The sequence below is a fragment of the Mya arenaria genome, chromosome 5 (genome assembly GCF_026914265.1).
Source record: "Mya arenaria isolate MELC-2E11 chromosome 5, ASM2691426v1".
NCBI classification, from domain to species: domain Eukaryota; kingdom Metazoa; phylum Mollusca; class Bivalvia; order Myida; family Myidae; genus Mya; species Mya arenaria.
In genome coordinates, this window is record NC_069126.1 from 32,765,284 (window position 1) to 32,837,372 (window position 72,089).

General features: G+C 34.8%; 5 protein-coding genes across 9 annotated transcripts; 3 read left to right on the top strand and 2 right to left on the bottom strand.

The window, feature by feature from the left end:
• The first annotated feature begins 12,592 nt into the window (after positions 1-12,592).
• LOC128234810 (zinc finger C2HC domain-containing protein T03G11.3-like) lies at positions 12,593-28,507 on the top strand. Of its 2 annotated transcripts, none has more exons than XM_052949336.1 (11): positions 12,593-12,637; positions 13,978-14,775; positions 14,944-14,970; positions 18,474-18,535; positions 19,347-19,468; positions 20,547-20,698; positions 21,240-21,403; positions 21,854-21,971; positions 24,517-24,570; positions 24,880-25,012; positions 26,306-28,507. In XM_052949336.1, exons 2-11 carry the CDS (start codon positions 14,085-14,087, stop codon positions 26,499-26,501), a joined length of 1,719 nt encoding a protein of 572 aa, XP_052805296.1. In that variant the 5' UTR covers positions 12,593-12,637; positions 13,978-14,084; the 3' UTR covers positions 26,502-28,507. The 2 variants fall into 2 exon arrangements, with proteins under 2 accessions (XP_052805296.1, XP_052805295.1); XM_052949335.1 differs by lacking the exon at positions 14,944-14,970 and adding an exon at positions 15,348-15,587.
• Positions 28,508-34,354: 5,847 nt separating this feature from the next.
• Positions 34,355-36,980, bottom strand: LOC128234887 (40S ribosomal protein S25-like). The gene is made up of 4 exons (XM_052949495.1): positions 36,883-36,980; positions 35,817-35,909; positions 35,036-35,219; positions 34,355-34,467 (listed from the first exon to the last, which is right to left on the bottom strand). Exons 1-4 carry the CDS (start codon positions 36,883-36,885, stop codon positions 34,394-34,396), a joined length of 354 nt encoding a protein of 117 aa, XP_052805455.1. The 5' UTR covers positions 36,886-36,980; the 3' UTR covers positions 34,355-34,393.
• A 2,339-nt stretch (positions 36,981-39,319) lies between these two features.
• On the top strand, positions 39,320-51,247 carry LOC128234606 (retinoic acid receptor RXR-alpha-B-like). 2 transcript variants are annotated; one of them, XM_052948934.1, is made up of 9 exons: positions 39,320-39,470; positions 39,661-39,821; positions 40,376-40,549; positions 41,204-41,414; positions 42,495-42,671; positions 45,750-45,845; positions 46,319-46,403; positions 48,477-48,664; positions 49,128-51,247. In XM_052948934.1, the coding sequence occupies exons 2-9, from the start codon at positions 39,738-39,740 to the stop codon at positions 49,361-49,363; spliced, it is 1,251 nt and encodes a 416-aa protein (XP_052804894.1). In that variant the 5' UTR covers positions 39,320-39,470; positions 39,661-39,737; the 3' UTR covers positions 49,364-51,247. The 2 variants fall into 2 exon arrangements, with proteins under 2 accessions (XP_052804894.1, XP_052804895.1); XM_052948935.1 differs by having other exon boundaries at positions 39,328-39,470; positions 39,738-39,821.
• A 6,978-nt stretch (positions 51,248-58,225) lies between these two features.
• On the top strand, positions 58,226-63,870 carry LOC128234826 (ubiquitin-fold modifier-conjugating enzyme 1). The gene is made up of 5 exons (XM_052949357.1): positions 58,226-58,377; positions 61,183-61,314; positions 61,700-61,776; positions 62,541-62,631; positions 63,010-63,870. Exons 1-5 carry the CDS (start codon positions 58,255-58,257, stop codon positions 63,094-63,096), a joined length of 510 nt encoding a protein of 169 aa, XP_052805317.1. The 5' UTR covers positions 58,226-58,254; the 3' UTR covers positions 63,097-63,870.
• A 916-nt stretch (positions 63,871-64,786) lies between these two features.
• LOC128234964 (uncharacterized) lies at positions 64,787-68,883 on the bottom strand. 3 transcript variants are annotated; one of them, XM_052949613.1, is made up of 4 exons: positions 68,457-68,766; positions 68,125-68,171; positions 67,790-67,960; positions 64,787-65,870 (listed from the first exon to the last, which is right to left on the bottom strand). In XM_052949613.1, the coding sequence occupies exons 3-4, from the start codon at positions 67,932-67,934 to the stop codon at positions 65,110-65,112; spliced, it is 906 nt and encodes a 301-aa protein (XP_052805573.1). In that variant the 5' UTR covers positions 67,935-67,960; positions 68,125-68,171; positions 68,457-68,766; the 3' UTR covers positions 64,787-65,109. The 3 variants fall into 3 exon arrangements, with proteins under 3 accessions (XP_052805573.1, XP_052805571.1, XP_052805570.1); XM_052949611.1 differs by lacking the exons at positions 64,787-65,870; positions 68,457-68,766 and adding exons at positions 65,875-66,975; positions 68,792-68,883; XM_052949610.1 differs by lacking the exon at positions 64,787-65,870 and adding an exon at positions 65,875-66,975 and having other exon boundaries at positions 68,457-68,778.
• Positions 68,884-72,089: the final 3,206 nt, after the last annotated feature.

Genomic DNA, 72,089 nt, shown 5'->3' on the forward strand with positions numbered 1-72,089 from the left:
TGCGCCAATTAGGGATTTGCGTTTAACACATTGCTTACCTTCACAAAGAAGAGCACTTTTTTTCTTTCGATCTTTATTACTTGTAAGTGAAACTCCGCAATGTGAGCCATGTTTGTTTATTTACAAATGACTCACAATAAAGGGAAAATTACTTCTGTCTTCCCTAGTCATTTTGTACCTGCCAGTTTTCGATCACTTCCTAGAAGTGTGTTTCGAGACAGATTGAAATTGGATCAGGTCTAAAAAGGTGAGTCTCAAGAAAAAAAATGAGTTTCGAGGAAGACAAAGGAAGTTTCTACTTAAAAAGATAAACTTTGATTTGAAAATACACGTTTCGGGTTAAAAAAAGAAGTGAATTTCTTGTTACAAAAGTGAGTATCAATTAAGAACAAGTTAGTTTAAAGTTACAACAAGTTAGTTTCGTATGAGAAAAGTTAAAAAGCAAATGACATTTGTTATATAAATTATTAGGTCGAGAGTACACATATGAAAAGTTGTTTTAATAAAAATAGTCATTTAGACAATATAGTCCATGTTTATTTAAGTTTAACTTTTTGCTGTTCTATTGTCGCGTAAAATGCCAAAGGAACTTCCACAGTGCAAACGTGGGTTTGAAGGACCAAAGCAATAAGTATTTAAAAGTATTTTATGGAAAAGCTTATGTGTAGGTGTTTTGCGAGCTAAGCAAATTTTACTAAATACGTTTTTATTAGATTTTGTATCAAAAAGCATCTAAATCTCTAACCGTATCCAATCATAAATGACTTGTGTTGCCTTGTTGTGAATGTATCAATTTTAAAGGGGCTTGACACCATGGTCATCTAGACACCAGATGATGCAACTGCAAGAAAAAGAAAATTGTCAAAAACTTTGATAATTTTGATATTGTTGTGTACAACTTACTTATGTATCACATCTCTAAAAAAATGCATCTTTCGCAGTAATTGCGCATTTTTCCAATCCGAAATTTGCTGGAGTTGTCTACCATGCATAATCCAGTAAGTTAAAAAAAACAGCGTCGGTATATTTATCTGTACTCATCACATGATTTTCACATACTTAATATACACACTTAATGGCTTCCCGGATGAACGACGGACATTGCAAGGAAGCGGACAACTGCTGCGAAACAACGTAGATACAGATTTACATCGGTGGTAAAATTGATTTAATAATGTAATCTTTTGCAAGAGGTTAACTCTGTTGAAAAAGACAGCGAGTTGCTAAAACGAGTATTGGCAGTTTAGTGTGTGAAACGATCACATGACTTGCAAGTTGTTCGGAATACCCTTCTGTGCTTGTTTAAACTGGGTAAAACAATTATGTACTACTTTTAAACGTGGTAAGTAAGCTGAGACAGCGACCGGTTTATTGCTTTATTTTTTAATAATGTAAAATGATGTTGTATTATCGGCATCATACTAGCTCGCGTTGACAATTCTAAGCTTGTTTTGAGGAAATATTGTATTTGCCGATTGTAGGACCTGTTACATTATGTCCTAACACTCATTACAAAATGTGAAGTGTGACCAGATAGAAACGACCGAACACTACTTCTTCCACTGTCACCTATATCGCAACCAGAGACAGATTCTGTTTCAAAATTACCAATCACCTCAACCTGTAAATTTACAATCACTCTTATTCGGTAGTCCTCATTCTGATGACATAACAAACCGAAACTTATTTCGCCTCTTTCATAAGCTCATCTCAGCCTCTAAAAGGTTTTCGTAATTTATTATAAAGGCCTACTCGGGAGTGTCCCCGAAACACGAACGCAAACCAGTTCACATACCCTACTTCTTATTACCTCAATCTCTCCTGCCATCTCCTTTCTCTGCCACAAACCGGTCAAAACTCCGCATAAAGAATCTTTATACCAACTCTTATTCTCCCTTTTATCCTTTCTACCGTTTCTTTCCTATTCAAGTTAACTTCACTTATGAATAAGAAATATTTTACTGTCAACGCTATTTTTGTACATAACGATACATTTGGGATTTCCGACAACCTTACTACATGTATGTTTCTATATTGTTATAAGTTGTCTATACCATATCGATGTATAAATGATCGACAAAAATAAGGAGAGAAGTCTTAATATTAGCTCTAAGCTATTGTTTCAATCCTTTTCCCTGTATACTTGTAATATGCTGATATATTAGCAACATATGAATAAATACTGTTTGGATAGTCTAAAACATTTTGACAACAAATTAATAATGTCAAAAGACAAAACGCTTGAAAATATATTCCTTCGTAAACTCCTTACTTCACCAAAACATGCTGCAAAGGATGTATTTTTCTCGTGTATAAGATGGTATAACAAAACAAAACAAAATACAATAAACTTAGGCCTCTTTGTATTATAAAAAAAAACCTTAAACCCACAGTTATTAGGCGGTACTATCAATAAACAGCTAGTTACATTAATATCAATATCATTTTTGTGATGTTTCTTTGTCATCTAGGCTGCTGCGTTAATTGTATATAAACACTTTGTTCATAAATGTAGCAACGCGTGTGTGGATGAGTATTTATAAGCTAGTTTAGCAACTACCCTCTCCCTCCCCCAATCCCTTATGAACTCCTGTCTCGGTGATCGTTCTAAGGCGCGACATTTAGTAATAAAGGTATTTTGGATGTATGTATAACCTTAATTTGCTTTTCGTTTCTTGATGCTGTATGTTTTTCGTTAAATGTCTGTTATACCTTAACCATGTGTCTCTAAATAAGATGTTCGATAAATGTATGGCCTATGATGGGCTTATCCCCGTATTATAACCTAAATATGTATTATTAAGGAACACATAATTATGTATCATATATTTAACGAGAAAGCATTCGGAAGCATGCTCGAGTTAGACGTTTGACAGCTATATCAGGTAGATCAAGTACTCATTTAAGATTTTGCTGCGATTATCTGCCCGTACACTTACATACACGTAAATTTGTCACTGGCGTATGTTTAAAAAAATGCTCGTTGTGAAAAAAATACATATATCAAATTGATTAAGCTACTTTAGGAGACATATAGAAAATGAGTGTTTCATGCTTACCAGCTTTTTAGACAAGAAGGCCTCTGTTCCTCTGGACAAAGCGAGTCACATGTTCAAGACTATGTAAAATGAGACTATTTTTCATTGTCTTTCATTTGTTGTTCAAGTTCTGATTCCCAGAAGTCATTGCCCCCTTGGTGGTCACTTTGTCTAATATCTACTTGTAGAATTATTCAAAGGTCAACTAACTGACATGTAGTGTAGAGCTGACATACCTGTGTGGTTCCCGTGCAATTATTTCAAATAATGCTTATGTTATATTTTATGAAAGTTCATCAATATATTAAAAATACTTCACGTTTGCATAATATCATAAGATACTACAAGGTAAGCACCACTACTCCCGCCCGAACTCCCATCAAGAGTCTACCAACCGACCCCCAACCAATTCAGAAAAAGCCAAACGGTTTTGGGAGTTTGGACGAGGCTAATGTCAGAAAAATTAAAGAATCGATCATCTTGACTTTGTTGCTAGGCTCAAACATCGACATAACTTTAGCCCGCATTGGGAGTGACATTGTTACACAAATATCCTAATATAGGGTAGGCATCATAACCCTGAAAACTATGACAAAATGCACTATTCATTCTATCTACACAACTTATATTCACTTTTGTCGATCAACACCGTTTGTTTCTTTTGAATTATTTAATGGATATTTTTCACACCTGTTTAAAAAGAAAGAGCATAAGATTGTTGTCTTGGATCATTTATTGCAATCAAGCCGGTAAGAATTCTGACGATATAGCCAAATTCTTGCAATAATTTGAAGAAAGCAAAAACAATTCCTTCGACTTTCAGCTTGAACTTCAAACACTGTAAGTCAGACCTGGACATATTGAGACGACGATATTAAGAGAGGATTTCATAAACGTGACTGGTTTTGACCACTTTGCATCACTTTTGCCCCAAATTGTCAGCTTGTATTATGTTCTAATGACTGGATTAAGACAGTATGTCCCCTAATGCCCAGCGCATTGTTCTCCATTTTTTCTACTTTGTTCTTTTGTATGTTGGCCAACGGAGAGTGATCTGTCTGAATCATAAACAGCATACCAATCAAGTATTTTGGAAACATTTTTATTCCAAATACTAGTCTAACTAATACTAAGAATCCTTTTTCATTGCGGAATAGTTCCCATGCGAAAAGCTTTTTACAGGCATTTGATAGGGCACCGACAGTATTCATATTGCTGCAGAAAATCGGCCTCAACTCCCCTCGCCGAGGCATCGGTCTGCAACACAAATTCTATATCAAAATCAGGCTAAGCGTTGTGCCTTGATGATCTGGTCCTTCAAATTTCAAAGCTTTCGTATGCTTCTCTTCCCAGACTACTTTGTTTGGACAGCCTTTTTCTGTGAGGTATGTCAAAGGTGAAACAACTTCTTTGAAGGCGGAAATAAACTTGTAGTATCCTAAAAGCCCCAGGAACGACCTTATAAGTTTATTGGTTCCAGGCTGTTGAGCATCACGTATACGGGACAACTAGTCTTGATCTTTACCTACGATGCTGTTTCCATAGTTACCATAGCCAATCAGCCACTTGGTTCGGCCTACTGTGAGATACGCCTGTCGGTTGCGTTCGAACAAGACCATGAACGTAGATATCATGATGCTCTTCTATATCATATACATATTTATCAATGTCATTACGGATCCGAGCGATTTCCGCATTCATCATACTGTTGAATATCCACTGAGATCAATTGCACCTTTTCAGTTTTCACTTTGCTTCAAGCTCCAATCTTCGGTGTTTCTTTCGAAGAGTGACATATTCATAGCCTAAACTTTCTTCACTATAAAAGTATTCTGAGCACCGGCCGCTTTGCCAAACCCTCGTACGTCAGAGTTACCGTGGCTAGCTCTTTCCACAGTTAAGCCTGTGTCAGGCCTGCTATCCCAAAACTTTGACCTGAGGCCGTCTTCGTTAACATGATAGCTGATAGCGCTTGAGCACAGCCTTCTTCAAAACATGTTTATCATCGGCTTGTGACGAGCCCCAAAAGTGTCAAGAGTTTAAGACTGGGTCTGTGTCTTTTATCTACCGAGTTCTATACTCTTGGTGATAAACGGGTCGGCCGTAGGGCATTCGTGACTTTAATTTCAGTAGCCCACACAATTACACACGAACCCAAAACGTCAGGTAGTTTAGGCACTATGAAACTCCCGTGTCAGCAACCCCTGATCGACTGCAACAGGTCTAAAGCCACAGCTACCGTCCTTAGCTTGTGTTCAAACTACAATCCCTTATCGTTCTTTCGATGCCAATACCCGGAGCTACTTGGGGCTTCTATTGATCAGCTTCCAGGAGAGGATTCCTCCCGTCAATGGTCTGTGCGACTAGGAACTTCGAAAACGGGTTCACTTGCTATCTGTACTTCATGCCCGTTCTTGTAGACATGTCACTATGAGCGTATTTCCACGCTAGATCGCTATTTGTGTTAAAACTACCTGTACATGTATCAGACCTAAGCGATATAAACATAAAATGATGTATGTACCTTATCCCACTGTACAAACTGTAGAGCATGCAATAGCAATCTCAAATGTAGTGTTTAAATAGTCAAGCATCCAATATTAACTATATTTAGAACTAGAACATTTCTATTTTAAGATGTATGCAGGCAGTATATTTATACATTGTATGTCAATTATTGATACTGCTAAATGGCTTTGTACATACTAGAGAGTTGCATGATATTTTACGATTCTTTAAAACACAAGCATCACATGATTTTGAAAGAAACGAGTGTTTACTGTTATCGTATCAAGACATTTACAAATATTGTCTACATCGATCATCCACATATATGCTTCATACACAGATGTTTACTGAGAGTGAATTTTAGACTCTTGAGTATTCGTGGATAGTTTTCATGATTCATTCAGATGTTAACCTCGAGTTAAAATAAGACTCTTGTTTATTCATGGATAGTTGTCTCTCTATGTGTCACTTTATTGGTCCGATGGGCTGTTTAATGTTTTAAGTGCAATTCATAAAAGTCAGAGCATTTAAAATATTTTGAGTACAACTGAAGTTGTGATTGATTATTTTAAGTGTTTTTAAACCAATGACAATATTTCAGAAGATAGTCTTGTATGTAAATTGAAAATTCCTCGCGACTTCCATTGTCAACGGATACGTATATATAACGTATGTTGCCTTTTAATATTGTTGTAATGAAAGATGGTGCGTGCAGCACAGTGTGAATGATCTTCCCGAGATTGGTCAATGACCAATCCGAAGGAGGTCAATAGCATGCAACTGCTAACACAAGGGTGGGTGGGAACGTTCGCGAATTACTCTTTTGTCGTGGTGTGTAAGCTTATAATATACTCGCACTCGGGCATTGCCCATTCGGCGAGTGTTCCTTTAAGATTGTTAGTTATTTTAGGTTTTTGGAGCATAGTGCACAGACAGAATGTAACCCTGGACAGAGCTACCCTGATTCTTTAACGTGCACCAGTGTATAGCACTGTCACAAGGGACCTCCATTGAACGTCCCTCCTGATTAGATAACAAGATTGTAACCGTGTATTTAAAAGCAGAATGCGCAAAAAATGTTAAATGATTGGTGAATGCTAAAAGATTCATTGGGTCTACTATAGTCTACTTTAGTCTCATAAGGTATAAATACCATGCTTTAGGCTCATTTCATTCAAATTAAACTCGGTATCCTTCATAAAAAATCATTGTTTTCGCCATAAATTCAACCTTTTTGGAATATCAAAACAATATTTTTAATTGTGGTCAATCTTATTTGGGATTAAGAGAGCATCTTTAAAAATAGTTCACGTTTGCATAACTATCATAAGTTAACACAAGGTACGCACCACTATTCCAGCCTCATCTCCACACAAGTGTCTACCCACCGACCCCCAACTAATTCAGAAAATGACAAACGGTTTTGGGAGTTTGGACGAGGCCAATGTCAGAAAAATTAAAGAATCGACCATCTTGACTATGTTGTTAGGCTCAAACACCGACATAACTTTAGTCCCCATTGGGAGTGACACTGGGCAAAATTCCATTATTATACAATTATCTTATTATAGGATAAGCATCATAACCCTGAAAGTTATGACAAAATGCACTGCCTCATTGTTGTATAAAAAAAAACCAATCAAAAGAAGCATCTACTTTATCAGCTTCATTAACACGAATTCATTCTATCCACACAAGTTATATACACTTTTGTCTCTCAAACTGTTTGTTTCTTCTATATTATTCGAGGGATATTTTCAACGCCTGTTTTTAAATAGAGAAAAAGACCGTTGTCTCGGACCATTTATTACAATCAAGCCGCTAATAATTCTGACGAGATAGCCAAATTCTTACAATAGTTTGACGAAAGCAAAAACATTTCCTTCGACTTTCAGCTGGAGCTTTAAACACTGTCAGACGTGGACATATGAAGACGACGATATTCAGAGAGAATTATATTAATGAACATGACTGGTGTTGACCAATCATTGGATCATACCAAGTGGATGGGTATAATAAAACAAATTGCCAAAAAGTGACAAGCCCCCTGATGTATGCCAGCTCTAAACTACACCCTGTCAGTAAATTGACCACGTGAGAACTCTACCAGAAGATATAAGGTTCGCCAATATTTATAACTAAGAAGGTCTCATAAAATGTAAGGTATTGTAACCAAATAATCTCTTCGTAACTGTATAACCTTGCAAAATAAATGGTTAATTACTGTCGTTTGTTTCATCTAACACCTGTGCAGACACTCATCAACAAGCGTCGTCTACACATACGGATGACAAACGCTGTTTTATTGGTACCTGTGTGTCAACTGACTTTTGAAAAGGGGGTATTGTGTACTCACTGTATACGAAAGTACAGGCCAAATACTCCATATGACACTGGAACAAAACTATGCCCCAATGCCCTATTGACCCATACAAAAAATACAAAATGTCTGTTCAAAGACAGCCAAATGTCTAACCCCTATGGTTATTGAATCGACTTAGCGTTGATGTGCTTTAAAATGTATGATGCTCTCTCTTTACATACCATTTTCCTAATTGTATGCCACCTCTTTCATAAAACGTCTTGTTTGATCATTTTCGGTAAAAATCGTTTTATTGTCTGTTTAAATGGCTTCAATTATTAAGCTGAATTTCTCAAGAAACAACCAGCGCATAGTTCTCCATTTTTTTTCAACTTCACGTTCTTTTGTATGTTGGCCAACGGAACGTGATTTGTTTGAATTATAAACAGCAATCAAATATTTTTGAAACATTTTTTTTATTCCAAATACTATTCCAAAGAATCCTTTATCTATTGCGGAATAGTGCCGTTCGCATACGAAAAGTTTTTTTAAAGGCATTTGATGGGGCACCCACAGTATTCATATTGCTGCAAAAAAGCGGCCTCAACCACACTGTCCGAGGCATCGATCTGCAACTCAAATGTTACATCAAAATCTGGCTAAGATTTGTGCCATGGTGGTCAGGTCATTCAAAGTCCTTAGAGCTTCCGTATGCTTCTCTTTCCAGACTTCTTTGTTTGGCCAGTATTTTTCTGTAGGAATGTCAAAGGTGAAACCGCTTCTTTGAATTCAGAAATATTTTTTTAATATCCTAATAGCCTTAGAAACGATCATACTTGTTTATTGGTTCCAGGATGTGCAGCATCACGTATACGGGACAACTAGTCTTGATCTATTTGCTGTTTTCTATAGTTACCATAGCCAATCAGCCACATGGTTCGGCGCACTTTGAGATGTGCCTCTCGACTGCGTTCAAACAAGACCATGGACGTAGATATAAATATGCGCTTCTCATGTTTGTTTGTGACCTGATTTATCGTATACAAAGTAATACATGTCACTACGGGCCCGAGCAACTTCCGCATTATTCATACTGTTAGATATCCACTGAGATCAATTGCACCTTTTCACCGCTGGCTTCAAGCTCCAATAGTCGATGTTTCTTTCGAAGAGTGACATATTCATAGCAGAAACTTTCTGAACTATTTAAGTATTCTGAGCACCGGCCGCTTTGCCAAACCCTCATACGCCTGAGTTACCTCGACTGGCTCATTTCACAGATTAGCTGTATCAGGCCTACTAACCCTTAACTTTGACCTGAGGCCCTCTTCAGTAACATGATCGCTGAAAGAGCTTGAGCCTTCTTCAAAGTATGGTTATCATCGGCTTGTGACGAGCCCCTACAATTGCCAAAAGTTGAAAACTGGGTCTGTGCCGAGTTCTATGCTCTTGGTGGTAAATGGGTCGGCCGTAGGGTATTCGTGACTATAATTTCAGTACCTCACACCAAAACGTCAGGTAGTTTAGGCACTGTGAAAGTCCCGTGTCAGCAACCCCAGGTCGGCTGCAACAGGTCTAAAGCTATCGTCCTCAGCTTGCGTTCAAACTACAATTGCTGATCGATCTGTTGATGCCAATGCCCGGAGCGACTTGTGGCCTCCATTGCTCCGCTTCCAGTAGAGGATTCCTCCCGTCCCGTTTATAAATAGCTAAAGCATCCAATATTAACTACATTTAGAAGAAGAACATTTATATTCTAAGATATATGTGCAAGCAGTATAAGTATACATTATATGTCAATAACTAATACTGCTAAATTGATTTGTACATACTAGAATATGATATGATTCTTAAAAACACAAACATCACAAGACTTTGGAAGAAACGATTGTTTACTGTTATCGTATCAAGACATTTATATTGTCTACATCGATCATCCTCGTACTTCACTCAGATGTTTACCCACAGTGATTTTAAGACTCTTGTTTATTCATGGGTATGTGTCATGCTTCATTCAGATTTTAACCAAGAGTGAAATTTAGGCTCTTGTTTATTCATGGGTAGTTGTCATGATTCATTCAAATGTTAACATAGAGTTAACTTTAGACTCTTGTTTATTCATATGTAGTTTTCTCTCTATGTGTCACTTCAATTGGTCCGATGGGTTGTTAAATGATTTAAATGTAACTCATAAAATCATATCACAGAATATATTTTGTGTACAATTGAAGTTGTGATTGATTATTTCAAGTGTTGTCTTATTCTTTTTAAATCCAAACCAATGACAATATTTCAGAAGATAATCTTGTATGTAAATTGAAAATTCCACGCGGCTTCCATTGTCAAAAGATAGGTGTATATATATGATAGTGCCCTTCTCAAATACTGTATAAAGATGTTTGATGTTTCGTTGAGGCCGGTCGTATGGCCAGTCCGATGAGGATCACTACGGTGGGTGGGAAAGTTCCCATGACCCTTTTGTCGTGGTGCAGTGTGTAGGCTTATTTACAATCGCTTTCGAGTCATGCCCATTTAGCGAGTGCTCCGTTAAGATTGTTAGTTTTAGTTTTTTGGAGCATAGTGCACATACAGAATGTAACACTGGTTATAGCTACCCTGGTGTATATCACTGTCACACGGGACCCCCATTTAACGTCCCTCCCGTAAGACGATTAGTACTTTTGTAAGTGATGCGACGAACCGAACCTGTGACCCCTGGATTGATAGTCAAGTGTGTTTCCACTAGACCACGGATCCGCCACAACTCTTTTGTCGTTTCGCACACGTCCTTAATTATATTATAGTGTGTGTGCATCACGGGATAAATAACGTCACAAATGCTTCGTCGGAAGGCAAAACTTTGCTCCAAATGATGACCTCAAACAAAGACATTTCTTTTTCTTCACCAATTTAAATAAACAAAGGGCAATCTATGTCGCTTAAAGTGAACCGCATTCGTTGTAAAACCGGAGTTTGATTAGGTGATTAGTTTCCTCAAACACTTCGACAAACTTACATACGGCGGTGGTTTTGAGAAATGGTTTGTCAAAATGTTTTAAGAAACTAAACGCTCAATCAAACTCTTGTAAGACCATTTATGATGTAACTTATCACTATCACTTACTTACACACACTACATTATTGGGTAGTGGTCGCACGGCCAATCCCAAAACCATCTGTGCGTGATCAATTTAAGAGTAAACTGATGTCGAAAGGCTGAAATATAATACGTTTTTTGTACTGCGTTTTGATCCAGGAAGTTGTATTCGACTCGAGTGGAATTTTAAAGAATTGGATTTCACGAGGCGCAACTTCCAAATGAAATTGATTTTTGCAAAAATCCACGAGAGGTGAATACGGCATTCAGGATTAAAAAGAGTCGATGTATAACCCTTTAATTGTGTAAATTACTAGTCAAATCATTCAAAAGACACATGTTTTCATTATAAATGTAATTCTAATGACGCAATATTTTGTTTGATGATTTAGTTTTCACATCGCGGAATGAACGTTTATGATGTGACGTCAAGTAGAGCTACAATCGGAGTACCTCGGCCATTTCCAATCGAAAACAAAATGAATGCCGGTGCATTAGTTCAAGTAGTTCATAAAATGAATAATGATACTATTTATAAATTGTAGTGTTAACGTGTAACTTGTACTAATAAGTTAAAATTGATTCCCAGTAAAATGTATTATTGAATATATAATTAGGATGCCTGCGAGTTAAGTCATTAGGCTTAATTGAGTTATTAAAATTACTACGCGATGTACTTGCAGCTAGCGTAGTTTATTGTAAAGAATTCTAACAGTATAAACCGTTCATATACATCCGAGGTTGCTTTCGATGGAAAAGGGCCGAGGTGTTCCGATTGGTAGAGCAAGTGTCCTACAAATCAGCATTTGACTAGATGATGCCAAAATTCTATATGTCTATTTGACTAAGTTGCCCATTCAATGCAAATCGATGTTCAACTATGCCCTTCTTACGTAAACCATAAGTCAATCACTCACTCAATGAGTCCAAAATATCCAGGTGTGGTTTCAGACAAAAGCACATCAAGCGCCACACATTCATTTTGTGATGCTGATCATGCCTAACAATGACTATACGTTTATACAATTGCAATGCCAAACAAATCAGTACTATGTAATATTTGTAAGATGACATGAAATAAAATATACCTGATTAAGAAAGAGATCTTCTCAATCATGAGGATATTATTTCAGGTCATCTTATTGACTCAGAATACAACCTCATTCATGGACACAATGTCAGCGCAAACTCTGACGCAAGGAGTTTGTATCGGATGAGTGGCGGTTACGGCGCGGCCCTTTAAAAACGAAAACTTGGAAAAATTAAGCCTAGTACTTTATGATCTTTTTCTTTATGCAAATCTGAAATTTCAATGTCTGAAATGAAGTTTGTTTTAATATCACTTAGTTTACCCAATCAAATAATCATCAAACTTAACACAACTAAGCCTGCCCTGCAAAAGAAAGTGGGAAATAAACTAATACATATACTATTCAGTTCTATTTCATTTGTGCTACTTAATTCCATGGATCATCTATCTGGGCAGTCGTAATTTGTGAGGTCTCGTTCAACGGATGAACATAAAGGACGTTGAGTTTGCAGGTAAACGCTGTGCTCGACAGGGGAAACAACTGCGCTGACTTATGCGTAATTTTAGTATAATTTAACCGTTTTCGCATTCGGAGTACTTTCGTTGTTGTTGTTGTAGTGGAAACCAAACAAAATGTCACACTTGCAGGATACCCATAAAAGGTATATAAATTTTACTGAAATATTGACATGGTTGTTTAATCTTAGGTATATCATTTTACATAAGCGTTGTTGTTGTTTTTTGGTGGACAGCAGTCAATCGATTCTCACAATTAATAAGAAAAAGATCTAACACAATTATAAACTTTGAAACAGCAAAAAAATAAACCAAAAAAAAACAGTTATCTAAGCACTTGTCAACACAGGGGTTTTCTCCTCATGTTTTGACCTTTATATCATATATCGATTTATTTTGATGGATAACATAATACTGTATTGATTTGGTTATTCAGAATCATTTTTTTTTGTATTAGTCGTCTTATTATCTTAAAAAAATATTTTAACTGGGGTTTAACTTAGCTACAGTAGGCTTTACCTGAACATTATAAATACATTGTTTATTTCATTTTTTGTTTAGAGAAATGCAAAAGGTGTCTTCAACCCCTTGTCAAAAGATTAAATCTATTGAAGGTTAATAAAAACGAGAGAAAGTCCAGTGCATGTCAACAGTTCATGTTTAAATACATTTCACTATAATTAATTTATAGACAAAAGCTGACTTTCCAATGCATGAATGTACATCATTTTGACGTCTTTCTAAGTTTAATCACACTTCAATCTTTTCATAAATTTCCTGCAATCAAATTTGCTGGCGTCGCATGATTTTTTATCTTTAAAACTGTATATGCTTTCACAAATTATTAACCCTCACCCCGAAATTGACATTTCTTTGTTGTTCTTGTTTAATATCAATTTTAAAGTCTTACCACACTTTTTAAATTCTTGCCTTTGGTAGTAGCCTTTTAGAATGATTCGATTTTTTAATCAAATAAATGGGATTTTTTTTGTATCAAGATGAATGTTCCTTCGAATAAAGAATGTACTGGCAACACCTATGATTGAGACTTGAACTTTATACTGTTACAAAATTCCTTTCCTTTCCTTTTTTCTTTTAAAGACTATAACTTCATACTTCAGGGCAATTTAAAATAACTTGGCACAAATTTTCACCATGAAAATGTATGTGTGTCATCAGTAACACTCATGTCTGTACAATACATTAAAGGTAAAGGTTATGGGAGCTCCTGTTTTAACGTTGGAGAAGCATATTAATATTAAACACCTTTTAGATTTTCCCTTCTTCATCTGTATTCTTATCAATCAATTATTAATTTTGCACAATATCTGTTCTTGCACAAATGTTGAAAACCTGGCTTTTACCGCATTTCTACATTATTAACTGTTTTTTATCATATCTGTTAAGATGTTCTGCAATGTGGTATGTCTGTATAATGTTACATTATTGTTTTCTCTTTAATTGTAACATTGTTTTCTCTTTTCAGATGTGTACACACATCATTGGCTGTAGGCAAATTTATCTCCATGTAAGGGATTAGAAACATTTTGTAAAATGAGGCATTATTAAATTTGACATGATTTTCAATTCACAATGACCAAAAATCATTTTGCCACACTTGGTATAAAAGTCGGAGCAACTGAGGATGAAGTCAAAAAAGCCTACCGAACCCTCGCAAAGAAATTCCATCCTGACAAGAACAAGGACTCTGGTGCAGAGGAGAAGTTTAAAGAAATTGCTGGAGCTTATGAAGTCTTAAAAAATGTTGACCGTCGCGAGATACATGAAAGAGAACTCAATCGACCAAAACACTTTGAAGCAGCTACATCAAGTTATACTAAATCTGAATCGAAAGCAAGCTCGACTGCTGGTCCGTATGAATCATCATGGTCTAAGAAATTTGGACATCAGTCTGAATCAAGGTACAATGGCTCAACATTTGGGAACTTTGCTGATGAAGGCAAGGAGAGTCAATTCTTTACAAAGAAAGAGCCGAAACCTAAAGCAAAGCCCAAACAGAAAAAGAACAACTATGGAAGTAGTAACACTAGACAAAGGCGGCCCTGGTCGCACACGGCAACGCCATCGGATGACAACGATTTCTCATATGAATACTCAAGACCTCAAACACCAAAATCAAACTTTTCCTTTGCCTTCAAGTCTTTTGTGGATGACCTTGGTATGACATTTGAGACTTTTTTTATGGGAAGCCCTATGCACTCAGGATCTTTCGAGTTTTCTGCCTTTTTTGACGAGCCATTCGAGGATTTATTTGGTGGCCAAGGTATGTTCATTATAAATACTATGTTGCATTGTGGTACAAGTGTGAGTTGCTAACATATGTTAAGGAAATGAGAATTCTATAATTCTTTATCTTGTTTCAATTCACTTTTTCATAACATTTTAAACTTACTAGTAATACCTTAGATTCATGTTTAATGTACTTTCACAGAGAGGTTACAAAAATTAAATACTACAAGTAAGTATGAGCTACTTTTTGTGCACTACGTTATCAAGATATGTGAGCATTGGGCAAGTTTAGAATGATATGTACAGCAGCATGAAGAAAGTGATTTATGCGAGTATTTAAAAGTTACAAGTTTGAAGTGAAATCTGCACATGTCAATAAGTTTTAAACTGAACTTTGACATGTATGTGAAGCTTTATCATCATGTACAAGTCGACATAATCACAACCTCTGATAGCTTTTTATTGTATTGCTTGTATCATGCATGCACATAATGACAGCTACATTGGAATGCCAGTGGATTCAGTTTATTGGGTATGCAGCATTTCCTTTAAATGTATCCCCATTTATTATAACTGTGTGTGCATGTTGTTTGTTGTGGTCCACAGGATCATTCAACACCCCCCGCCAACAACGCCCCAGGAAGCGCAATGTTGCACCTGAAAGATCTGTACCTGACCCCGAATCCAACGGAATCGACCCTGAGTACATGTTCTCCTCCCCCGGACCTCAGCCCAGGGCACAGAATGGTTTCCATGACAACTCACGCACCCATACTCGCACCACTTATCATGATAACCCTTTCGGGTATGATGAGAAATCGGACAGGCACAATGACTCAGATGATGGTAGGTGCATGGCTGACATGTTTAGGTAACAAGGTGAACAGGATGTGCATTGTTATAGCCATTATTCGGTTTATATTCCCCATCCGAAGTATTTTGTTTTTTGCTATATTGAATAAAATTCCCAATCCAGGGCTTTTTCTTTAGTACCCACGGTTCCGACTATCGGACCCATTCCCAAAGCAAAATATAAGATATTTTTCCCAATCTTCAGAAAAAATCCCAATCCAAAAAAAAAAATGTTTCACTTGCATGTATGAATTGATTTCTGTCAATTGCACTTCGTCTTTTGAATGCCGCTAAATATCTAACTAGTAATTTTGCATGTATTAATCTATGTAAGTAAGCATTTATGACTGTGGAAATTTCATTTATAAAAGACAATAACCTTATTTATACAATAAAACAAACATGTATAGATCCTTATTCAGGAAAAAAATGCATTTTCTGCCTGTTAAAAAGCAAAGAATTTTTAAAACAATTAAAAACTCATTGTGTGATATTACAAAAAATATTTATTTATGTAGTCTAATGCATTTACATTCTCCAATAGCACCTTATTCCTAGGTTTCTATGATTCTTATCATGAAAAAATTATCCAGACATTATAACTTATCATACCAGATATGCTTTAGCAACAGGTATCTGAAGATTTCCATGGATAAATATCAGAATCAGCCCATGATAATCAAAACATCTCTGACAATTTCTGATATATCTGAAGTGTAACTGTATAAAAAAGTAATAAAGATACATAATTTGAGGTTATGGTATTTTCTACAGATATCTTTTGATATGATTAACAGACCTCCAATGTTTCATTCAAATATATTCATAAAGTTATCATTAACTGTAAACAGCATGCGAAAAAGATTTGAAATTCTTCAAATAATCTTTGAAAAAATGCATACACTGAAAAAAATCAAATCTGTCACTTAGCAAATTCTGATTAACTTAATTTAATAGGGCATTTCTTCAGATTTATATATATATATAGGTGCAATACATGTACCTCATTAGTTTTTATAAGTGAAAACATAATTAAAGTTACCGTAAATGACTGGGTATTAGACACACTTTTTTCCCTCAGATTTTGATTTTCCAGTCAGATCAATTCTGTGAGCAAAAGCTTAAAACAATCATTTCATTGTAATTCATATGACATGGTTTTAAATGGTTGATAAAAATAATGTTGAATTATAGCTGGATACACACACCGAGAAATTCTTAAAATATACTTTCACCTTTTCTCATTTTATTCTGTTTTACTACATAAAAAAAATAACTTATGTAAAGACCAAATGACGTTATTCCTGAAATGGCATAAATTGGCTCAAATTGAGGTAATTTTCCAATTAAGTATTATTTAAGCAATTTTTGGCTGAAATATATATTTGAATAAGTATGTCAACACCAAAAATAGATATATTTCATCATAAACTATTTGTAATCTCAGCCCACTCAATGAAATACATTGCCAGATCTTACTCTGAAACAAACAAATATCCTCTATTTCTCATCTTTTGCTGACTGACAGCATTTGTTTAAATTTATCAGTCTTATTTAATTTTTACTCCCTTTTTAGAATATTTGCATGAACAATAGTAAAAAACTGAAAGATTAATATGTATAAAATAGATGTAAATGTAATTAGTAGATGAACTGTATAATGATTTTGAAGGTTTTTACAGTGTACATTACTGGTAAGTTTATAAGTGTGCAAGGTCCAGTCAGTTTTAACAAAATAAATTGAAAGTCAACCTTGTTGTAATGTATTAGACTTAATAATATATGGTTCTAACACTCTAACAACAACTAATGAAACTGTAAACAAATATTTAATTCCATTTAACTGACAAAATGTTTTGCATATGGCCTGTCTTAAAAACATATTTTTGTATAAAATGTACAGAAAACTGGTTTGATATCTTTATGTCCAGAGAGTGATGAAACCACACCCCAGCCCCGAACAGGTTCAAAGTTGAAAAATAATTGTTCTTAAAGGGACTCGCTCATGTTTTGGGACCAAAAATAAGTTTCCCAGTTAATGCATCTGAAGGCACTTATTTTATCATCATTTTACATGTTATATCTAAATTACAGAAAAAATACAATTATAGTATAAACTGGTTTTGGTGCAAACCCACGCCAAGGTCAAGATAAAATGAGAAAACCAGCGCCTTGACCACAACGCTACCATGACTTATAAAAAGGTTTTGGATATTTTGACCTTTTAACAATTCATTGATGACATCACATGATTATGTCAATCTGTTTAAACCAATCACGAAATTACAAAGCCATTTTTAGTTGCCATTTACGCTATTAATGCTAATGAAAATTGTGGTCTTCAAAGCAAATATTTCAGCAGATATCAACGTTCGCTGAGGCCGCCAGTTCCAGCTTTTAGTATCTTAGTTTTTACACTCCTAATGATTTGCCACTCTTTAATTTGTTGTACAAATATAGGTGCATTTTACAAAAAACATGAGTGTGTCCCTATAAAACACTATTGCTTTGGATGTTCAAAGTTTTAATTTGAAGTTTTCCTCAAGTTTCAATGTTTGTTCAGTTTTATATGTTATATTGATATAACCCCAGTAATAGATCTCCTAAAATATCGTTTACATTTTAAGCCACAATATTTTTTAAAAAATAAGTCCAAAGTCATGCATGTCATAGAAAATTGTAAGTAGAATTTAATTTAATTTTTATGAGACAATTCAGTTGTTTACAGTTAACCTTTTGATATTTTTATTTAGTTATATTGATAGCTATTATTCCAAACATTTTTTAATTATACTGGTATAACGATTAAAGGGTATGATTTAAATACTTTTCATTTACTGCTTAGCTTTGATTATAATGAGGATAATTGTACATTTTCAGACATGGACAGTCGACTGTTCAAGTGCTCATACTGTGAAAAGAGGCTGCCATTTAGTCAACTGGTGACTATGATTATATTACATATTTGCCAATTGCCATTTTTATTAATTGCTTTTTGGGCCAGTTTTTATGTGCTATAATTGCCATTTCTACTTTTTCATTAGAAAACTGTCATTGGATCTGTCATCATCAGAATTTTATTGGTTTACTGAGTCACTGATTTCAAAACTATACCAATATACCGAAATTCATCAATTCATAAAAAAAGTGATATATATTCTTTATGTTGTCCCGAGGGTAATTTAAATTTTTAACATTTGAAATGATCATCTGAAGTATATACCACAATAAAAACAAATCTTGAGACGCATTAGGTACAGAAGTAAATGCTTTTACGATTTCATGATCGTGAAAATGTATTTGGAGAAAACAAAACAATAATATAAATTATATTATTTAGAATTTAACTGGTTGTGCTACTTACTTAACAATTGAAAACAATTATTGTTATAGGAGTTATTATCATAAAATTACTTGACTGAACATGATTAAAAGCAGTAATATACATGATGCCTAATTGGATGAAAACGACCCTCAATACTTACCAGCTTTGTTTTACAAAATATTATATTAAATTTAAATCCACCTGCATTTGTTGGTCCAGGGTTATCATGTGACTAGTAAATCTTTCCATTGGTTTAATAGTCATGAATATTAATTTCAGGGTGGCTTGGCTACATGTCAATTGTGAAAAATTTCTACTTTAGTCTTTGTACAGAAAAACTAGACCAGTGTTTAAGAAATAAGAAATAAGATTATGTTGACAATAATCCTTGCAATGCTATTCAGGTTTTAAAATCTAACTAATTTCAGTCAACCCACGAGCCTGCATGTGTTCTCCGCCATGGAGGTAGGTTTGATGTGGACAGCGAAGATGAGGTTGCTGGGGACAACGATGGCGGATTCTCTCCTGAGGAGGACCAGTATCCAAACAGGTACTTATATTGTATCTTAGATAAAGCTACTGCAAAGAATTGTTCATATACATGTTTACAGACAAATCTATGATGTAATGCAACACTCTTGGTTTTGCATCTAGCTACTGCAAAGAATTGTTCATATACATGTTTACAGACAAATCTATGATGTAAAGCAACACTCTTGGTTTTGCATCTAGCTACTGCAAAGAATTGTTCATATACATGTTTACAGACAAATCTATGATTAAAAGCAATGCTCTTGGTTTTGCATCTAGCTACTGCAAAGAATTGTTCATATACATGTTTACAGACAAACATATGATTAAAAGCAATGCTCTTGGTTTTGCATTTAGCTACTGCAAAGAATTGTTCATACACATGTATTCAGACAAACTTATCATTTAAAGCAATACTCTCGGTTTTTCCAGTATATCTGTTTAAATTCACGAATCAAGAAAGACTTATTCCTTGCATTACATATGCATCTTGAACGCTCCTTATTGACTTTCTGTCTGATAGCAAAAAAGTGACCACAAAAAAGCATTGTTCTCAAGTTTGTTCACTTAACCTGTAAAGCATTGAATGTTTACAAACTTTGGTGCAGTGTTGACAAAGTCCGATATAATCATGAGTTACAAACACCTGTTACTACCACAATGATCTAGTGTTAACAAGTTTGCCTGAAATGATGACCCTGTTTTTCTTTAATATTTTTATATGTATGGATTTATCTCATTTCTGACTTACATTGTTTTTTCTGTACAATCTGTTTCCATCATACAGAAGCTTGTGAACCTTTAAGTTAACATTCCAGAAGGCAAACAAAAACAGGTTGATAAGGGTTAAAAAAGTTTTTTCTTGTATAAAAGTTGTATTAAAAACCTTGGACAAAGATTTTATACAGAAATAATCTAAATTTAATGTTAATTGCAATAAATTAATGTAAAGGCATTTAGGGTTTTACATTCACTGGAAACAAAGTAAAACTACTTGGCAAAACTCATCATGTATGAATGTCTGACTATGTTTAGTGCGCCATAAACAATTTTCGAGTATTAGTGGCCTTTAACCTCAAACCTTTGATTCCCTCCAGGTCAGGTGACTGGCGCCAGACCCACGAAAATTTGTTACACAATATCCGACGGGCAAAACGGGCTCATAAAGCAAATGCCCGTCCATACAACTCTGCAACAACGCCCAGCACCACTGATCGTACTGGCAGGGAAAACAAAGATGAAGGCTTGGGTAAAAATGTTATTTAAAAATGACAAAATGTGAGAACTATTTTTCAAGATAGGTTAGTTTAAGATACAAAAATATATATTTGTAGAGATTGGGGCTAAATTCTTCTCCCAAAATTACTTGAAGGACAGAATAAAGACCTGCTTGAAAACATGTGACAATAATTCTTTCAAATTATGAACCGTGCTCAGGGACTATCCCATATCAAAATGAAACTTTTTTATGAATTGGAAAATCAGGATTTATATATATATAACTATATAAATGGTCAAGTTGAGTATGCTAGTATATTTACAAAGCAATGGAATTGAACAAGTTGTGCAAAAATAACTCTAAATATTATAAATTTAAAAGAATGATTCACTGTATTAAACCTAAAATCATAATTCTTATTCTACTATTCTGATTATGTGTATCAGCAGTGACTGGGAATATTCACGATATTCAGTGATAATTCTAGTTATGGGTATTAGCAGTGACTGGGGGTATTCACGACCTTAAGTGATAACTCTTCAATGATATTCCAAATCACTCCTCGTCACAGCTCAGATCCAATGCAAGTGGTGTGGACGCTCATTTAGCCATCCAACAGCAAAGCACCATATTCCATTCTGTGAGAAGTGGACTAAAGAACATGGCACGCCTCTCAATCCATCTGGCAAACCGGCGGCAAGGGACTTTGGCAGTAAAAGCCAAAAGGCTAAACAGGTAACAAACAACCAACTTAATTTCTGTGTATTTACCGGGAATGCAAAATACCAAAAACGTACAACCCATATCTAAATGTTGATAGTTTGTCTGCAATTTCAATAGGTTCTGTAAACTATGTTTATAGTGCAAATATTGATTACCTACCTGGGTTGTAGTTTTTGCTTTTTCCAGGGACTTGCCAGAGTAGATGCTGATTTTCCATTTTACTGTTTCGTTCTATTTGAATTAATTAGACCTCATGATATGGATATCTCTAAAGAAGACATCCTTTCCAGTTTAAGTTTTCACATTTCATGATACACCTAGAAAGTTTGCCAAATATCTCTGATAAAAATTATGAGGCTTACACTACTTTAGAATCAAACATAACAGGGCATTTGTTTTGTATAATGATGTTTATGTACATTGAAGTTGTATTTTTCACTTTTGGCAATGTATTTGTTTCAGTACGCAAAGCATATTCCCCGTCCGCGGGGTCATTCAAGGGAAACAGAGGATTCTGACTCACCACGCTCCCCTAGCAGCCATTTTGACCCATTTCGACAAACAGGCAGAGACACTATGAGTAAGAGACAAAATATAATCCTATCACTAAGTAATGAGGATTAATGAGTTTTACCACTTACTTAACTTAGAAAACAAATTAACCTTTATATTGATGTATGGCAATGGTTGAAATAAGCACAAGCCTGAAAGCCTTGTGCTGGTAAACTTCTCCTCAGGCTTGCTGAAAATCTGTAATTTATATGGCAGAGCTTGTTCAAAAGTTGGATGCCAAGCACTAGTGTAAGAATTCGGGCATTTTCATCCAAAGTCTAATTTTTAGCTCCACTGGCCGAAGGCCATGGAGCTTATGTCGTCACAGATTGTCCGTCGTGAGTGCGTGCGTGCGTGCGTGCGTGCGTAAACTTTTACTTTAAACGACATCTCCTCTGAAACTGATAAGCGGATTTTGACAAAACTTCACAGGAATGTTCCTTTGGTGGTCCTTTACCAAAATTGCTCAAATGGTTCCGGTCCATTGCACAATATGGCCGCCAGAGCTAAAAATAGCAAAATCTTTAAACGACATCTCCTCTGAAACGGTTCGGCAGATTTTGATGAAACTTGACAGTAATGTTCCTTGGGTGGTCCTTTATTAAAATTGCTCAAATGGTTCTGGTCCATTGCACAATATGGCCGCCACAGTTAAAAATAGCAAAACCTTTAAACGACATCTCCTCTGAAATGGATAGGCAGATTTTGATGAAACTTGACAGAATTGTTCCTTGGGTGGTCCTTAACCAAAATTGCTCAAATGGTTCCGGTCCGCTGCACAACATGGCTGCCAGGGCAAAAAAATAGAAAAACCTTTAAAGAACATCTTCTCAGAAACCGATGATCAGATTTTGATGAAACTTAAAAGAAATGTTCCTTGGATGGTCCTTTATCAAATTTGCTTCAATGGTTTCGGTCCACTGCACAAGATGGCCCCCAGAGGTAAAAATAGAAAAACCTTTAAACGACTTCTCCTCAGAAACCGATGATCGTTTTGCAATGAAACTTGACAGAAATGTTACTTGGGTAGTCCTTAACCAAAATAGCCCAAACAGTTCTGGTCTGCTGCACAACATGGGCACCAGAGCTAAGAATAGAAAAAAACGTTAAACTACATCTTCTCAGAAACCGATTATCAGATTTTGATGAAACTTTACATAAATGTTCATCGGGATGCCCTTTAACCAAAATTGCCCAAATGGTTCCGGTCCGCTGCACAACATGGCTGCGAGAGTTAAAAATAGAAAAACCTTTAAGGACTTCTCGTCCGCAGTCTTCACGAAAAACATTTTAACCTACTAGCCAGTTGGACTAGCATAATGGCATATTTTACTAGTCCGAATGACAATCTAGTAGTCCGACTATTTTGCCACATTATAAAACTGTATGCTTGAGGTAAATACCTATTTCAATTGAGCAGCTTGCAGTTTGAGTAAACATTTCTTTATTATGATGCTCATGCAGTGATAGGGAGTGACATCCTTCTGTTGGGAATAGTGCTCCTTGTTTTTCAGAACCTATGGTACTATGTAAAAACAAAAGGCATCTTGCTTGAATAGACTGTAATAATATCAACATGGTTAGAAAAGAAATGCCATGCTTTAATAGCTTTGATTACATTTTACTACTGAATTACCTCCCTTTAATAGAAAAAAAAATAATGTCTTAATTTTTCACGTATAGCATCTTTAAATAATTTTTAAACAATAATAATTTATGAGTAAACATATAAGCATAAAGTTCTCACAAAAAGATCAATTTAAAAACCTTACATTTATACATAGGAAAGTATATATAGACTGAACATTAATTTTCGTTTAAGTGACATTCTGAAAGTTTATGAAACAGCTATTTTTAGTAACTTAAATGGCCGAAAAGTGTAAGTGAAACACCAAGTCGATTCTATCTCGTCAGTTCTTGTTCAGGTTAGATATTTGCTTCATAATCTATTCAGATTAAATGTTAACCGATGATCAGATTTTGATGAAACTTGACAGAAATGTTCCTTGGGTGGTCATTAACCAAAATTTGTTAAATGGTTCCAGTCCACTGCACACCATGGCTGCCAGAGCTAAAAAATAAAAAAAACTTTATACGACTTGTCGTCGAAACCGATGACCTTTTTTCGATAAAACTTGACAGAAATGTTTGTTTGGTGCTCCTTTACTCAAATTGCCCAAATCATTTCGGTCCACTGCACAACATGGCAGCCAGAGCTATTAAAGTAAAAAAAAAAATTAAATAACTTCTCCTCAAAAATTGATGATTGTATTTCTATGAAACTTGACGAAAATGTTCGTTAGGTGGTCTTTGCTTGAACCTTTTGGCCAGTGGAGCACAGGCACTGATGTGCCTCTTGTTTGTGTTAACCAAAAGAAACACCTTTTGAGAGCAAGTCTGTAAAACACCATTGAACTGGTTTCCTGGATATTATGAGCTGGTCCACAGAGCCTACAGTTGTTTATGTTTCATTAAGTTTAACCATTGCAGTTCATAGTACTTAGAAATATATATTTTATTGGCCTGTATTGTAGCTAAAAGCGCTGTTTCAGCTTTTGATGTTTCCATTTCAGATAAACCCGGAGCTCCCTCTGGAACAGGCTTGCGTTCCACCTTCACTCCCAGAGGTGAGCCTTCTAAAATGAATAACAAGAGGCATCAACACCGTAAAAGATCACTCCTAGGCACAAAATTGCTACTATGATTCTTTTTGAAACAGCCCCTAAATATTTGTTGATACTTTATCTCATCCGTTCTGTACTCTCCACTTAGGCCTAAATGACCTTAAACTTTGTTACTGGATTATAATTATTATCATGCCCTAATATTCATCAGCTGAGCATTTATCATACCATATTACACCAACAGACCTTCTTAAAAAATTCCTAGGGTTAGATGTCCTGTAATTATAATGTATCCTTTCTTGTTCTTGTCAGCTGAGCGGGACTCCCCTGTGCCTGGACCCAGTGGAATACGGCCATCACAGGCATTTACAACTAATACACGTCCACCGATGAACTCCAGCAAAAGACCACCCAGTTTCAAATCCACGCAAGATAACAGTAACCTGTAAGTACATTGGGCATTCATTTAAGGATTATTTTTACACTGTGTGCATACCACGTGATAAATTGCATCATAAATGCTACGTCAAAGGTAATATTTTGCTTTGAATGAAGACTTAAAACAAAGTTTACTTTACTATTTCTTCACCATCTTAAATGAAGAAAGTGCACTCTACGCTGCTTCAGAGCCCCACCTTCGGTCTTATACTAGAGTTTGATTGAGAGTTAAGTTTCTTAAAACACTTCGACAAACCTTTTGAAAACCCGCTGCCAGATAGAGCATTGTCAAATTATTCTTTTCAAAACAAGTTTGTAAAAGTGTTTGAAGAAACTAATCACCTAATAAAACTCTTGCAATGAAATGAAGGCGGGGCTCTTTAAGCATGGTAGACTGCCCTTTATTTCATTTAAAAATGCTGTAGATAAAAAGTTATCTTTGTTTTATGTTTTCATTTTAGTTGCTTCCTTATGCCATATATGACATAATTTATAACATGGTATACACTCACTGTCTTTAGCTTGACTTGTTCTCAGGGAACGAGTAGTGATATTGTCATAGCTTCTTGTGTCGTCGAGGTTCCATGACTCAAAAACCCTTCAAAGATATTAAAATGAACAACCGTTACACATGCTGCAAGAATTAATACACACATGTACACAAGACCTATAACTCTCGCTTCGATCATTACTGAGTTATGACCCTTGTTCAACTGGAAAAAAAACGAGCATTTGCATCCTTGTTATCATTGTTACCCCTATTTTAGGTAGCAAAAATGTGTCTGCTATTACTGAAACATGAAACATGTTCCCAAACTTCATGAGCAAACAAAAATGAAAGCATTTTTGAATTGTGAATTCTGTGTTTATGACTGCATTCATAGCAATTATTTCGATAAATATCAGTAAACATTGTGTCTGATAAAAAAGCTAGGAGAATGGTTGTACCTGGAGCCATATTCACAAAGTGTCCAAGATAAGATCTGAATTTTACTCAAAATAATAAAATCCTCAACTATATTAATCCAATTGAAGAACATGTGTAATAACAACTGTAATTTTACGATCAACTTTGAACCCTTTAACAATGATTGTTTCTTATAAAATTATGACAGTTTAAAAAATTACTCTTAATATAAGTAAGTGGATTGAGATTAACTTCAACTTTAAGATGCTTCATGAATATAGGACAGCTGATGTACATTCATTGATCTGTTAAAGAATATAGGTTCTGGAAAAAGAACAAACATTTGATTGAGATATATTCTTATATAGTATACTGACTTGAGCTCTATTGCAGGAGTGGGTCTTACAGCAGTCCCATGGAAGACAGTTATGGGTTTGGTCTGAGCGGATCACGGATCAAGACCTCGCCTCGCTCCAACATTGGGGAATCATGCCCCATATGCCGCAAGAAGTTTGGTTTAAACAGCAGATTCTCGTGCACGTGTGGTGTCCGCAAAACTCCGGGACGTAACGCAAGCATGGGCCATTAACGCAGCACTTTCTTTTTGAGGCTATTCTGTGAATAGTGTTAACATGTAGTTTGTTAGGTAGTAGCACCTACGAAGAGTGCCTTTCTTTATTCATATGTCCGTCCTTAATTAATCTGTGGACAATCCTAGGGTATTACCATGATTAAGTACCGGTATTCAAATTTAAAGTTTGAATATTAATAGGTACTGTTTTATTTCAGTTTTGTCAAGATATTTTTCATACTGTTATTGGGTTAAATGACTAGACAATGTAGGAAAGAAAAACAACGCTAGTTAAAACTGTATTTTGGAGTGAAAACTTGACAACTCTATGTGCCATACATTTTAATTTCTCAGTGCTATTATTAACTAAATAACGAGAAATTGTTGTCTGTATATTGCGGATGGGTATTCCAGTGCATGGACAAAAAAGTCACTCAATGATTGTAATTATGTAAATAGACAATTATGAAAAAGTAGAGATTTATATATACTTTGGGGCACAGTAATTGTCAGTACAGTGTTTTATTCACCAATTTGAGAATGGGAAATGTGCCAGATGCGGACAAAAACCATATAATTATACTGACTAAATTGGGAATTTAGTCTAAAAAGAAACAAAAATGCTTTAAATATTTGCCTGAAAAGATAAAAGAATGTGTCAGATTAAAAAGGGGTACTAATTAATTGTTAATTGATATTACATAAGTAAGGTGCCTAAATTCAAGAAAATTGTTACATAAGGGATCATAATGCTCATTAGCTTTAAAGTATTTGCATAAGCATACAATGATATTTTAAGCTATTTGTATTGATATTTTTTCAGATTCTTGTTCATATCTAGTTTATATATTTATGTTTTATTATTTTTCCATGTTATTAGTTGTGTTAATGATTGGAACATTATGGGTAGACTTCTATTTACACACGCAAGTGCTTATCTAGATTGATTATACACCAGCAAAGTGTGCATGCTTGCCTCTACACTTGTAATCTTAACTGAAAAATAGTTTTGATTCCATTGAAATTATAATTTTGAATGATTTGAGTTGTATTGTTAACATAAAGTGATGCGGGGCCTTCATTAAGAAGCCTAAAGGAGCAGGTTTATACTTAGTTATAAAATATACTGTTGAAAATCACTCCTAGAAACACAATCGCTCCTAGGAACAAAATCACTCCTAGAAACACAATTGCTCCTAGGAACAAAATCACTCCTAGGTACAAGACCGCTCCTAGTATTCTTGATGAAACAGCCCCATATGTTTGTATTTGGATTTGACCTTGACAACATTTTTCTGTATTAATGCTTTATACTATGATTGTTGTGGTGGATTGTTGCAATATATAACTAGTTGTTTTGTTTTAGAGTTTTTTCACCAGATTATAAAATATATTAAAATATATATTATAGTTTTTATCCAATCAACGAATTGCATATTAATAGACTGTTTGCCTTCAAGTCAATATACATTTCATTCTTTCTTTTTTTAAATTATCCCTAAGGAAGCATCTGGATTTATTTAATTTTGGTTTCCATGGAATTTTGACATAAAAATTTATTTCTTTGGCATATACCGTAACATCTGGTGTGGACAAATTGCCCTATTTCAGACAAAATACTTACTCGCACAGCCAGAATGCGGCTTATAGGGGCAGTCAGACCTTTATAAACTGAATTACTGAGTTTTGATCCATTTTCAGTTATTTAATTTTGACCAAGTGTTAATTACACTTTTATTCCCATCCTTAATGGACCTAAGTGTTTATTTTATTTATTTTTAATGTTTTAAATTATGTACTAAGTTATTTATTTTTTATCTTGCCAGAAATGTTTTATTTGTTTTAGACATTGTTTACTTTATTTTAATCCGTCCATTTTTTCTTGCTGTGTTTAGATTGCCTTTTAAATAATAATGTCACATAATCTAGGTACATTGTAGAAAGTGTGTTATACTTTCAACTTCTTGATAAATGAATATGCACACCCCAAGGCATGATTTTTTATATTATTTTTTTTTTTGGGGGGGGGGGGGGGGGGCTATTTTTGTGGAAAACTTGAAAACACACTGTCCTTTTGTGCTCCACAACTTTGCAAAACAGTCCAAGTTGGATTACAATATTTATCCTTACTAGCTAAGCAGTTTCCATAACAGTATAGGAGTGGATATTAATTCAACTAAAACAAATTACAAAATGATCATTGTTTTTCAATCGATTAACATCAACTATCAAAAACTTTCACTTTAACCTTAATCAGTTCGTAACACGGCAGAAATTGAAAATTGCTGTTTTTTCTTCTGAGGAGTCTGAGTAAAACACAAAACAAAAAAAAACTTGCCTTAAATTATTTATGACTTGGTTTACTACATGTATGTTCAATGTCGCACATGTTTCTGTTATTGAAAGTGTTGGTCTCAAACCTTTTAGTCTCATATTGATTATTTATAAGCTCATCTTATTTTCCAACAAAGCATTTTTGGGGTATTGTGCTGTAGCCTTGGTGTTTCATTGTGGTGCAAAATCTTAACCTTGGTAATAATCCCAAAGCATTCAGGATAACAAAATTGGTATGCAGTGTTTATTCCCAATACCGAAATCGATATACTTTTCACAAAAATAAAAATAAATTCTCGTAGATTTTTGAGACCCCCTTAAAGGTTTTTGTTTTAGGAAGAATACATGTTTTCTGTAGTCAAAACAAAGCTGATTTAAGTGTTTTTGCATCACTACTCTTCTACAAAATAATTATTAAGAATATTATTATCTAGGTAATTTGGGGATGCCCAAATTATTTATAATATGGCAATTTCCGAATCAAAAAGGCCCAAGAGATAATACAAACATTCGTTGAGTAATATCACATTTTCAACTGAAAAACAACAGCTGAACGATGGAGTATGCTCTGCGGCACAATTTATTTCATTCATTTTAATCACACTTTAATTGTGAGCCCAATATAGCTGTGTTATCAATACTTGTGTTCCATGTTGTGTGCTGTGTTTCATCCATGAAAGACTATGGTACCAATATTGTCCGAAAAGTTCCATTTATTGCCCATTCCAGCATCATAGAGAATCATGAACCGTAAGATTTTCACCTTTTCCTAGTCTTATAAAAAAAAGAGAAGGTATTTTGAGTTTGAAGGATATTGAATGAATGACTCAATACCAATTTTAAGATTTTATTTATTATACCCCCAGTTATTTGGGGGTTATATTGGAGTTGCGTATGTCCTGTTCCAAAAAAGATTTGTCATGTGTAGTTCCATAAATATTGTACCTACACACATAAAACTTCATGGCATAAATTCAATTTAGGCTAAAAACAATATTTTGAGAATTTTAAGCATTTAAATTTTCGGTCATTTATGACTTAATTCGCAGCATAATTATTACACAGCAAAATTACTGTGATATAGATGAGTCTCAGATTTTGATATGATTTAAATGAATCTTATTGAAAAAAGTGCATTTCATATTTAAGTTCATGCAGTATATTCAAACTTGGTAATTTGTCAGTGATCTTCTATTGTTTATATTTACAAATTGATTGATTCAGTTTTACACATGCGTAATACAGCTCCTATGATTTTACTCTAGCTTATTTGTTATTCCTTATGCCAATCCTATTCAATGTGATAAATTTATTGCAATACCTACCTACATGTCCTAAACCGCTCAGTATGCCATAAAATGTGGATTGAATACATCTTATTTATATATTAGTATGTATGATTATAAAAAATGTTGAAGCTAAAATTCATCTGACATTTGATATTATTTTTATCTGTTTCATTGTATTTTATAATTTGTCTGTGATAAGTAAGGAAAAACCTTTATTAAATTGAAATTTAGGCCCGATTTTGTATTTATTCTTGTCAACAGACTGATGTTTGATGAAATCTGATGATTTTTTATTAGGTCTTGATTTGTTTGAAGTTTTAAGTGTTCTTGTTAGTTGTATAGCACATTTTGACCAGTAAATGGCCACCTTGTTTGTTTATGTTTGTCTAGTTGTATGTATTCCTGCATGTTTTGCAATCATTTGTAATTGTGAGGTGCAATATTAGAATGGTGAGAGTGGTCTAGTGGTATAGGTGTCTGCCTCTCACCCATGAGGTTTGCAAGTTTGGTCCTCACCAAGCCCAAATTTCTAGAAACTTCTTGAGCTTAACTGGCTTAAGTAGCTTATTTCGATTAGCAAAAAACCAAACTTAAATTGATTTTTGATACATGAAAAATGGTTTATTGTGCTAATCATAACGATAATTCCCATCTGAAGTATAATAACTCTTAAACAAGTAAAATTTACACGAATTTTTGAAAAACAATAATAGTGAGCTTTAGCTTAATCGTATTATAAAGGACTTTTCGAGAAATCGGGGCCAGGGGATCTTTCTCAGGACCTCTCAAATGGACACCATTACTGGTTTTTGCCCTGGCAACAGACTCGATAGTGATTCACATCAGCTTTCAGCTGTCTTCACAATGGAGCAAAAATAAGTATAAACTATTATTTGTCAGTTGTTTTAGTTAAAGTTATTTGTCCTTTCTTTTTAAAGAACTTTGTTACAATTATTATAAGTTTATAAGCATACAATGTAGCAAAATTTAATTACGATCCTATTGCAGCAATTATTGTAACTTTTTCAAGTCTTTAAAACCAACAATTTACAAGTTCAAAAGAAGGCACATCTTGATCCCAGAGATTTGCGAGTGTGCTGAACAAACCTTTGTCATTTGGTTCAATTAATATTGACTATTTTAAATTTTTCTTGCCAAAATATGCATTGGCCAGTGTTCAAAATGTACAGACACAAAACCCAAATTTGGTGAATTGTCCACCAGACCTATTCAAAATTTGGATTTCATATACTGGTGGCCACGCTAAAGCCACTTACTATTCATTATAAATTTATGTGTGTCGATTTTTATGAGTGGTTGTTTTATTATTAAATCCGTCCATCCAGTGATTGTGATCTATTTATAGCTTGATTTTTCATGCAGTATTATCCCCATTCATATAGACAAACCATTTGTCCTGTAGTGCACTGCTTTACCAAAACTCAATTTACACATACATTATCCTGTACAAAAAAAATGTGATAAAAGTATTTACTATAGTTCTGTTGTTTTCCTTTTATGGTCATTTGTGTTTCTCTAAATGCTCACTTCTGTTAGCACCATCACTTAATTGCACAGGTCGTGGCTCGGATTGTCAAGATTGAAACTGTGACCACCCATGTAAAAGTTTTGGTACTGTACTAAGGAGGAACATTACTGACGGATTCACCAAATTTAAGTTCTAATATGTGGTCTTTTTCCTTAAAACATACAAATATTGTAGAAATTTTTCACCCAATTTGAAGTTCTAATATGTGGCCTTATTGTTCTTAAAAGTTAAAACAAAAATATTTACAAGAAACAATACGGGGATTGCCTATGCAAGGCATCAGTAGTGGATTTAAGCATATTATGGTCAAGTATTGAAAGGCAACCTGATCAATTCAGATATGCTGATTTGATCACAATAGAGGAGTGTTACTTGTAAGTGTTGAGTTGATTATCTTTCCAGAGGTAGGCATGCAAGTTAGGCCTGAAGTTGACACAGATATAACAAGAGATGTTTGTAAAACATATGCCCCCCCCCCCTTCCTCACCCCCTCTGAGCGCCATGTTGTCAAGATTATTCGGACAAAGGCATGAAATGTGCATGGACTTAAATGACACTTATTTGTCAGTGACAATGGATGCGTTTGAGGCAGTTTTAAGATTATAACAGTTCAGAGTGTGAGGATAGAAGGAAAGGTTTTCATCATGTTCAGATGATGACTGATATTTGCAGATAAAAAGGTATCCTCCCGCAGCAGGGAGTGAGTAAATATGACGTAAATTTAAATGATGAATAGGAGTTAAGACCTTGACCTCAAAATCCATTGGGGTCATCAACTGGTCATCCAAAACCTAAATGTCAAGTTTTAGGGCCATGGGTGCAGGCATTGTTGAGTTATCACACAGAAGTTTTTTTCCCTCAAGATCACTATGACCGTTGACCAGATGGCCCCTAAAATCAAAAGGGGTCGGGTCATCTACTGATCAGGCCCAATCCCCCAAGTCAAGTTTGAGGGGCCATGGGTGCAAGCTTTGTTGAGTTATCACCTAAACAACGTATTCACATTCAAAGTCAATGTGACCTTCACCTTGGACCTGATGAGTCATAAATTCAACAAGAGCTGTTGTAAGATAGCGCACTCGACAACGCCCCTTTGATTAGAAATGAACACAATTGAATTATGATGTAATATGTGCCTGTCAAAAAGAATCCCGATGTGACAAAACCAGATTTTTAATGATTGGCGGAAGAGATTCAGTTTCAACTGCTTTCTTCTACTAGTATTTTTAATTGCCTGCCACGGAGTGGGGAGGGAATTATAGGAATGCACTTCGTCCGTCTGTCTGTAACATTTCGTGTCCTGGCTATAACTTACTTATGCATGGATGGATTACCATATTACTTGGTACAAATGTTGTCCTCATGGAGATGATGTGCAGTGACCTTGTTCCGGGTCCATACCTCAAAGGACAAGGTCACACAAGACATTGAAAGGTCAGAGTACACATGCTCATGTCCACGCTATAACTTACTTGCATTGATGGATTACCATATTACTTCGTACAAATGTTGTCCTTATTGAGACAATGTGCAGTGACCTTGACCCGGGTCCATACCTTAATGGTCAAGGTCACAGAAGACATTTAAAGGTGAGAGTACACATGCTTGTGTCTGGGCTTTTTACTTTACTGCAGCAATGTAGTCATGCCAATTCTTAAGGGATTTATTGACCTTAAACATTTCATGTACTTTAAGCAACAATAACTGAATTTGATCCAATTGCAATTTGTGCCAGTAATCCATCATGAAGTTTAGGGTCCATATTATGACAATGCTAAATAGAGGATAAGATAGAACTGTTAAATGAGAGTGTTAAACAAGTTGCACAGATCGACTCATTTTCCTTCTTTTTAGCCAAAATAACCTGACATTGATCTTACCTACACTACACACAATATGAATAACTATAACAAATATCCTTTTATAACATGTTCAAATATCCAAGAATATTTAGGTTACCGATCAAACAACTTGTATTTCCTACATTACCACTCTTTACCGGTGTTTGTGTACAATTTTGGTCAGATTCAACGTACCAGTCAGGTTACAAGAAATACAAAATATACTACAACAATGGCGGGGGATATAGCCGTCCTTTGGACTGCCTTGTTTGTGATAGTGACCTTGATCCTAAGGGCCCCAAACAATCCCATGGAAGTCCTCCATAAACTCCTCCTGCATATCAAGTTTGGTCACACTGACAGTATGTCATAACTAAAACAGCAATCTATTTGAAGTAACACTGACCTTGACCCGAGGGGGCCAAAAGGCAATCCAATGAAAGCTCTGCATAAACTTGTCCTAAAACTGTGTCATACATCATTTAGGCCCAAGAAACTAGTGCAAGGTGAGCAACATTTACAAAATCAGGAATGTGTTTAAAAAGTTGATGAGCCTACCTCAACACATTGAAAACCAGATATTGCAAATGAATTTCAAGGCTAGTTGCGTTTAGAATGGGTGACAATCAGTTTCTTTTCTAATTTCAAAGTATTTTACCATTGTAGGCACCAGTATAAATTTGACCTAATTTGTCATCTCGGGTACTTCATAGAACATAACTGGCTGTACAGACAGCTTAATAATTTAATTTCCATTTCCTTGTATTCTGTAATAGATTCCTGTGTACTGATGGCTTCTTTCACTAGCATGTTATGCCATCTCGAGATACTTTATTATATATATTATGGAGAACAACATTTTCGATTTTTATTATTTATTTATTATCTACAAGTCATCTACTCGTCTTCAGCCTTGGTAGCTCTGGTGTAGATCATTTGTGAACTGTGTTTTGATATGAGCTTGATCAGACCTGAAATACATGATCAGTGTTTTGATATTCTGTCCAAACAAAATAAACGACTGCACAGATACAGGTACACAGGTTGTTGAAATCATGCTGCAGCATTTTTGCCAATAATCTTTTTGATGGGTCAAATTTACAATCTCATTTTCTTTAAAATTGAAGATGTACACATGCATTTCTTAACATTCAAAGCCTAGTTTAAGGATGTTTGGCATGATAATCCCCTGCTGTGCATCTCCTGCTAATTGCAATGGGGTCACAGTAGGGGCCAATTTCCTGTGTATTCGTTTATTGGCTCAGGGCCATAATGGCATTTAGGGTCCATTTCTATAATAAAACGTCCAAAACTGCACAGCAGGATACTCAGATTGGAGATCTGATCAGACAATAAAGCAATAAGATTAAGATTAATACAGAGGTTGTGTACAAATACATGGTTTGGGGGGGGGGGGGGGGGTCACTTATAAAAAGCTTTTAAAATCAAAAGCCACTAGCTGAAACATTGCATTTATTTATTATACCAAACTTAACTCGAACATATTACTTGCAATTATGTTCCTCAACAATATCTCACCTTTAGCACAGAGTTCACGTAGCCCCTTCTTGGCGAGGGATCCTCGGACCTTAAGTCTTTCAGAAACCACGGAGGGTGTGATTAGCTTGTAGTTGGGCACTTCCTTGTACAACTTGTCGTAAGTGGCAGTGTCATACAACACCAGGTTGTTCAACTTGTCGCGGACTTTTCCCTTAGACCACTTCTGCAATCATAAATTGATTCAAGGCATCAAAATTTAAATATAAGATGAAACAAACCTATTTCTCTATAGTACTAAGTCTTGAAAATATATAGTTGACAATATACATACATGTCTGTTAACTCTTCATTGATTTTTTTATTATTTCTTTTTAAATATTAACAAATTCTTAAATTTTTAGACTGCATGGCAAATATACAAAAAGACTTCATACATAAAATAATTTCGTATCAAATATAAACATCTGCCAGATTGACAAAATTTAAACCGCCAATGAGCAGAACCAGAAAATGCATGTTGATAAGACTTGCAAACACAAAATGTATCAAAACACAATTATTATGATGATTAAATTGAAGTCTAAAAATGTGACGCGAGCTTTTTAAGTATATGTGTATTGAGAAAAGCCTTTATGGTGGATAATCGGAGAGTTATGAAAAGGATTTGTATTGATGTATTGAATGAGGATTTGTTACAGTGATACTCTCACATAGATTGTAAGAAGATAAATCTGGACAATTTTAAAGTTATACAATAGTTGAACAGCTTTTTCATGTTATTAACGTAACAAAAAATTCGCAAATCTAGCTTCATACCAACCTTCTTCTTGGACTTGCCACCGCCTTCTTTCTTCTTTGCGGGTGCGGCCTTGCCACCCTTTTGCCCTCCCTTTGGATCTTGCTTCTTAGCTCCCTAGAACAAACACAGAACTGACAACTGGGGTTTCTTTAATAATTTCCACAAAGTTTGCAATTCAGAGGACTTTAAAATATTTTTTAAGTGAATTCTCATTTTTCGGAAATTAACTTTGAACACAAATGCATACAAAACAAATAAGAAAACATTAATTTACACGAGATATATAAAGAAGAAAAAGAACTTGAATCAGTAAATATACTGATGATCACAGATCAGTATATTAAATGATAGTTGAAATACACAGGAATGTAGGTCAAAAAGGCCAAGCCCCAAAAGTGCCCGGTGTAAGAAGGGCCCTATTCTATAAGAAGTCTTGACAAACACTGTTTTCATAAACCTTGAGAATGAGACCATTTGTCATATTTATAAAAGTTTAATGTGTTCGGTATGAGTTGTCAAAAATTCAGAAACTAGCATTTCGCATCATTTAGATAATAAATACAGTACCCAGAACAGCCGAGAGTTGTAAATTTTGTTTCAAAGCGGGCCTTCCTTGTAATGGGCCTTAAATCCCTACAATATACTAATTTAATCCTACTCCCAAGTAAATGTAGCTATTGTGTTTAATATACACAGGATGCATGTTTGATATACACATAAAATGTGTATCTGTACACAAGAGAGCCCGTTTGACACAATGTGGTCGGACTACGCATATACGCAGCAACTTTTATCACTTTATAAAACCAGATTAAATGTTTCACAATTAAATTAAGTCAATGAAATCTTGATCGCTGAAAAAAATCATCAGGCGTTTTTCATCACAGACACGAGCACGACACGACCAACACTATCAGTCACGAAAACATGTTGCACGCGTTTAACATTTATCAAACGCAAATGTTTTAAGTTTAATGAGCAGAAATGTTTATAATAGTAGACTAAAATAGTTAAATAGACATTTCTTGAATTGTTGAAGAAGACAATAATTTCAGCTCAACGTAAAAAATGGAGAGCAGCGCTTTACCATGTTGCCGTCGGGAGACCACGTGAAAAAGAGGCTCGATTACCCACAATTCATAGGCTTGTTCCGTCAATCAATCTTTACTGCTAAACCGGTTTGACTTAAATAGAGGAAAGGGACCCTTTCAACAAACGAAAACGTCTTCAAAACCCCATTTATGTTATACAACTGCTCATGAGATGTGTTAAATAATGATAAAAAATGCATTATTTGTTCAACATGTATTTACATTAACTAGTATTGAATGCATCTGTTAAATAGCCTTCAATACATTTAGATAGATAGATGAATAGATTTATTCGTCATATACATGTATGTGTATGTGTCATAGTAACAAACCAAATATCACATAAAGTTATACCACAGGCTGTTCAACAAAGGATTAGGAATGATATCTATACTAAATGACAACATCATAAGAATGCTTTGGATACATACGTATGTTACAAAATACTTAATTCAGTGTGACAAATATATAACACAGGATAACCCATTAAAGTTATTCAACTTATTTCCAATGTGATCTTTATGACACATATAATTATTTGCCAAGATCTCAGATATTAGCTGCTCAAATTATAATGTGTTCTTATAAAAATAAATAACATACTCTGATTAGTTAAAGAATGATTAAATGTTTGAAATTGAAATTCATTTTACAGTTATAATGCAACGGACTGTAAAACACATATGACACTTTCGCATAGTATATATGACAAAAATCTAATATGCAAGCTTAAAATTTAAATGAATCACATTTAATAAAATATGAAATCTTCCAATTCTGCACACTTGACTTGATACCAACGGTGAGATGTGATTTCACTTCCTTTTTTTAAGTATTCTTATTTTTTAATTCTTTTAACTTTATCGGAACACTGTCCCAGTCCTGGATAGCTTGATAAAAGAAAGTATTTGATATAAAACTGTCAGCCTGCGGTTCTACCAGCACTATGTCTTCTGTAGTAGGAACGTGTGGATAAGACCATAGTAAAATTTTCATGTAAGTATGATTGGCATTTACTATTAAAGATTTTATGTACATAGTCTTAGTTGCTTTATCGTATGTTCTATATTAAGCCATCCAAGATAACTGAAAACAGAGGCCATCGTGAAAGTTTTACAATCATAGCCATAAATAAATGTGACTACTTTGTTCTAAGGGACTGTAATCTATTCTTGAATTGTTTTGATAGACCATTGTACCAAGATGTCGATGCTTAGTCAAAAGGACATTATATTAAGGAATTATATAACATTCTTCTTATTCATATCTGGAAAACGATTTTGTCTAATATATATAAAAATTTCATCCTAGAATCACATTTAACTGAAAGGAAAGGTTAATTTTATGATATATTACAAATAAATACAAAACAATAAACTTGATGTCGCTTAAAGGGTCTAATATATAGTTTGTAAAATTCATTTTTTATGGTGAAGAAAATGGCGAAATTAAGTGAGGCAAACCATAATGAGTTAAAACTAAGATTCTGATAGCTGGAACCCTAACTTCCAGAAATGTTGAAATATGTCTGTAGCGTGATTTGATCATTGACTGTTAGAACACCCTTGGGTAAATGGTTGGCATATATCGACAGCAAGAGAAGTGATCACATATAAAATCAAACATAACCAAACACAACCTTAATGGGTAAAATAATATATCGTATAAAAGAATACACTCGGTATAATCCCTTTAGTTAACAGATAAGCAGTAATGTTTTTGCTCTGTTTAAAATACTCATGAAAAAAATGGACATAATTATGTCTTCCCATTTCAATACACGTGTATATTACAAGAGTTATATATTTTGCACAATTTGTGTTCAATTTTACTATTATACGAACCGTTCGATATAATTTGATATTTAAAGTCAACTGAAAGAACAACAGACGGGGCATTCAAAATATACATTTTAATAAAAATGCACATAATTTGTGTAAACAGTTATATATATATATATATATATATATATATATATATATATATATATATATATATATATATATATATATATATATATATATATACATGTATTTTGTTAAATATTGCATTTAGTTTGAACAAAAATACATCCAGCGATAGGTAAAGAAATATTTGTATGGAAAGGGTTTCTTTATAACATAAAATGACATTTATATTAAAATAATTTTATTAAGATGTGTATTCGAAAAATCACTTCTGGCGAGCAAGAAGACCAATACCCAAAATCGGTATGATAGTGCGTGACATTCTCAAAATCTCCACTTTCTTGGTGCCTTTCCAAATCATGTACGAAGCATTTGCTATTGAAAATTAATAACTAGCGGATTGTTCTTTTGCGGAATTTGTTGGCATTGATAACGCTTCACAAATACATATCATTATTTAATTTGTCATAGCAGCATATCATTAGTGAAGACTAGGGGAGATCACTGCGCAGGGAGACAACGACCTATTTAATTGATTAAGTGTCCACCGAATCAAGTACGGCACAATTGTTGATTTTCAACAAATTTCGTAAACAAGCGACTTTCCAGCTAACCAGCACCTTAAAGCAGACATACAAGATCATACAACACCAATAATGCATCAAATGTCTTAATTGGTAAGACATTTTTAAATGGAAATTATTATGCGCAGAAGGCGACCATTTTCACCCCAGCTGTACGACCCAAAACGATATTGTCAATACATATTGTATGTATCTGTTCAAGTAAGGCCAAATCGGTGATAAACCATTTTTTTTTATTTATATTTGATATATATGTTCTCTATCATTTAGTTATGAATTACAGACTGGCAAGCATGTAAGGAAGCAGACCTAATATCAACATTGAGGAAGGCTTTAAACATTACCTTGTTTATTACCAAGATGACGAGCCCTGCAGAAACGCAGTTGTCTCCGGCTGGCAGTCACATGTCAGTGTCTGATGCCAGTCCGGCCAGCCATTACACGGTACAGTACTTATAGTTGTAAAGGAAAAATCTAGCCAGCCATTTCCAGGTACAGTATTATCAGACAGCTATGTTTATCACTAGACCAGTCAAGATACCATTTGAGCAATTATTATTTTAATATTGTTTATACCTTACTGTAGAGCAAAATTATTATTATTATATAAGAACAATCGATCTATCTCTGAATAATGTCAACTCCTCTTCCAAGTGTTTCATATAGACGGGGGGTTATAATGACTACAGCAAATTTTTCGACTGCCTATACAGTGATACAGTAAAAGTTTTTTACATAATTTGCATGGACATTGCTTATAAGTACAGTCCAGTGAGTTACAAACAAACTCACATTTTGAGTTCTCTAAGCTGTTTTCGGTGATTACTGATCATATCTTTGCTCATATTTAATTTTAGTGCTGCAATCACTTTTTCTGATGTGTATTATAATGGAAAAGCAGTATTTTGGATTTGAATTTGCCTTGTTAATGAAAAATAAGATTTAAATGATAAAGCAAAATTACATCTAGACTGTTATATGTGTAAATTCAATTTCAGACATTCAGTTTAAGTCCCGGTGATTTGAATCATCACTCAATAAAGCCGAAGATGTCGCCAATAGGTAGTGAAAGTGGTGACCAATTGTATGAAATGACGGACGATGCAGGTATGAGTCCTCCAATTGTGAGGGGCCCAGAGGATGAAGCAATTATTGATAATATGGTTTATCAGGTACTGGTCTTTTAAAACAGTGTCAATAAATAATATTGTAGATGTATTTCATTTTACTTCTAGTTTGTTCGAATGATCTGCTATACATCTGAGGTAGCAATTTAACAATCAGATACTTCTGTAAAAGCAAATTGTGCTAACTATAGTCATTGTTTTTCATCATTTTTGGAATGGGGTTAGGGCGTTTCAGATGAGGAAAATAGCTTCATTATGACTTAATTGGGATTAACAATTTAGCCTTAAAACAAACGAGTCTGCTTTAAACAATTGACAGGAAATATATTTCTTAAAGAATACACTAATTCTTCTATTTTTATAATGTTTGGGGGTCCAATTTTTATATTAAATTTTGAAAATGTGAATAAATATTTCTTTTCAAATCTTAGTTATGGGAATATCATTTTTACATTTGGGAAAATGTATATTTTTTAACATTGGGAATGGGACAGAATTTCAGATTCCAGATTTGTCAGAATAAAACAAAATCTATTGATGTCCTTAAAGGTCTTTCTATCTAAATCATATTCATACAGTCGCTTTAAAAATACTAATGTTGGATGAAACGTATTGTTGAAGAATGGCAATATTCTGTGAAGAATTTTTTTGTAAAAAGAATTATTTTTGTTCTAAACCACTGTGATCTTCTTTGATCAGGTTTGTGTGATATGTGGAGACCGTGGCTCCGGCTACCACTACTCTGTCCTGAGCTGTGAGGGCTGTAAGGGTTTCTTCAAGAGGAGCGTACAGAAGAACCTGCAGTACACGTGTAAGGGGAATGGGACATGTGTGGTGAACAAGGCCACAAGAAACAACTGTCAGTTCTGCAGATTTCATAAGTGCATGCAGCTTGGAATGCAGAGAGAAGGTACTATGTGTTAAGTGAAAAGGCTTGAATCTGAGCTGATACATTTTTTTACATTTTTTTTATTTCACATACCAGTATATTCACCTACACCTAAATTAACTAAAGTAAACAGAAAACTTGACACAATTCAACCTAACTTAAAGAAACAGGCAAGAGGAACAAAACCATGAACTAAACACACCAGTCTTTCACAAGCCATACCAATCATGTGGCACTAGTGTTTAATACGTCGTTCTGAAAGTGAGAATTAATCTCATAAAAGGTTTCTCAATTTATTATCAAAAAAAGAAGTTCATCACAATTCTGACCTAAACCTTTGTGAAGTGATCTGTGAGTATAATTTGAACATTCAAGTCACAGATGGCAGAATTATTTCCAATACTGATAACGGAAGTTAACTGAGTAGGATAAAAGTACATTATTCATATTGCCCTGCACGACTGCAACATAAAGTGACAAAACCAGTTTGACACATGACATTTCACACAGTTATTCAGGGCCAACTCACATGTATTTAAATTAGACAACTCTGTATGACACTTAATACAAATTATGGCCCTTCATTAACTTATGTTTTTTTAAGATTTACTCATTTAGGGCATATTGTGATTTCAACTTATATTTGGAATATCATTGATCAAAATGAATTTAATACTTCACACAATCGTTCACAAACATCGCAAAATGACCAAACATAGTCCCATATCATTCTAAATATAAATTATGGCGTTGATCGATTGAGAAAGATTGGTTTAAGTTTTAGGACAAATCAGGGTTTTTACTCAGTTCTCCAATACCTTTCATTCAATGGACTTCATACTTCACACAGTTATTCAGGGCCATCACACAATTAAGTAAGACAACTCAGTATGACACTAAATACATTTTTTGGCCCTTCAATTCATTTACATACATTGTTAAAGATTTAGGACATATTGTGATTCATATTGCATCTCGAATACCGTTGGTCCAAATTAATTCAATACTTCACACAGTTGTTCACGGACATTGCACAATAACGTTACATAATTGCATATCATCCTATACTATACTATAATTATTCATTTCATGATTATACAGCTGTGCGTGAGGATCGCTCTCCAGGCGGAAAACAGAGAGTGAAGCGTATGAAGGTAGAGGGAGAGGGGGAAGCAACACAGAACGTATCAACCCCCAGCAAGAGCCTGGAGCCTGAACATGCTGAGATAATCAACATCATCATATCCTCTAACCCAGACAAGATACCCACCAGAGATGGTGAGTTGTTTAAATAGATATTGGTCCAAAGCATTTTTTTTTAGCTTGAGGCCATGCCAAATGTGTTAAGTGCTTTAAAGGTTATAGGAGGGTGCTGTACCCTGCCCCTTTTTACTAGCACACCTCCCCCCTCATAGAGACCAGCAATATCACCTAATTGCCTTTTTAGAATTGAATATATTAGATAGGGTAATCAAATATTGTTAAGAAGCATATAATATAGTTATATATACATAAAAATTTAATATATCAGGCGGTTTAAATAAAACCTAAAACTACTTAAATGTAACACATTTCTAATATTTTTTGGGGTATTTATGATATTTAAGGTCTTCTTCAATGTCCTCTTTTCACAATACCTTTCTGCAGCACCCAGCCACTTTAAAGCCAGGCTTCAACCTTATGATTCTGTGTTTATTATTACATATATGTTTATTATCTTGTGTGTAGGTGTACAGCCTTCATAATGAAGAAAACAAAATATTTACCAAAATTTGAATTAAGCACAGAAATATGAGTGAAGAAATATCATATAAATAGGAAAAGTTTTCAAAATGTATCGACCTGCAAATGTACATTTAATTACTTCTCATGATTTTTACTGTTGTTGATGTTTTCTGTTTCCTGGCAGGTAGTGAAGTTTTGAAATTGAACCTGCCATTAAAATTATACTCACCATGTCATAACCATATGCTTATCTGAAAAGTTATATTGTGTAATGATAAGAATGATGCAGTAAAATAAAAAGGAAGAAAGAAAGTTGGGGTATTGAGCAAGCCTTAATGTAAGCGTCTGGGTCTCTGTCGCGCAAAAACTTGAACCATGACCATTACTAGAAAAATGCTCAAGATATTCAAGATATGTGAAACTTTGTTCACATGTTTCCAAAGACAGTTAGCACATGTATAACAAGGCAGATAACAATAACTTTCAACTCATTGTGACAAAAAAATAATAGAAGAGTGCTTCACTAGGCGACACTCTTGTTTTTCTAAACACCAACTTGATGGAAAATGATTTAACGTAGTAAAATTTTATCCTCAAAAATGGTTCTTAAATGCAATGTACCATGTTATAAACGACGTGTTTGTTTGACTTTCATTTTCACCATAAGACAAGAAAGTATGTTATTCTTGAAAATTTTAAAAAGAATAATTCAAGGTGATACTCGTATTTAAAATCAATACATAAGTACTAGGGATGCAAACAAATGGCAAAATTGGTATTCGAATATTCGGTTATTCTTTCAAATGAATATTCAAATATTTCAATTACCAAAATACATCTTTTAAAAGTTGTAGTAAACTATTATTATATTTGCTATAGTAATAGCCCGAGCATTTTAGCTCTACTTTGTCCTAACCACTACGTGCAGCGGACCCTGAATTTCACCAAATAAGTGTCTGAAATTCCTCATTTCACAAAGACAAAAAGTAATACTTTATGAACAAAGAAAAAAACAAAAAAACTTTTAATTTATATTCCTCTGCCTTCATATTTGTAAACAACATGATTTCTGGTCAATTGGCGTTATGTGCGAATGGAGGGTCTTTCCGTAGGACGAGCAGCCTCATTCTGGGATTGACCTTTACTAAAAGAAACTATGGAAAAACCAAACCAACTTTGAGACTAGTTTATTTCTTAATTGGTTGAGGCAATTGACCGAAAATAACTGGAATTTTTGTGTCACTTGTCTTACAGCTAGTTTTTTGTAAAATTACGGGGACTTTTTATAGTGACAGCCGACATGTCCCTAAATGATTTATAACACGTGTTTAGAGTATTGCCGTCACATTCACACCTCTGGCATTATGGGCCAATCGTTGTAAAAACAAGACAAACGAATCTTAAACACAATAACATAGTTATAGGCAAAATATTTATTATTATATTTATTCAACAACAAAACTTCGAATATTCGAATACTGATTTGACATTGGAATACCAAACGTTTGATCGAATATTCGAATATTCGTTTGCATCCCTAATACACATGTATAACAAATGTAATAAATTTTGAGTGATAAACCTTTAACTACTTACTAAAAATAAAATAATGCATAAATGGAAAGTATTAATTACTGATATCTAGATTTTAACTGTGTATTTAATAGCTAAAAATGCAGAAATATTAAATGACTGGTGGGTCCTAAAAGATTTACAGTGATCAACGATCATCTCATAAAGTAGAAATACCGTGTTTTCTGCACCCTTCTTTCAAATTAAACATGGTATCCCTCATAAGAACTATTGTTTCTGATATATTCATTTTTTTCAGCAAATTTAACAATTGTTTTAATTGTAGTACATCTTTTTTATGCCCCCACAAAGTGGCGGCATATAGGGTTGCCCTTGTCCGTACGTACCTCTGTCTGTCTGTACGTACGTACGTCCCGAAGATTGTTTCCGATCTAATTCTTGAAAACCGTTTGTCCAATCCTCACCAAACTTTAAACACATGTTTGTGACCATAATATCTTGATCAAGTTCGATAGTCATGGAAATCGCTTTAGTCATTTAGGAGTTACGGCCCTTTTTTGCCAAAAATACTTCAAAAATATATGTTTCCAATCTAATTCTTGAAAAGTATGTGTCCAATCCTCACCAAACTTTACATACATGATTGTGACCATAATATCTTGATCAAGTTCGATAGCCATGGAAATCGCTTTTGTCATTTAGGAGTTACGGCCCTTTATTTGCAAAAAAAGACTTGAAAAATACGTCCCGAAGATTGTTTCCGATCTAATTCTTGAAAACTGTTTGTCCAATCCTCACCAAACTTTTAACACATGTTTGTGACCATAATACCTTGATCAAGTTCGATAGCCATGGAAATCGCTTTAATCATTTAGGAGTTAGGGCCCTTCATTTCCCAACAATACTTAAAAAATATCTTATCCGATCTAATTTTTGAAAAGGATTTGCCCTTGTGCAGATTATCCTGAATAATCATTATGGCTTATTTTCTGTGACAAAAACTCGAAGTGGGGGCATCCGTGTCCTATGGACACATTTCTAGTTGTGAGTAAGAGTGCATCTTTAAACTTTCATGATACATTCTTGCGTGTTTGTCAGAGTCAAACAAGGGGAAGGAGATCTCTGTTCAGGAGTTGATGGAGTATGGTTACATGGAGCTCAAGTACATCATAGAGTGGGCCAAGAAAGTGCCAGGTAAATACATATACTACCACCGCTGACCGAACAGTTTATGAAATTATATAGGAAAGTGTAAAACGATCTTGTGATATAGTGTACCAGAACTTTTGTTTACTGACATTTTATTCCATTCTTTTTAGTGGATTATTGAGAAAAAGACACCAGTTGATTATATCTTAATAATAGCATGGTTTGAAAAAGTGAGTTTAACAAAATGTAATTTCACTGTTTCATTGAAAGAAGGAACGTAATGGCTCACAGTGCTGGGAAGAAATATCAATGACATCATTTCCGGTATGATATCATCTGGACGATTTTATCAAAAAAAAATTTAGAAATAATTTGCAAAAAAGAAAAAAATGTTGTTTTAAGTGTAATATCACAAGATAATTCACCTCATGAAAACCGATAGTAAATAGGTTGCCCACCATGTACAATCGGTGAATATTTTGTCATTTGACAAATAATTATCCTGTATAACTTTTCAGATTTCCGCCTTTTTGGTATGGACGACCAGATGGCCCTCCTCAAATCTGCGTTCATGGAGCTCAGCGTGTTTAGAATGTCGTACAGGTACAGCTTTGCAATTATTTAATAAACTTGGGGGGTTTTCTTGTTTGAAGTGGCTATTCCATTTAAATATACAACCCCCGGGGGGAAGGCTCTTTTAAAATATGCCACCCCCCTACAGAAGCAAATTTATCCTTTCAGGGTCCAAATAAGGAAAAAAATGACACCCACCGATATACTATTTAAATAATTGCCTTCCCCCGGTGTGTTATATGTTTTACTGGAATAGCCCATAAGTTTTGTGTAACAAGTACATAATAGAAGTAAACCCAGTATAAAATTAGAAATGACTGCTTTAGTCAGTACCGTAAATGACTGGGTATAAGACGATAGGGGGTATTAGACGCAGGGAAAAAAATATTAATAAATTATTAATTAAATTAATTAAAACACCATTTTATACATGCACTGAACTGAATAAACACATTCTATCGGCTTCAGATCAAAGAGTCACACTGTGTGACGTCACATAACTTACAGTTATACCCACGAGGATCTCGTGGAGAGCATGGACATTGCTATGCAGGATTAATGTATAACTGTACGATTATTGCTTCATAGAGTCTATAAGTGTGGTACAAGTTTGAAAGCTTATTGGCAGATCGTTTTACAAACATGCCATGTGGATGTTTTCTTAATCCCGTGATTGGCCTTGTTGTTTGTTTAATCCTCAAATTAATATATCACACTTCCTTTTCAACAGGCAATAAATCGTTTAGGATGGGTAGTAACTAATTAAATTGTCACAGTGGTGTATAAGGTTAGGTAATCTAGCCAGGCATTGTAAAGATAAAAATCAATAATCTTCGTCTGTGAAACTTGGTAACTATGAAAGTTATGATTGATGTCCTTTGGGTGTCCGAAAATTAGGTACGCAAAATAAATTATTTTGGGAAATAATTATGGGTGTCCAAATATTTAGAGTGTCCGAACTCTTAGGTGAATTACGGTAACTTTAATCGAAAACTATTTTTGTTGAAATTATAAACGTCTTACGATATACGTTATCCCGATCTTCAACTGCCGTTTTAACCCGTATATACTCGATCAATATGACGCGAGTAACATCCCTTTCTACATAAATCTAAACAAACTCTCGGCTTGAAATTGACCTCAGAAAAAAAGTTCAAAAAATTGTTACTGGGTATTATACGCAGGCATTTTTTTGCATCAAAATCTGAGGGAAAAAAGTGCGTCTAATACCCAGTCATTTACGGTAATAAAGTCTTTTCAAAATGACACTCCCATCGCCCGAGATGTGTAAAATCAGGCTACGGTCTGTTAACATTCTCAGACTGAATTTAAGATAAGTAATAACACAGTGTAACACAGCATTTTTCACCAATTACACATTATTTTTTTGAAAATTGACAACTATTTCATGTTCATTTTTTTAAGTTATAAAAAAGCTGGATGTTGAATGCTACATATAGTTGTTCTTTTTATTCTGATCGTATTTAAGCTGACAAAAATAATGTTGAAAGCATTGAACGGACTTATCACCACATTTGATCTATGTGTTATTATTATAAATGTAGGATTTATGTAGACTATTTATTATTATTTGATTCTGAAATTGTTAAAAAAAATATGTGCTTTTGTATTTTTTCAGGCCTATGAATTTTCTTATTCCATTTATTATACCAAAGTCCCGTATGACCTATGCTTCAAATATCGTTTCTGCCACACCATTATTTAAATTCAGTCCTGTTCGATTTATGGATCACATTAATGTTAGGAAATGTGACATAAGAAAGTAAGAAACATATGCAAATAAATGTAAACTTTGTAAGCTACATTGTAATCCTTCACAAGTCCCTGATGGAGACATTGTTGTGGAGTGAAGATGTTTCCTAATACAAGCTCTCCTTCCATACTTTTAATCAATGTTGAGACTGAGTCCATGTTAATCACAGCAAAACGAAATGGGAATATCTTGTCGTACACCTCATATACACTACTTTAATATTAAAGACTAATAGGGTTACAAAATAAACTAAAATTAATACATTTCCATGTCAGTTCCATGTGTTGCACAGGTCACCTCTGACAGTAAGCAATGTTATATTATTTCAGATCACTCCCATACGTAGACTCCCTGTTTTTTGCTGAGGGTGTTATCCTCCACCGTTCGCTGTGCGAGACAATGGGCTGGGGTCAGGAGTTGGTTCAGGCAACACTGGAATTCTCATGCAGGCTTCGACAGCTGAACTGTGATAAGGTGGAGTTTGCCATGATGAGCGCCATCGTCCTCACCTATCCTGGTATGTTCTATGTCTTTGTCTGTATTTTCTGTGACCATGTCTGTGTTGTTAAATAAAGAGGAGGAAGAATGTTACAACTCAGAATTTCTTATTTGATAGGTGCATGAAATACTGTAATTAGTCCATCTATAAATTATACAGTAAAGTTACGTTTTATTAGGCACACCTCAAATGATAAGGAATGTTAAGTTCATTGACTTGATGTACAGAGCAGTGACTTCTATCACCGTACTCTCTACAAAAGTGGTTATCTGTACATATAGTCACCTTAGTGCAAGAACTCAATAACTGCTTCTATTTCTTTATGCAGCTAATGAGTTATTGCGCTTAATTGACAATATACATAAACGTAAAATATTATCATAAGCATGAACCAAAATATTCTGTAATATTGTGCCCTCAGTTTGATGAAGGGTACTTATACGGGTTATACATACAGATCAAGTTTGATGCTTGTTTTCAGATGCCATTGGCCTAGTGGATAAAATGAAGGTGACAAAGATACAGACAAAATTCCTGGACGTTCTCCGCCGGTACGTCACTGTCCAGTACCCAACTGACAGGGGCCGGTTTGGAAAGCTCCTGCTGCGGCTCCCGACACTGCGAACGCTGAGCGCCAAGGCTGCTGAACGCTTTCTATCGCTTACCCTGGATGGGGTGCTGCCCATTAATGAACTTGTGCAGGAAATGATGTGCTAAACTGGCTAGGTTTTATCTAAAGGAAGGGTGTTATACCCTGCCTTTTTTGTGTGCATCTTTCTGCCCTAATTTTGGAAACCAGCATGTGTTCCTTTCTGCCTTCATAGAAATGAATGTTCAAGATAATGAAATAGTTCTTTTGTTTAAAATGAAGTAAATAATATTATTATAAATACTTACACACTTAACATATTTTGCAATTTGCATAAGGTTCAAGTTCTTTACAGCCCGATATATATTAAACCCTTTTTATACTGTCCCTCTTCTGCAGCATCCTATCCTTTTTAAAACCTGGATGAAACCCTATGTTTAGGTAGCTACAAGATATGATCATATTCCTTGGAAGATACTGATGACGATGTGCTTAATTCTGTAGCTTACAATTGTATTCATCATGTTTTTAGAACGTGTTAATTTAGGAAGGCTATAACAATGAAAAAAGATATACCGATATCATCTTAACATGTGTGAATTGAAGTACTGATAACAGTGAAACTTATGTTTCAAACATTTGTGAAATAGAAGAAGTCTTCTTAACTGTGTGTGCATTACAACTATGTTGTTAATGATAAATCATGTGGTTATTATATGACTATTTCATCTTTATTGTGTTGCTTGTAATATCTTATAGTTTATCTCGTTGTTATAAGTGACCATCTTATCATGTGTTTTGAATGGTTAGAATTCTTATTTTGTTTCTGCTTAGTGATCATTATGTTTGAAACATTGGGAGTGACCCTTAAAACATTGGGAATGTCTAGGGTCACATCATAGAAGTCAACCTCGTCATTGATGTAAATTTAACTCTGTTTTATGTTAAACATAATTCAAAAACTGGCTGATATTTTTGCATGTTAATAAAGACAATAAAATGCCAACAGGGACAATACAATATGGCATGCCATCAGAGGCAATACAATATGGCATGCCACCAGTGACAATACAATATGGCATGCCAACAGGGACAATACAATATGGCATGCCACCAGTGAAAAAACAATATGGCATGCCAACAGAGACAATACAATATGGCATGCCAACAGAGACAATACAATATGGCATGCCAACAGAGACAATACAATATGGCATGCCAACAGGGACAATACAATATGGCATGCCAACAGGGACAATACAATATGGCATGCCAACAGAGACAATACAATATGGTATGCTATCAGAAACAATGAACTATGACATGCCGACATGGACAAAACAATATGTCATGCTTTCAGAAACAATACAATATGGCATGCAATCAGAAACAATACATTATAGCATACTAATGTGGACAATACAATATGGCATGCTATCAGAAACAATACATTATGGCATGCCAACAGGGACAATACAATATGGCATGCCAACAGGGACAATACAATATGACATGCCAACGGACAATACGTGTATGTTAAGGCAGTGCTTTTACTTGAGTGCCCTTATTGTGTCACCTGAAGCATGGGGTATACCTACCGTAATGGCTTTTTACGCCCTTTGGATAGAAATGTGTTCCCATCAATAACTTATGAAGGAATTGTTGCAGAGTCTTAAGCTTTGTTTTATTTATTGATTATGATCAGTAGATTGCCCCTATTCATTTCAACTTTTTAAGGTTAAGAGGTCAAAGGTCAAGGTGGTAAATTAAGACTGACAACCATTGGCATTCAGTACCATTCAAATTGTAGGCAATGCTTTGTCTAGGATGGATGAATAGCATTTTCTTAAAACAACCTAAATATTACATGAGAAAAAAAATATATATTATAATTATATTATTGTTTTTTTTTTTAATTCAAATAAGCTTTCGGTGATTTTTCATAAAGTATTGAATTATTTGCTTATATAACAATGCTGTTTGTAGTTTATTGATTATATTTACTTTATCATCTTTGTTTTCATGGTTTACATTGGTTTACATTGAATTTCAGCTACAGTCGAAACTCGATTGCTCTATATTTTTAGGGACCGGCCAAAATACTTCGAGCCTCGAGAATATCGAGCCAAGCGGGATCGCTTACAGAATGTTTTGTTTTTTTGATTTGTTACAAAAAGTCTTTTTTACCTCGTTTGTTATTAGCTACGCTATCTCCACAAGAGAAGAGTATTTATTGGATATACTTACACATCGTACAGTTCGTAACATGACTTATTCGATACTTAGAAAATATTATTTGATTTTTTTATTTATTATAAAAATACATTAATTTTATGCGAAAACAACAAACAAGAATTTTAAACAGTGAGTAACACAAACATAGCTTATAAGTTTTATCAAAATGCATTGAAATTTATACATGAATAACAATTAGTGACAGAACTAAAAGGGATGGCATGTTTATTAAAAAATTACAATAAAATCAAGCGATTTTTTTCGATTAGCGCCTTGTGCTAAGTGAAGCCAAGCAAACATATCAAGGTGTAAGATTCTTACTTGATCCCGCGAAAATGACATTGACCCAAGCAAACAAAACAAAGTGTGAAATTCTTACTTGGGACCGCGAAAATGACATCGAGCGTGGAGAAATATCAACCCTTAAGATATCGAACCATCTGATCGAATTTTATATGAACACAGAGTAAAAAAAATCGGTCCTTCTAATCTATTTCGAGCCAACGAGGATATTGAGCCATGAGATATCGAGCCAATGAGTTTCAACTGTATTTCTAATGGTGAGATGTTTTTACAATGTTACAGGTAAAACATTTCATCAGTAAATTGACATGATTTCATTGTTTCAAACAGTGAAAATATCAATTTGGTAACTTTTCCTGTTTTGAAATATTGGCAGCTTTACTGGTCATCCATACAGAACGTTACTTATATTGGCATACAATTTTGGAAATTATTCTCAAAATTTACTATCAACTGTTTTCATAATCTCCTTTAAGGCATTTAATACAAATCAAAATTTGTTTAAGATTGCAATTTATATTGCCTCGTAAATAGCAAAGTTAATACTTAACTTGTGGCAACAGAACTCGTGAAAGTACTGTAAAGCTCTGGATGAAGTTATTTGGGATCCTGCCAGGTAAAAAACATTATCCTCTTTGTTTTTAAATTCTCGAAGTACTACAACATACATTTAAACAATGCTCTGTTTTATCATGAATTATTAAATTGTTGTATCATATATAAAAAACTATTTTTCTGTATGAAATGTTCATGAAAAGCACTAAAACTTGATATTAAGACATTGAGAATTTGATTTTGTGTCTGCCAGATTATTGTGCTCATTGAAGATTATGTATTGTTATCTTGTAAATATATTCCCATCATGGTATCAATTTTGTGGATTGAAGTATCCGTAATTACTTTTTCCACTTTGTAGGCCACCTACATTGTATATCCATACCTGTACAAATATACAGCTGCCCTCAAGTTCCTTTTTCATTGAAGCTTTGCTAAAATTCCTAAAATATGTAAAAATTCATAATCAATCAAAAATGAACAAACAAGCTTTGTTGACCTTGAGTGCAAAGTAGGCAAATCATGTCTGATTTTATTTTAAATAAAAAAAACAGATATACACACAACTCGACATATAATGTTATTATATACATATTTTTCTTCATTTATTTTACATTTAGTAATCAGGAATCAATTCCCTTGCAAATGACTCAAAGATTTTATGGGGTTACCATTTATCAATATTTCACATTACAGCCAATGAAGTGCTCATACAAAAAGCTTATTTAAACATGGGATAGCTTATAGATTGGAATAAGTTGCAGTGGTGCATCTGTATGCTATGTTTACCTTTTATTTTTTTGCAGGAACAAATATTGAAGTCTGCAATAAAATACATTGTTTAAATATATGATTTAAAAAAGGTAACCCACAAAACTGTTTCGAAAACGACTTTAAAAAAGGTTTATTAAATGACTTTGATATGAATATTTCATAAATTACTTTGTTTGTTATTATGTCTGGTCATAAGTCTTGTTAAAGAAATATTTTAAAAAAGTGTTGTCTTAATTCATTCTTATTTGACTTTTTCGGAGAAAAAAGTCGAGGTAATGTCAAATCCTTGATTTCGTTGCCTGTGTGAGGTAAATACTTTACCATAACTGCATAAAGCATCATGAAACTTGTACATGAAACACGATATGATACGATAAGATATCTTTATTGCATAAAACATTATACAATGTTCATTGCATGTAAACAAATGAATCAATGAATGGAGAAAAAGAACACAAACGCATAATTTCTGGAGCTATTGGCTGAAATGTTTTAACATCATATTATAGTTAGTAGGCGTGTGTTAGTTTATGTATCAAAGAATATGCAAAAAAACACATCAAAACACGTGTACAAATAACAAAAAACAAATGTATGGCAAGGTGAAAAAGCTTTCATATTTGTTGAGGTATGACCTGATCTCAAGGACATTGAGTATACTTAAGACATCAAAGGATACTGAGTTATTGTTGCCAACAAAAATGCTGTTTGTAATTATTTTACCAGTTCGTTGAATAGAAACCAAATTAACAACATTGACATTTCTTAAGTTTTTCTTCTGCATAATAAATATTATAAACGTATAATAGCCTTGCTACATATAACTGCAAATGGTACAACAGCTTAACAAACAAAATAAAAAGGAGTGGCAAAATATGGCCGTGAAAACGAACGGACTCCATGATAGGTCATAGTGACACACGGCTGGAAGTCCGAGTGGAAAAGAACCATGCAAGCCGAGATAGGCTAGGCTGAGCCGTTGTATTAAATGTATATTCAAAGTGTACTCTATTAGTACTATCGTGTCCTGTGATATGCCCGTGCTGGAATAGACTGTTTGGCAAAATGCGACAACCCAGCAACTACGGTCTACGTGCAAATGCTCCTTCCCAAAAGCAACTGCAAAACCCGCAATCTCCTAGCAACGCAACGCAACAATGCAACCCACAATTGCCAACAGCAAATGCAACATCCGCAATATATCTCCGCAATCCATGGCAACGCAATGCAACGCAACCACCGGGACGCCAAGTACTAGGACGTTCCCGGCCTTGAGCAACAGACATGCAACAGACTCTTTAAGAACTTGTTATTCCAGCAACGGGATAATAAACGTTATTAATATCTATATTCATCCTAATTAATTGATTTTAGTTAAAATTCCCAATTTCACATGTATAGCCCTTTTGTTGATTCCCATACCGAGTGATAACTAGCACCGAGGTGCTCTCCAAGGTAAAAGGTCTCAACAAGCCCAAATACATCTAAATCATAAATAATATATGTATGCATTTTTAAATTGGAATGGATGACAGCCTAGCCAGCTCTCGGCTTGCGAACTTTTTCCCGCCTTCACGACCGACTAAGTATTCTAAAAACAAAAAGATGTAGAACCTTTGAAAGCGGCACTCGTATACCTCAAACTTCTATAAATACTACCTCAAATGCAAGCTACCGGTAACCAAATTACGCTGTTAACCATGCATTTAAGCAACATAGCAGCTATTTAAACAAAAATAATAAATAAATAATATTTTCAAACAGAAAGCAGTTTCCGATGTCCATGGTTCCATATTTAGACATTCTTAAATCACAAACAAAATATAGGCACATTTACAACATGTGAAGAAAGTACATAATGTCCACAAGTCTGGTCCAGACCAATGTATCTATAACCAAAGTCATTTCCACTAAAGTTGGGATTGACACTCTGTCATGGCCTCTCTACGGCAACAGTCAAAGTATTCCATACTAAACTCCCATCCGCACAAGTTTCCAGTTATGATAAATCACCATGACTACAATATAGTAATTCAGTCTGAGGATGCGAAACAATATGGTCACAAGCAATGTTCATATAGCGGTTGCACGTTAAGAAGCGACTTATATTCCTGGCACTCTTTAATATGGCACTCTAGACAGATTCAGATGGCGATTTGTGATCCGTTGCTCCCCGACTGTTTTAGGGTATCCTCTGTCAAAACTAACGCCCCCTGGAGAGACATCAATCCGCCATACCGTGCATGTGGACCAGACTCGAACCACGGCTGCGATACATACTGTAACATACAAAATACGAAAGCAGCAACACATGAAAGTACATTTCTAAGCGGCAAAATTTAAACTTAATTTCTTTAAAACTTATATACTACTCAAAATTTGATAAGGATCACTTGATTAGTTATTTGTAAAAACTTAACCAAATAAGAATGCTTATTTAATTTCAAGGATTAGTTTTATCCCTTCGTAGGCCTCTAGAATGTCCAATGATTTTGATTGTAATGCTACGAGCGCGTGCACGGGCGGCACGGAAAACTGCATACCCACGAAAATAAGGAGTTTTGGCATACATGTAACAACATAAACATGTGGTCATTTCTTGTTTTTCGCTTCGTGTATTCGATTTTTACACGGACCATCTACCACAGTGTGTTCAAAATGCCAAACAGAAGACGTTTAACTCCTGATGAAATGCATGTTGGCATTGGAATGCTGGAGGCAGGGTTGTCTCAGAGGACTGTGGCAGAACACCTGAATGTGTCACAAAGTGTAGTTTGCAGGATGTGGAATCGTTATCAAACGAATGGAAATGCTCAACATCGACATAGTGGTGGTCGTGCAAAGGCTACATCTGACGTTCAGGATCGTTACATTGCGGTTTTAACCAGACGTAACCGCTTTCGTAACGCCACTTCGTTACGTAATGACTTCCAGAACGCCAAAAACGTAAGGGTTTCAATGCAAACCATCAGAAATCGTTTGCATAGTGCTGGCTTGATGGCACGACGACCGACAATTCGCATTCCATTGACCCGATACCACATCCAGGAGCGTTTGGACTGGGCACGTCAACACGTTGGATGGACGTTAAACGAATGGACCACAGTGCTTTTTACAGACGAGTCAAAGTTTTGTATTGACTTTACAGATCGACGTTCCAGAGTGTGGAGGGGACGTAATGAACGTTTTGCTTCAGTTTGTGTCGCCGAACATGATCGTTATGGCAAGGGCTCAGTCATAGTATGGGCCGGAACCGGCATGCACGGGAAAACAGTCTTACACGTAATTGAAAACGGTACGTTGACGGCTGTTCGTTATTGTAACGTGATCCTGGACTTTTATGTTCGACCGTATGCAGGTGCAATCCGTCCTGATTTCATTCTCATGGTTGATAATGCGCGCCCACAAAGAGCAAACAGCACAAACCAATTTTGAAAATGCTACCATCGAGAGAATGGACTGGCCAGCTCGTTCCCTCGACATGAACCCGATCGAGCATGCCTGGGATATGCTTCAGAAAGCTGTTTCTGCTCGTCCGGTCCAGCCAACAACGGTTCCTCAGCTCAGAACAACACTTCAGGAGGAATGGGCCAGACTCCCTCAGCAACAGCTCCGGAGGCTTATCAGCAACATGCGGAGGCGATGTCCAGCTGTTATTGACGCTCGTGGACATCACACAAGCTACTAACATTGGTTTAAGAAAAGTTCAGATATTCTGTTGACTTTCCAACTTTGTTGACAACCTGATATACGCCTGCTTTTGACCCCTATCATGTTTAGGAGTCCGTTACGCTTGAACGGAATTGGTTTGGTACTGATATTTTATGACATTTGAAATCTGAAACAATGTCATTTGATAACATTTAGTGTTGATATATCGTTTTCTTGAAATACGTATGTACTTTATATTAAAAAACATGATCCGTATCAAATTTTGAGTAGCATATAACAGGTAAATCTAAACAAAAGGTAAAGGAGGAAAACAATCTATGACTGGGTGGGCTGGGCGGTTTTTTTTAATTTCGGTCCTCTCCGCACGAGAATTCGCTAGCAAAGAAAGATTCCCGGTTCATAAACCGGTTTAATTTAATTCAAAAATGCACTTTAAACTAGTGTCAAATATCGAGAACCAGTCCGCATTGATTTGATCGATAGAGGCCGAGAGTGTTCCGATTGCTTAAGCAACGGGACAACAGACCTTAAATTCAATCTCGCGAAAATAATAAAATTTATTTTTAAGCGAAATAAATTAACATATTATTGAGTCATTGGTATTTCAGTTAACTAATGCATAATGAGCTTGTCATAGTTTTGAAAAACTGGACCAATGTCACTAAGATAAAACACATGATAAAACACAATCATTCTACCACTATATGTGCGCTATAGACTACAACCTACTTTTTCAGCAAATAAAATAACTCATCAGCTTGTGAAGCTAAACCATTACGAATGTCAACATTCAAGCTCCCCTTCTCAGAAACAATGTGTGTAAGCATTGGAATTGTGCTTTACGGTTACCTGTCTATCAATTTTCTGCCATTTCTAAACACATTGACTTAGTCTTATTGTATTGTACATTATTTTGTTAACATACTTCAACTCAAGATATTAAGAGGTTTTTTATTAATAAAACTCTGTTTCTTGTATACATGTGCATATGATTTTTTGGTGGTTTTGTTCAAAATTAACATTAAAGAAATCAAATGAACCCACACCATAACAACAAAAGAGAAAAATGGTAGCAACCGCTGGTTTGTAATTTCAAATACACAATAATCAATTGTCAAACTTTTCAATCAAAAAGACCATTATCAAACGTTTCATATACTGCAGTCAAGTGGAGCATTGCTGACATTGCTGAATATTTTTTAAGATCAAAATCACTAAACTAAAAAAAATCCTATATGAAGGAATGAAATAAATATTGTTTAAAAGGCTAGACTGTTCTTTAATATTCAAACAGCACATGCTCGACACATGAAATACGACGGCAAATAGAAATATTGGCTACAGAAAAATGAAATATAATTTTCCAGAAGTAAAGGTAGGTAACTGCGTGATATTTCTTTGATGATTTGCTGCTATTTGACCATATCTTGTTAGCAATTTGCGATTTTTACGAAACGTTTTTCTCATTGCCGGAAGCAGTATGGTGGACGAAGCAACTAAAAAAAGTTTGGCTCAGATTCCTTTGCTTAAAACAAAGGCAGGACCTAGAGATGGGGAACTTTGGGTTGGAAGACTAAAGGAGGAATATCAGTCCTTAATAAAAGTATGTTTTATGTTGGAAAATGTTGTTGGCATCAATTAAAAACTACACACATATGTTGCCGGCAATCAAAACGCCACGTCAAAACAAAGTGATTTCATTACAAAATGCTGACGAAATGAACGATTTAAGAGTAACGAAGTTGTGTTTCAAGTATAAGGGGAATTTTAAGAATGTTGCCATATCCATTTTGTTGATGGAAGTGTATTGAAGTTGCACATCTTCTGATACTATAAAAAAAATTATACTGTTCCAGTGTTTTTTTTTCCACTTTAAACTTACTAATTGAAGGGAATGATGGCTGGGCCCTTTAATAAGGGAAAAATTGCGTCGTTTTGGTAAAAAGGGGAATAACACTAGCATCTTTCATATAATGTTCAACTTGTTTTCAAACCTTTTTAAACAGACTTATGGTTATATTCATGAATGGCACTTTAAAATATTGGGATCAAGACAAATCGGCCCCTTACCAAATCGGCCTACTACCAAATCGGCCCCTAAGACGTTTCGTCCCTGCCATTTCGTCCCCTTAATTAAAATGACTCGAGACGTTTCGGCCCCTTAGTGATTTTCAACAGAGACATTTCGGCCCCTTTATTTTATTTTATTTTTTATCTTGAGTATAAAGTAAAACATTGTAGGTCTTCTTATAAATGTAAATGAGATCTGTAAATAAGTTGTAAATAACATATTTAAATTTACAAATAGACAAATATGCATGAAAAACAATGATATGACTGATTTAAAAAATACCCTGATTTTTAATATAAAATGTTAGAAAATCTGAGAAATTTTATTTGTTTTAACTGTTAATTATTAATTGATCATTAAAGACTTCAAAGAAAAATTGTTGTTGAACCATGCGTTCTTTGCAAGGCAAACTGTGGGTGTGAAAAAGACATTCAAAAACGTGTGAATGAATAATTGTCTTTAATTTGTTAATGTTATTTACAGTTGATTGGTATTATTCTGTAAGTGTGAGAATTAGCGGTTGGGAAAGTCGGAACAATCCTTGTAGACGTATTTATAAGCTTGTAAACACAAAGTGTCACAATACCAACGCCTGATACCTCTGTGGAATGACAATTCGCCATAAGACCGTCTGTCTAAAAACACCTTTTAAGCCAGTATGGTTTTGCATACGTATTCAATATAAGATTAATAATAGTTTTTTTCATCCTTACCTGATTTGAATATAAATTACTGAATTTCATAAAATGTATAACTTTCTTTCCATGTGTTTGTTTTTTATTATTAAATTGTAGTTAATAAGAAGATGTACTGTATAATAGTTCTTATAAAATATCTGTTCTCTTCTGTTCATAAATCATTATCCATCAATATCCATCTTAAAAGGCATCTGGTGTTTGGTCAAGACTGATGTTAGACAATGGACATGTCATTATACATATTATTAGCAACATAGTTGTGTATAATATTTAAAGATTATTTAAAAAAAAATTTTTTAAACATTTCTTCTTCAACTCTATTTCGTTTTATAAAATTATCTCGTGAAAAAATCTTTACATGTTTTCAAGTGTACAGATATTTTCTTTAAATCTATTTCTATCTATACCTTTGTATGCATGTATACAGTATAGCTTTGTCTATTAAAATAAAAAAAAATGAAATTACATGTTTTTTTCTTATATTTAGAAATAAAAAAATAAAATAAAAATAAGGGCCGAAACGTCTCGGTAATCAGGGGCCGAAACGTCTACGTGATGGGGACGATTTGGTAAGGGGCCGAAAAGGTAACCGTTTGAACTAGGGGCCGATTTGGTAAGGGGCCGATTTGTCTGGTAGCCAAAATATTTACTTTTTCATGTGGCGAATTGGGAGGAAATTCGGTCCTACAAAGGGCCCCAAAAATAACTTTTCTGAGAGTCATGAACATTATTTAGAGACAATTGGTTTGAAAATAAATTAAGTTATGAGCTTTACAAGAGCACCATCGTCAGTATGAGGGCCTTAACATGTCAACCTTTAACCTTTAACGTGTGTAACACAATGACCCTCACTAATATTAATTCATCTCTGTTTAGGTCATCATTCCTATCTTTAGCTTCTAAGTGGTCAAAATGCCATAGCGTTTATTTCATTGGAGCTTCATTACCGTTACCGGCAGGTGTCGATTAGATATTCTGAGAATAGATGGAACAGTCAATCGGTTTAGCATATGCTAAGAATGGCCTTAAGACTTGAATAATAATTATCAAAGGACCTGCCTTTTGCTAACCTCGAATAATAATTATCAAAGGACCTGCCGTTTGCTAAACACATACTTTACTTGGTACCAGATCAATCGGCTACGGCTATGGTCAACCGCTGATGGCTATTTTAAGTACTGTCCAGAAATTAGTTTAATTACCTTGTTTACTAAAATCCTATTAAAGGGGGTTTGGTCTAGCTAAATTTTTCATCACTGAAACTATTGATTGACAAGCTCCTTTTTGTGGTGATAGCCAGTAAAACACTTTGATTAAAAAATATTGTCACATGATGTGAAATGTATCACATGATATCGTTAAACTATTAAGGGGTAGTTAGGAAACAGTTCTGAATGGTCAACTGCAATTCGGGTCAATTGGGAAGTATAAAACACTTATCCGGGGGAAAAAGGAAGATAGTATAGAGTCTGAGTCTGTCTCTGGTTAGGAGTGTGGGTTATATTCTGCAAAGTAGTTAAAATCTGAGAGAATGTAATTGGGTTTAAATCTTCAGGTATATGGACCGAGTTTAGGCAGTCTGCAAAAGCAGTGAAAAAATAATATATGCAAAAAAATGGGCTGTTTTCTTCTTTTTCAGTATGTACAGAATAACAAAGATTCAGACAATGATTGGTTTCGCTTGGAGTCAAATAAAGAGGGGACCCGTTGGTTCGGAAAGTGCTGGTATTTCCACAACCTGCTGAAGTATGAGTTTGATGTTGAATTTGATGTAAGTGTGTTTTAAATCGAAGTTTGGATTTGACCATTTAAAATGAAATGAAGAATTCATTTTTATGATCGCATGGCATAACCTATTTATAAAAAAAATTGTTCCTACTGTGAACCATGATATAAATACATCTCTCAATGTTTTCCCTTACAATAGTCACAGGACTACGGACTACTAAATTAGACAAATTAATACATTGATTTTCTTATATGTTTAATTCAATGTTTTTATTGCAAGATATATCACTTGCCATTTCTTCAAGTTGCTCAGGGAAAGTAATTCCCCGAAATAAGTTTTACTTGCCACAGACATTGGCAAGCATGATATGTTGCAGACTGATACTAATTAATATTATAAAATATACATAAACTTTAAACTTTTGCAGATTCCTGTCACCTACCCAACAACAGCGCCAGAAATAGCTTTACCAGAATTAGACGGGAAAACTGCAAAAATGTATCGGTAAGAGTAATTTTGTGTATTTTGTAGAGGTTATGCACCAGTCAATTGTAACACCCTCCCCCCCCCCAGGTCCGGGGGTATAACAGGGATAGACGGGGAAATGGGCCGTGTTTTTACCTTCCAGGTGGCCCCGCAGTGCGGGGTGAAGGCGTTGGTTTTGTGTTCGTGCCAAAAATAGCGGGCAATCTGCCCTCTCTAGGAACACTGGGGTGCGGGGGCATTTGGCGGGGATTTTACCAGCAATTCATCCCCGCAGGGTAGGGACTGGCTTGGCTGGACCGAAAGTCCCCGCTATTCCCCAGACGTTGGGGGGCCGTGGTTACAATTGACTGGTGCATTAATACATGTTACTCTTATGGAATTTAATTAATAGTTGATATTAGCCATTGAAAATGTATTCATTATAAGGTCATCAGGAAGAGTTGTGTCAAGTATGCCATATCTTTGAGAATTTTATCAGTCTTAATATGTGAACTTGGAACTACATGCTGGATATACTGTTCAGACACTAGGGTAATTTCACTTCAAGCCTTGGCCCGTACAATATCATCATAACAAACTCTTTGAGTCTTTAATATGCCAGAAAATGCACATTGAAGAATTTGAAAAACTCCAGAGGAGAACAGGTCTTCATATTTACACCCCTGATTCAATGCTCTTGAAGTATTTTTCTCAAGTATGTCAAACTTGTTAATGTATCATTATTTTATGGTGCTCAGGTATTGAATTATCCCATGTAATTTTGAACTTCTGCTGTTTTCCAGGGGAGGAAAGATCTGCCTGACGGACCACTTTAAGCCTCTTTGGGCAAGAAATGTTCCCAAGTTTGGAATTGCCCATGCTATGTCTCTTGGGGTAAATGTTTGTGTTACAAAAATATAGACTTTTTAGTCAGAGGTCTACCATGTTGTAACAGTTACCTAGTGATCTAAAAAATAATAAATTAACAGGCAAATTCTGGTGATATCTTATTTAAACTGACGCAGTCTGATTTACTCTGCACTATACATTGATAGCAAATAACATTGGACAAAACTGAAGTTCAATTGATTTATCCTTTGATTAAGCTAAATTTATTATAATTAGATTCAGGAAGTATCTATATATATCACTGGTTGAAATAAGCACTACATTCACTGATAATTGTACTATTTGCACTATTGTAAAAATTTAAACTCATTCAATAAAAAGTAAAATTAGATTAATATCATTATTTAATTTATTTATTTTCAGCTTGGGCCATGGTTGGCTGTAGAAATTCCAGATCTTGTTGATAAAGGAATCATCACCCACAAGGCAAAAGAGGAAGCAGCAGCATGATGATAGTGCCCCTAGAACTGTGATTTTCAAATGTTATAGATGCATCAGATGTTGTATTCTATCAAATAGCCTTTTTGGCAGATCAGATTTGGTGCAATCAACCAAGAAATATATAAAGTGTTCGTTCTATGTGTACTGAACAACGAATTAGGTCTGCATTAGCCATGTGCAATCCAGTGCCTATTTAATTGTTTAGTAGACAAACAATGAATACATACTTTCTTAGTGTTAACGCAAATGTCTCTATTTTAGCCTTTATACATGAGCACACTTCCATAAAACATACTTAAATAAACTAATTAGTGACTAAATGGAAATTAAGGCATCGCTTTTGTCAGGAGCATCCAGAATTATTAAATCAGCATCAAACGGAGATCCCATGATTGGTAAGAAGGTTTATGCAAACACTTCAGTGCATTCAGCTCTGAGATTGTTGATGATACTGTTCAGCTTACTAAACATTCAGATAATAATTAGTTAAAATTGACATATAACTATGTCCAGATAAATCTTTTAGATCATCTCTTACTTCTTGTTAAATTAAAAAAAAATATATGTTGATTTGTATCTCTACAGATAGTTGTACCATGTTCGGTTAAGTGTTCAGAAGTGATTTTTAAATCATGTCTGTAATATCATCGTGAAAAAATATTTTTAAGAAGTTGTTTTGTCTACTGGATTAGCTTAAAACCTCTTTGACTGATTTTATATGTTTATTTAATTTGAACTAATCTATTTCTGTTACTTTTCTGAAAAAATAAACAAACCAAATGGTGAAGGATGTTTCTTAACACTCTGTCATGAATCATCTATTATTTGAACAACATCTGAATATGGAGAAAAATAATATAATTGACTTGAACAAGATGAAAGAGGTAATGATTTGAAAATATGTCCTCCATTAGTGAGAAGAAAATGCAAGAAGAGTCAGCTGAAATAATTTTGACTGTTCACAGGAATTTGTCTGTCCGTCTGTTTGTCCATTAATTTGTCCATTAATCCTATAACATTGTTAATGTTCATGGGCTTTTAATTAATATTCACAAAATTGTGGAACATGATTAGGTAAGTCACACATAGAAGTTTTGATCTCGGCACAAAGGCAATAGGGGTTTCAAAGCATTGAACCTATAAAAAAAGATTTTAATTAAACTTGACATAGTTTTATGGCACTATTTCAATATAGGGTCAAAGACAATTAAATAGGGATATTATTAGAATAATAGAAACAACTTGGTTACAACTCGAGGGATTTTATTATTAACGTTATTTATATGGTACTAAAGCAAGGCCAAGTAAGGTTAAGGCTCAAAGCAACAACTTTTAATCTGAGACATGGCTTGGCAGCTATGAATAGGTTTTAATCAAACTTCAATGTATTGTTTAGTAGAGCTCTATTGAATGAGGTGTCGTCAGTTCAAATGTCATGGTTACACTTAAAAGTTTATGCAACATTATATGCATTAACTAGCAATGTTTGCTATCCCAACATTGATCAATTATGATATACGCACGGATATGATATCTATCTGACTAAACACGATTCGGGATATTTGTCACGGGTTTGTGACAGTTCTACCCATGACTTTTCTCATTGTCCGTGCCAGCTATTATTGGCTTGATGTTATGGATACAAACACATGACAAACCATTTCAGCTTTGGAAAGTGTGACCTATCAATTGAACTTTAATACATACACACGGAAGCAACTCAGACAGCCATTTGATCTGCATATGCCAATTTAAAGTACACGGTTCATGTCAATGTTTCTTGAGTTTAACAAGAGAAGACATTTAGCATTTCACATTTTTTCACAATTTAATTACTAGATATACAGTTGATTTTATTTTCTTAGATTAATGATGATATCAAATAATGCGTCGAATACTTTTTGTTCTTTATATATTCTAAAAACTAGAAAAAAACAGATACTACATCAAAAAATGTAAAAGCAATCGGAATACAAATGTAAGTCTTTCATGCGTCGAGGATACTCCTTGCTAAACTACACTCTACAATTTTGCACTGAACTGGAGTGATTTGTACTGGAAGCGGACAACCACCGAAACTTTCTCATTTTTTGTGAACACAAAATGAAGCACGAACGGGTTTTCTTGATCTTGCCAAGTGAGTATTTCGAAAACATCGCTGACAACGCCTTCCCCTAAATACTTAATTTCAAACACATCCATCGGGTATTTTCCGATGTTTTCTGAGAAACCAGAGTAATGTCCCTTTAACGCAGCTTCCGTTCCTGCGTCTGTGCACCATTTGATGTAAATAGAGTTGTTAACGTGACCATTGAAATCAATGTCACTAAACGCTGCTTGAATTTCAAACTTGTAAGCGTCTAATGGAATGCTTGGTCTGGCAAGTCTTGGAGATGGGGGGCCAAAATGTTGGTTTTCTTTAAGTTTATTGAACCAATCAGGGAACGTTGCCGGTCTTCTCGTCTTAAAATCGACGTAAACAAATGTAAGTAAAGCTTTTGCAAGAAAATCCCCAGTTTCGTGCTCCCTTACAATTATTTCAAAACTGAATGCTGATGTTCCGGCATAGAACACCTTCAGATGAGCATGCATAAGGTAGTTGGTACCCCAATGGGTTTGAGCTTTCAATTTGTTGCCCTTGTCTGACAAATGATACGATGTTTCCGCGTTGAAAATAGAATGACCGACGTCCTTAAGCCTGTTGTAGTGGCAAAATCCATTCGGTAGAACAACATATCGTATTGACTCAAACAGTTTTGCCAATGACCAGAGATTCATCTTGCCTGAAACGACATAAAAATGATTTTCATTTGGTATTGAGCGGGATTTACACGTTATTAAAAGGACCTTTGAAGGATAGTTCGTAGCGGATGAATCTAGTCAGTGGCAAATCCGTAAGCACTATTTGTTTATACATGTACATTAAGCCCATTGGTGTCACGAAATGGTTTTCTACGACCACCACCACACCACACCACACCACAATTCTGTAAAAAAAAATGAATACGTGACTCCTCATGTCGTTCAAATATATGTGTTACAAATGTATCACAGTTTCTTTTCTTTCCTCGTGGAAACATCTAATTCTAGTACTTAATTATAACTTTGAAACCAAATGTGGTGAAACAGCAATTGGTGGTATGTCATGAAAATCTATGCGCATCGTAAAGATGACTTTTGCGTTCACTTGTATTGCACAAATGAGTTTCCGACTATCCAGGTCATCCTCCCAAACATTGACCACTGCGATGTCATTGGCCAACGCCTCACCAATGTAATGGGTATCCATTGTTTTAATACAATATCGTTCTATGTGTTTGTTGTAATTTTTCAAGTTGCCAGCTAGAGCCGCTGCTGACCAAGCATCGGAACACCATCTCAAGTATGTCGCCTGGTTAATATGGAAGTTTGAATCGCAGTCGCTCTGTAGAGTTTTGACCTTGTACTTGAAGGCTGTTGTTGGGATTACCAAAGGGTCAGACTTCTGAAGTTTCTTTGGGTTAGCTACTAACTTCAAATGATCTTCTATTCCCTTTGACACCCATTCAGGGATAGGAATCGGCTTCCTAGTTTTCCTGCTTACATGAACGGATTTTGAGACCAATTTCACTAACAACCTTTCAGTTACGTAATCTCGCCATTCAATGGCTGAAGTGAATGACGTCCTGCCAACATCGGAGATATAGAACGAGAATCGCATTGGCATGTCCATGCCGAACGATTTCTCATAAGAAAAATTGGAATGGTACTGCTGTGTCACCTCAAATGAATGGGTTGCGAGAAATATTGTTGATTCCCTGGAGAATAGCATTGGTCCTATAAAATTACGCAGACACAAAGCCCGCACGGATTCCAGTATTTTTGCAAAATTCCACAATCCTATTTTACCTGTGAGAGTAAAAATTTAGCGTAATAGTATATGTTATTCGTGTATTGGTCAATAAAGTGTCTGGGCTGGTATTCATAAAACATGTTAAGGCTATTCATAACGTAAGGCCAGTTCTTAAGTGAAGTTTCTCACTGATTATATCATAAAATAACTTATTATTATAATTATGAAATACTTTATTTTCATTGATTTTTTGATAATGTCAATTTATATATTAAAACACTAATACTTTTGTTAAGACATTATGGAAGCTGGTTCGGCCCTGTACGTTCTATGTCCATGTGATTTTTTTTCTGGGATGAGGAATCACATGACTTAAAGGGGTACTCACATTGGTCACCACTATTCACAACCAAGTTAGTGACGTTAATTTCTAAAAAACTTTTGTTGACAGAAAGGATCTGAAAACCTATAAAAGACTATGCTATTTTCTGCTTTTTTGCTTGTACTTTAATCATGCAATCCTTGGTCAAAACTAACGGAATTTTGGAGAACGATGCAACGCTGAAAATTTGGGCAAGGATTGCATCATTAAATACAAACAAATCTAAAATATTTCATACGTATAGAAGCAAAAAATAGCATAGTCTTTAATAGGCTAGTAAGTATTTTCATATATTTTCTTTCAATTTTTTTCTATAGAAATTATCGTCACTTACATTTTTTGTTTACATCGGATGTGACCCTGTGGAGACCCAGGTGAGTCATATATAATTATACAGGGTTAATATCGGTGATATAACTTTACTTGTACATAACATGTTATATTTGCGAGAATAAATACTGTTTTAAAACAAATAACCGAATACGTACCTCCAATCTTCTGGTCAAAGTCTGTATACGTTAAACCCGGAAGCAGTAGCTCTGCAGCAAAACCATCGTCGCTGATGCGGTACTTAATGAGTCTACCAGGTTGTATGGTCCGTAGGTCGGGTAGGCCGGAGAATTTGGAGTCCATCTTTAGTCACTTGTAAGGTCTCAATGCTGAAATAAAACATATTAAATGTAGAAATGGATGTGAGAAAGCGCATGTGTTTTGTGAAGAGACTTACTATACAAACTGAACATTATGGATATGCTATAATATTTAAACAAAGCACAGAGACTTGAATGTATGATGCAGACCCTAACAGCTGTCCCTGACTTACTTTAAATAGTTGCCTGTGGCCTCAGATGGTTAAAATCAGTCTTGATCCTGAAAATGAAAAAAAAACAACATATTCTATGGCTGCTTATCACGTCATGGGACACAATACAACTATTACTCATGATTTTTCGACGATTTTTCAACATTCTATAAAATCGAACAAAATCCAATATATAATTGACAATTGTAAATAAAAAACACCTTATATTTGTCATAAATCTATACAAAAATGACAAAGTAACTGTTATCTTACCGCGACTAACTTACCTTTAATATAAACCATACATATATATACTAACTACAAACACGAATAGCAGTAATCACAACACCTACCTTTACGTGGATCTAAATGTGTGTAATATTTAACTCAAACATCCATTTCAAACCGCAGGTCAAAATGTAGTACGCACACGGTCACTATAGAGTTTATAATGAAGAACGATCTAAATTTAATCTTTGAGTGTACAATCCATGACAATACTAGGAGAACTAAATTGAACCCAATGTTTAATAAATACAGAGTAACGCGAAATAAATAAAATGGCTATAATTATGATCAAGTATAAGACCAATAATTTGGTCTGAAATATTACATTATTTCAGCAGTAAATTACGTTCGTCCGGATACAGTTTCTAAACGTACCACATAAATAGTTTAAACTACTCACTTCATTCACTTTATACCACGCGGCGGACGATTAATGACGGATATTATAACCTGATTTAAGTAAAAGACACATGAGTTGGCACTCGATTCTCACAATGGACAGCGACATACTGACATATCTACTGGGATTATTCAATGGATATATTGATACACAGCTTTGCGTATTAACTTCTTTTTTTCTAAAGTTTTAGTATACTATTATTAGTATGAAATAGAAAAGTAGTTCGTTCATATGTATGTTATTGTAACGATACAACAATGTCAAATGCATCTACGTATTTGTATTTGGCTGGTATTAGCGTACTCTGCACAACAATAGATAATGAAATGGTAAGGGCAGGTAACCCAGGCAAGTATTTGTATCAGTAAAACTACTATTACGCCAGAAGCAATCAGATGTTGCTAAACGAGTTCTCAGTATAGAACTCGGCGTTTAAATATTTTACGGAAAATGCATAATGAAATACACTAGGGCTCGCAATCGACAAATAATATATGTTATAATGATTAGTTGGTCCCATATTGTAGGATGGTCAAATATGTAGCATACGTAAGTATTTGCCACTTTACATCCCGTAGCATTTCCTTATAACCCTAGCGTTCAATATTCCAAAAAGCATATACTAGTTAGATCCTCACATGAACAATCTCATGCATGAGTCGGGATATTCAGTGGACTTCTGACTGCCAGTAACCTTGGTGAGATATATCTTCGTGACGAATCGTTCGTCTTTTAGCATTGCCATTATGTCTTCAATAAATCCCACTATTTCTGTATCCAAGTCCATGACGGAATTCAACTGCTTATACCCGACACTAAAATATTTCTTTCTTTCTCTTTTACGTACAAGGTACACTGGGGAGTTGGACTCCAACTTTTCTTTTCCGGCCTTTTTCTATGATGACCCTAATCTGCAACAAATTTTGCACATCTTTCTCAATGCCAACCTTCTTGGCATATGTCATGGTATATTGATTAATCTTACTGGTTCTATGGCAATGAGCTCTATAATTCAGCATATAGTCCTTTAGTCCTATAATGTTGATTATTCTCTAGGTTCGCACTGGCTGGTACTTTCGATCGTATGGTTTAAAACTATTTCAACAAGTCTCCTTCTTGTTGTTTTTTCTACTCTTTTGTACAACCTGTAAGGCTTTATGTATAATAACAAGTACTTATCTCCCCCGTCCTTTGACTCGTTAAAGCTTTTCATCATTGACTCGTTAAAGCTTTTCATCATCCTCTGCGCACTTTTATTCAACTACAATGACTGATACAATTCAGCTTAATCCTGTCTCATATTTCGTCTGTAGATTGATATAATACAACACATTGTTGTTTCTCCGATCTTCACTTCTCCATCCGTCGGCACCACTGAAACTGCCAATGACTTTGTTGTTGTGTTCTTCCTTGTCTGTTGTAATGGTGTTTCTTTCTTCCAATCTGTTGTGGAGGTTAATAACGTATTTGTACATAGTTCATACGTACAATGTATGCATCGCCCTCTTACTGTCTGTAAAGATATTCTGATGGTGAGAAGCATGTGCTTGCTTGTGTGACATCACGCAGTTTACGGTACACAAACGACATTGCGGACAAATATGTCTGTCACAGTAATTTGGCTTATCCTGGCATATTTTTAGCAAGCCTTGCAGTACGCCATTCATCTGCTCGCAAAACCCATTGCACTTAACTTCGTATGGTCAGGGGCATTATTGAAACCGTTTGAATTTTATGCCAGCATACTTGAGAGCCGTGGAAATGTGAAGGTCTTGGTTTCTCTAAATGTTATTTGAGGTGAAAGCGGGACAGGTATCCCCTGCCATTGTTTGTGTTTGAAGAACACAATTATGAACCGTGTTCAAGCATTCTAAACGCCAATCCAAATTTAACGAATAAAACGTTGTTTGTGTATATAACTCATTAGTGTTTAGTTTTAAGTCCCCAGTAGGAGATATAAGCACATGGCTTATATGAGGAACCAAAACTGATTTATACACCCGAGCGTATTTGCGCATGCCTAGGTACGCCCCTGATAGTGTCGTGAATATCTGCCACACAGATACTAGCCAAAAGACTTCACGATGGAGGTAAATCGGATCCCCATGACGCTCAAAACTATGGATTCTGTCAACCAATGATTCGGCAACTGGTCCCGTCTCTATGCGGAGCAATGCAACGGGGTCTGGATATTTCATTGTATATTGGACAACAGTATCTGTTCATTAGGAAGATTTCAGCGAGATAAAAACGTATTTGTTATTGTCATTTTTGTGAAAGACGATGCCTATGGTTATTATTCCCTTGCAGTTTTTGACGCGGTTGAGATGCTACCTTCGTCAGGCTAAAATATTCTGCTCCTGCAGACGCGTCATTTTGTCTAATGACGTTTGCATTAAAGTGCCTGCTGTATAGAACAGGTCTTTACTCAACATTCTATATACCCCAGGACTGACAGACTCTTATATGGTTAATCTATTTTGGACATATATATTTACAAACAAGTAATGGCCTAATATCAACATATTCGCAGTCAGTTTAACGAAAATAAATGATATTGTTGACATGTAGTCATCTTTACACTACTTTTCAGTAATGTTTCCAAATCGCTATGTGCAGCTTGCTGACAATTCGGCTTTTATGGAAACCAAATCACGTGCAACTATATAATAAACGATTAGTTGGTGTGCCTTCAAAATGGTTACAGTGTTTAAACGGTCAAGGTTTGCAACAAGTCTTACTTTGATGCAATAAGCGGCATAATAAGTTATAGTTTCATCGTATAGGATGATTTAGATGTAACAGAGGGTTATAAAATTAAATAAATATATATATTGTTCATGTCCACACAACTAATGTACCCACTTTGTTTGAATTCCATCAACCTACAGTCGTATCACTCCGCCATCTATCGGCTATTTTAGTACGCTCGGAATCTGGTCGGTACGTTACGGGTTTTACTCGGAACTGTAAACTACCTTTTTGGGACGGGTAATCCTTAGTTTTATTACTTATTTTAAGAAGTCTTCTTGCAGTTCTAACTTTCGGTGTGACACTCTTCTTAACATATCATAGCTTAGTTTGTATTACCAAAGTTTTTGCAGTGAATGTACAGGTCAACGATAACTGGAGTTTTGACAACCTCAGGACTATCTTTTGGGCATGATGGGCACATTTCATTATCAGCTTTGTTTCTGACCATTTTACAACTTTGACGGGTATATATTTATATATATATATTAGTTCATTTTACAGCGCTCTTTGTGGTACTGCAATAAATACTATTTCACTATATAGT

Coding starts and splice junctions, on each gene's coding strand:
- LOC128234810 (XM_052949335.1), top strand. CDS start 14,085: ATGACCAAAAATCATTTTGCCACACTTGGTATAAAAGTCGGAGCAACT. Junction 14,776..15,347: donor GGATTTATTTGGTGGCCAAG/GTATGTTCATTA, acceptor TGTGGTCCACAG/GATCATTCAACACCCCCCGC. Junction 18,536..19,346: donor GGCTGCCATTTAGTCAACTG/GTGACTATGATT, acceptor AACTAATTTCAG/TCAACCCACGAGCCTGCATG.
- LOC128234887 (XM_052949495.1), bottom strand. Junction 35,220..35,816: donor GTGGCAAGTCCAAGAAGAAG/GTTGGTATGAAG, acceptor TTATGATTGCAG/AAGTGGTCTAAGGGAAAAGT. Junction 34,468..35,035: donor ACGTGAACTCTGTGCTAAAG/GTGAGATATTGT, acceptor CATGTATTTCAG/GTCTGATCAAGCTCATATCA.
- LOC128234606 (XM_052948934.1), top strand. CDS start 39,738: ATGACGAGCCCTGCAGAAACGCAGTTGTCTCCGGCTGGCAGTCACATG. Junction 42,672..45,749: donor CAAGATACCCACCAGAGATG/GTGAGTTGTTTA, acceptor CGTGTTTGTCAG/AGTCAAACAAGGGGAAGGAG. Junction 48,665..49,127: donor CATCGTCCTCACCTATCCTG/GTATGTTCTATG, acceptor GCTTGTTTTCAG/ATGCCATTGGCCTAGTGGAT.
- LOC128234826 (XM_052949357.1), top strand. CDS start 58,255: ATGGTGGACGAAGCAACTAAAAAAAGTTTGGCTCAGATTCCTTTGCTT. Junction 58,378..61,182: donor AATATCAGTCCTTAATAAAA/GTATGTTTTATG, acceptor CTTCTTTTTCAG/TATGTACAGAATAACAAAGA. Junction 61,315..61,699: donor AGTTTGATGTTGAATTTGAT/GTAAGTGTGTTT, acceptor AAACTTTTGCAG/ATTCCTGTCACCTACCCAAC.
- LOC128234964 (XM_052949611.1), bottom strand. CDS start 67,934: ATGGACTCCAAATTCTCCGGCCTACCCGACCTACGGACCATACAACCT. Junction 66,976..67,789: donor CTTTGACCAGAAGATTGGAG/GTACGTATTCGG, acceptor TTACTCTCACAG/GTAAAATAGGATTGTGGAAT.